The sequence below is a fragment of the Sabethes cyaneus genome, chromosome 3 (genome assembly GCF_943734655.1).
Source record: "Sabethes cyaneus chromosome 3, idSabCyanKW18_F2, whole genome shotgun sequence".
In the NCBI taxonomy this organism is placed as follows: Eukaryota; Metazoa; Arthropoda; class Insecta; order Diptera; family Culicidae; genus Sabethes; species Sabethes cyaneus.
In genome coordinates, this window is record NC_071355.1 from 158024590 (window position 1) to 158085537 (window position 60948).

Here is a 60948-nt window from a genome sequence, read left to right on the forward strand (position 1 = left end):
GTTGTGTTGAAACATTTCCATTCTTATGGTGTAATGCGCTGCATATTCTTGATATAGACCAAACTCATCTTTTTAGTCTTTGACCTTGAAATGCGGTCAGGCATTAATATTAATATTTTTGTTTTGAAACGGTGGCTCTACAATTGATGGAGGGACGGTAGAAAGTTTTTGAAGTGGAGTGGAAAGAGCGGGAAGGTGAAGGGGGGGGGGGGGGGTTATTGGTAGTTACGTTTGACAAGTAGTCGTTGTGACTCCTACCTTTTGTCCAATGCTGGAAGGTGCATGGGTCTAACCAAGCTATAATCTAAGATTATAACCGGATTTGAACCCACAACGCCCGCCAGGGCATGTGGCTCGCTGGTATCCGTGGTACCTATAAACCGCAGGGGCGCTGGACAAAAGGAGACTACGCAACCCCCTTGTTAAAGTAGCGACGTATGTGGTTGGGCTATTTTTAGACACAAATTGTGCCTCTTCCTCCGTCAACTGTAGAAACCACCGACCGAGAAGTTTTAATCTTACTTGTTTTTACTGTCAGGACGACGACACTATGCAGGCCATTACTACTTGGAAGGTACTGGGCGTGACGCGGTTCGTCTGTCAGCGTGTTAGCCGCGATTCTCAGCGCGGGTTTTCGGAGAAAGGCTCCGTTCCTATGAAGTAGACCAAACTCGTGTTTTTAGTCTTTGACTTTGACATGTGGTCAGGCATTAATATTAATTTTTTTTAAACGGTGGTTCTACAATTGATGGAGGGACGGTAGGGGAAAGTAATGAAAATTTTTTTGGAGTGGAGGGGAAAGAGATTTCATAGGAACAGAGCCATTTACGTAAGCCAGCTTCCTTTTTGCGTACTTACCGTGCCCAAGTTGGTCGCAGAACGCCATACACTTGATGTGTTTCCCATCGACTTGAACCGATTTAACGCACTGATCACAAACGTTTTTCTATTTTGAAATTAAATGTTGAAGACTTAAAATTTAAACTCTTATCTATGTTACGATTTAGTGCTCGACTTCCACAATAGTTTTCTAATTTTTACTAGCACTAGGTATCCAGAAGCATTTGGATGCAATGAAGGAAAATATTTAATGTGTAATCGGTGACTCATTAGTTGGGCCGGGAATTCATAATTTTACTACGTACGTACCACGTACGTATTATATGGTCTCTCTGCCAAATGCACACGTGATGCCTAGACAGAATTCAAAAGGCACGACTAGTATATTTGTCATATTTATGGACAAATTAAAAACTGTCGGCACCCCTCATTTACATAAACACATAGTCGCATATGGCGAATACACATGTGTTCAAAAGATCGAGTTTAAACGTGGTGTCTGTGACTTTTTCGTTGCCTATTGCATTTGCTGATTTAATTATAATAGAATCAATTGTTTGTTCTTTTTCAATTTGGTTTTCATCATCAGGTGCTACGTGGAAACTTTTACCGGCAGTACAGCTCCTTCTGCTAAAGAAAACTTTTATCGCATTAATGAGGGAATGTTGCATGGCGCACCTGTTATTTAAATTTTGTTGATGCGAAATCAACTCGGGTGCTGAATATACCGTTGATTGTGCGGATTTAGTATAAGAGTAAGTTTTGACAACTAAAGAGAAATTTTATGCACTGTGTTTTGTGGATATTTTCAAACTTATTTTTTTAATAATTTGATTTGATAACGGCGTTATCTGATTTGTGCTTTTCAAACTCTCATTCGTCAAAAATAAATCTTTAGAATAAAAGCATTGAAAAATAGAATAACCCGATTTGCATTGAATTACGGTTGAAACCAAAAGTACTTATACTTACGTAGTTTTCTGGGCACGTGCAGTCAAAAATCTTTTGGGTCAGAATCTATTTTAAATCGAACCTACGCGCAGGTGGTCAATAAAAAAGCGATTCCCGCGGGATTTACTTTAGACGACAGCCTGCTGCGAAACCATTCCGTTTGGATGCTATAAATTTGAAACAAACAAGCAGTAACTCAGACCTAAAAATAACAGGAAGTATATCCTCTATATTCTATAGCTTGTAGAGTCCACAAGTACAATTTGTTTTGAAACACGTTTGTGGAAAGTCTACCATAGTTTATCGCTACAATTTGAAAAAATCGAAATACCTACCGGCCGTAGAGTTTTAAAGTCTGTGTTACTATGCTACGTAAAATTCTTCCATGTATCTATTTTGTATTGTGGAACAACCACAGATTTAAAAAAACAGCAACGCCGCAGCTTTTTGCGTGATTATCATGCGAATAAACATTGTTTCAATTGTTTCCATTATTTGTTGCAGCCTAAGCCGCTTTGCGCCCGTATGACAGTCAAACCCAACAAAATGCTCTCAATGACGTCTCATAACGACGGCATGTTGCACTTTATTTACTCATGTCGCAACCATAAACACACTCTGCTTCTATTGAGTCTGCATCTCTATGCCGGAAAACGCTTTCTAGCTAGCAAATGTGCGAGCACGCATGAAGCGTGAAAGCTTAAATGAACATTAAAGCTGCAGTTGAAATTGTATGTAGAAAACAAAACAGGAAAAAGCTGCAAACCGCACTATGAAGCTACATTGACGCCAACATTTAATGAGCGAAAGTGAAAGAAACACCGGATGGTAAAAGTGCACAAAACAGCAGCAGCTTGTTTATCATAAAAAAGCGTTTACCTTGCCCGTCCCGGCAGCATTTTTGTTTTAGCGAATTCTATTTGTACACGCTCTGGTCATTCTGTGCCAACCATATCCCACCAGCCAGTTGCTCGGTGGTTTATTTTGCGCTTTTATGTACTCTCTGCGGAAAAGTCCTCAAATAAAAAGGTTCCATTCGCCGCTAGTAAAAACCTGACTGCGAACTCCGCCGAGTGCAAGCGATACCGCTCACCACTACTGTGTTCTTATCTGGGATTTATCCTCAATCTAGTTGTTTGTGTTTAATTTGAACGGATTTTCTTCCTATGAAAGCCATTTAATTTCGCAGCAGAACGAATCATATTTCCACATTCCCGCCAGCGAGACAGCGGTCCAGTTAGATGAAGTTAAATCGAAAACTAATACGCCAAGTAGCTGTCATAACTCCTGTCTTAACTAAAGTAGTTAGGTTAATTTTTCCTATCTGTTCACTAAACATGTTCTGTTGGTTATCAGAATAGAATTCCATGAATGGAAAATGATTTTTTTGCTATCTACAACGCAATCCCTTTAGTTCACATTTAATGGAGGCGCATTATGAATGAATAATAATAGATATGGAAATTTCTGTCTTGGGTAATTTTTTTCCTATTTTGCATCAGTTATTCAAATCATCAAAAAAAAAATCTATCAACAGCTCAATATCTTCATATTCAGCTATAAATTATCTGGAATAATAGTATTATCATTATTACCGCATTTTCAAATGAGATGTTTGAGTAATGTGAACCGCTGCTTCAATTTTTCAACAACTATTAACCTGATGTTTTTATTTTATTTCCCACATAACGAAATATTACATCAAGAAACTATTAAACTAAACTAAATTGGCAGTTTTAACTACTTAACAGATCGTTAAGAGGGCGACCAGATGCACTTTGGTATATTAGAAAGATGAGATTTTTAATACCAACTATTGTTACAGAGAAAATGTCTGATTAACACTCACTCTAACTGTTGAATTATGTTGAAGGGGTTGAAGAGATTGGAAAAAAACTTTTCAGATATCTTCCAAAATGTAAAGGCTCATAGAAGGTTAGAAACGAATGCGCGTATTCTAGGTATGAATACGCAAGCTACTAAACGTAAATTTTTTGATGGTATGTGACTTGATGCTGCTTGGTATGAAACAAATTCACAATTGCTCGCAATTTTTCGGTACTTCGCTTGTATGTGTACTGAGCATAAAACATTACTGTTTCTGTTGCTTCGAGACATAAATTGCTCGTAGCACAAACGCCCGTGGTATTTTATCATGCCGTAATACACACATAATTACCTGCTAGAATGATATAATGGAGTGTGTAAAACTGCTTACTTTCGCACAAGCACAGCTCCTCCCGGGGAAATAAAGGCTCACCCAAGCAAAACGGACTAGTAAGGAGATGGCAATCAATTTTACATGCTCTATAAAATTGATTCAGCTCCTAGCTCTCGCTTTCGCTTATATTTCTTGCATAGTGCCATCCTATTGCAATCCACAAGTACCGCGTACAACCATAGTAAAATGGAATCCTTGGGGAGGATGAAAGGATTGCCGGACGGATATGCTGAACTTGTAAGAATACCGATTTGCTCATGAACAAAGTTTACAGTCGTACCCCAGTTGACATTACAAACGGAGAGTGGACATTAGTTGTCGGAAGAGCAATATAGATTGCTTCCTATTGTTGTTTCCTTCCTGGTTGGTCCGCTGTCCGTTTTCTGTTACGATTCAGTCGGTTAGAGATCACAGGGAAGGCTTATGATTGCACAATTGTACAATTTATTATTTTGTAAGGATATTCTTTGGAAATGTGCGTGTGATTAATTTAATAGATTAGTCCACCACAACACGTAGATAGAAACTGCAATATCGTTACTGAAGAAATACTGAAAATTAAAACATTTCATATAATAGTATTATTCGACATTTAAATCAGAATAATTGTGTTTCTCCACGACCTTTTTATCACATCCAACAGTGACCGCAAAAACGCGCAGCGATAAATCTACCGAAAACCGTCTGCCACACATCCCAGCCAATTCGCATAGGTGCCTTCTCACACTGACTGACTCATCACACACGGGTTTCTTTTGCTTCTTCTGCCACTTCGGGACACTTATCTGATTTCTCGTAAATAAATTAGCGCAAATTGAGTTACTAAAAGCGGACTCCGAGCACCGATAAATCTTATAACTTCCGCTGATTTCGGCGGCTAGTTTTATGTCTTCACATACACCGGCTTTTGAAAGGGTTTATAGATATAAACGGACGGAGCTTCGGAGGATTGGCACAGAAAAGATCGACCCGAGCAACGCGAAGAAAGGACGCTTTTTGCCTCGGGCTGAATGGAAAAATAATGTGGCGCCAGAGTAATGTTTTCTGCCTTATGCTGCTGCTGGTTGTGATGAGTAAGCAGGAACGAGTCGGTATGTTTAACGTTGCGCTTTCGATAGTTTCTTAGGCTACCTTTCAATTACAGAATAAAATGGTTCACACACAATATGGCAAATAAATTATTTTTACATTATCGATGGCTTTGCAAATGCATGAAAATTGAGAAGTAATCCAACTTAACAACTGCGAAATCAGTGCTTACACAATATCATTTCAAGTAACGGAACATGGACATATTAGCATGTATCACCTGTTTATAGAGGTTTCTGCATGACCTAATTTCACGCTCGATTAAGAAGCACTACTAATGCTAACATAATGGTTAGGTACTTAGGCTTCAATATACATGTCGCAATAATTTGAAGTTAGTGATGATCGTTAGTGATGAGATAGTGAGTAATCTAAACATCCTTTAGAATTGACACTTTTAAAACAAATTGTTTTAAAACCCTGTATATTTCTGGGAATTTCGACAATTCGGGCTCTGCAAAGAAAATTTTCGTTCATCTGAGGAAGCCTCCTCCAGCACGGATCGAAAATTTGATCTGACCATTATAGTGCAAGTTGCAGGTTAAAGGATTCAAAATTTGGGCTGGAGCTTAAACATCTTTAAAGACTTGACTATTGTTTATCAACAGATTCGGCAGCGAGCTGTTAGAGCATAAAACAATTAAGTTTTTAAATTAATCTGCCACAATTTTTGCGATAAGTAAATAAATTGCATAAAAATAGTTTCAACTTCAAGTCTAAGTTATAAAATAAATTTCAAGTTTAGCTTTAAGCCTAATTTAAACATAATTTCTAGTCCAATTCATCTCAATTAAATTCTACTTTTATGGCCAATTTCAACACTGACTCAAGTCCAATTTTTGGACTAGGTTTAACCGTCTAACGGGCAACATCGTAAAAACGATGCGATCGAGCAAATGATTACTTTATTATGAAAGTACACTCAAAAGAAGCTAGAGTGTTGATTTTCATGGGAAAATATTTATATGGAGGACTCTTTTTAGTTTTTCATGCCTAACGCTCTACCCAAACATTTTTTCAGTTCAAATACATCACAAAATTGAAAAAAGCATGTAAATTACTCACAGGAAAAATTTGAGATCGAACATTCTGTTCTAAATGTCCTTTTTCTTCAAACGTAAAAAAGGGAATATTCGCACCATAATTTTTTTCCGAATTTTTTGGAATTCATCCTTTTGAATGCATGGTCAGAATGTTGTGATATTAGTATCAACATGTCAGGAAATCTGTTCTGAACATACTTCTCATATTGTCAATTCAAGACAAATTTCGTATGTGGCTCTGGAGCTCTAAAAGCGAAGGCCGTCTACAGACGGTCTTACCCGTTAGAGGGTTAAGTCCAATTCCGAATATAATTTCAAGTGCAATTCGAATCTAATTTATATCCAATTTTTAATTATTTCCTTATTTAAATTGATACTTTTCGGTGAAACTTGATACAAAGACATTTATTTATAGTTTACGTTTCTGCCTACTCGATTCGGCCATCATCAGAAAATTTTAAATTCTTTGACTTTGAGTAGGCAGAAACGTAAACTATAAATAAATGTCTTTATATCAAGTTTCACCGAAAAGTATCAATTTAAATAAGGAAATAATTTTCGCACGGTGATTAAAATAGCCCAAATCTAACAAAAAAAAAACCAATTTTTAATTTTTCTTTTCAAGTTCAACTTAAAGTCCGATTTCAAAGCCAATTTCAAGTCCATTTTAAACCCAATTTGTTTAAAATTTGACTCAAACCATCATGAAAAAAATTCCTGCCTCCAAAACCCCCCGCGTGCCAAATTTGTTTCCATTTGCTTGATTACTTCTCGAGTAATGAGGAAATTTGTATTTCATTTGTATGGGAGCCCCCTCCTAAAAGGGAGAGGGGTCATTATTCCCCTCCTAAAGAGGGGAGGGGTCTCAATTCACCATAGAAAAAAAAATTACCTACAAAAACACCCACATGCTAAATTTGGTTTTATTTGCTTGATTACTTCTCGAGTTATGAGGAAATTTGTATTTCATTTGTATGGGAGCCCCCCTCCTAAAAAGGGAGAGGGGTCCTAATTTATCATAGAAAAAATTCATGCCTCCAAAAATACCCATACGCCAAATATGGTTCCATTTAAATAATTAGTTCTCGAGTCATGAGGAAATTTGTATTTCATTTGTATAGGAGTCCCCCCCCCTGAAGCGGGAGAGGTTTCAATTCACCATAGAAAACATTATTGTCTCCAAAAACACCCACATGTCATATTTTGTTCCATTTGTTTGATTAGTTCTAGAGTTATGCAGAAATTTGTGTTTCATTTGTATGGGAGTGGGGGGTGGGTCTCTAACCATCAAAAGAACCTTCCCTGGCACCAAAAAAACCTACATGCAAATTTTCACTCCGATCGGTTCAGTAGTAGTTTTCGATTCTATAAGGAACATAGGCATTTTATAGGCATAGATTTGTATGAGAGCCCACCCTCTTAGTGGGGGAGGGGTCTTTTGCCATCGTGAGAACCTTCCCTGGCCCCAAAAACCCCTACATGCAAATTTTCACGCTGATCGGTTCAGTAGTTTTCGATTCTAAAATGAACATAGGGACAGACAGACAGACAGACAGACAGAAATCCATTTTTATAGGTATAGATATACATTGAATACACCTGGAAAAGAAAAAACGAAAAAAATCACGAAGAAAAACAAGGCATAAACTGGATAAACGGGATAAAAAAGAGGATAAACGCGAGAGAGAAAATGGAGAAAGAAAAAACGTGACAGATGGAATTGAGACGTAAAAGGAGAAAATAGTCGAAAAGAAGGAAATTGAAGGAAAAAGAGGGAAAACAGTCAAAAATAGGAAACTGGAAAGAACTGAGACAGAATGAGAAGGAAAGAGCAGTAGATGCGAAAAAATACTTATTTGAATCGATGAACTTCCCTCACAAACATACACTATTCGCCTACCTCGCCAATAATGCATTCTTCGGCTTTGAATCTCATCACGAACATAACCTCAACATGAACATCGGTATTCGTTCAAAAATTGGATATTGAAAATTGAGTGTTGTTGATTTAGCGGGTTTAGAATACTCGGGGACGCCGGAAAGTATTCAAAGTAGTTTCACCATGAAAAGAGATTAGTTTAAAGTAGTGTTAGTTACTATAGTAGCAGTAGAAGGTGTTATTTCGCACTTTTACGTTGCACACGATATTCGTATATTCAGCAATGCTATAGAGCAGTGGTGCCCAGACATAGGCGTGGTGCGGGCCAAATCAGATCGCTCCATGAGTCCGCGGGCCGCAATGACCTCTGGCGATTTCTGCGCATAACGAAATGTAACATAGGCGGCAGCAAAAGCCGAGTTTTAGGAATCACCACAAGATTTTAACTGGAAAGCAATCAAATCTATAATATGCACGAGGTATTACGAATGATCTGAGTGACCTCTGTGTCACCAACAAAATTATTCATAAGTTCTCCATCCCCCAAACCAGTCCGCGGGCCGCACGAATCATCACGAAGGGCCGCATGCGGCCCGCGGGCCGCAGTTTGGCCATCACTGCTATAGAGTGTCAATGTATGTTGCTCATTAGGTATAGGCGAATTGAACCATTCGCATCTCTGTTTTTCTCGTGATAAACCGTATGCCGATGCTCGGCGATATATTCATTTTGCGAATTTTCCAACCACTGAGGAAGAGAGAAGAAAAATGAGAAAAAGAAGAAAAAACGATTCCATTCCATTATCTATGTAACTAAAAGGCGTAGCTTGCCAATACACTACTAGCAAGCCGCGAAACTGTTACTGACTTTGCAACAAGTAGCAACGAAAACTGATAATGTTTTGTATTGCATTACAGTATGTCTAGAAGGAATTGGCATAAAAGGAGAAGCTGAAGAAATATGAGCTGAAATATCCAATTAGACTGAAAGGTTAGAAAAACGATGGTTTTGACTCCCACATCTACCTGATAGCTGCAATAGAAGTAACAAGTTCATACCCGAAAATACTCAAACGTGATTGGCTGGAAGCTTGTGTAAATTAACTAAAATTGTTTGACTTTATGTAAAAATCCCAGCGGTTAGTTGTAAAGATCTACCTTTTTGTGAAAACCACAAAATAGGCACACGTTCTGTTAATCGATTGGTATGCAATCCAGCAAAATCCGTTCAGAATTGCCTGAGCTATTACTGTTCAAAATCTATCACGTCTCGATCATTTTTGTTTTCGTAGCATGCACCCAATTAAAGTAAAACGTAGTCCTACGTCAAAAGAGAAAAACGAGATAGAAAAGAAGGAAAAGTATAAGAGAAAATATGGGAGCCGGAGAACACAGAAATAGAAGATAATGGAGAGAAAAGAATGAAAATGGCCAGAAGAGATAAAACGAAAATGATATAACAGAATGAGACAGAAAATGAGAACATAATAAGAGGAGGAACGAAACAGACGAAAATAAAAAGAAAAGAAATCGAGTTAAAAAGGGAAAAAAGGCGAAAACCGGAACCGAAAATAAGACAAAGCGTGACAGAAAATAACGCAAACCGACAAAAACGGGGCGAAAATCAAGAAATCGAGATAGGAAGAAAAAAGAAACAGAGAAAAAGACATTAAAAAAAGGAAAAACGAGAGAAAAGGGAAGGATAACGAGACAAATAGCGCTAAAACAGGACAGAAAACGAGCAAGACGTGACAGGAACGGTGGGAAAGGCACAACGGAACAGAAAACATATGGCACCAAAAGGAAAAAATAAGCGAGAGAGAAAAAAGAAAACCAATCAAGCAAACGTGGAAAATGAAAAAACGAAGTCAAACGGGATATAAAAGGAGGAAGATGGGACTTACTTACTTAATCAACTTCAGGCCGTGGTTTCTTCTATGTACGAAGAAGTCATTTCCATTCCACTCGGTCCATGGCCGCAATTCACCAGCCACGTAGTCTGTGTAGGGTCCGCAGGTCGCCTTCCGCTTGATCGATCCATCTTGCCCGCTGCGCGCCCCACCGTCTTGTTTCAGTCGGATCGTTATTGAGAACTTTTTAACCGGGCTGTCGTCCGACATCCTCACGACGTGCCCAGCCTATCGCAGGCGACTGATTTTTGCGGTGTGAGCGATGTGGTTAAAGAAAGCTGGGACACAAAACACAAAATAGAGAGAGCCAAAAACAAAATAAATGTGGCAGAAAAGAAGGAAAAACAAAACGTCTAAAAGAAGAAAAATGGAACAGATGAAGACGAAAAACGAAAAGGAAATGAGATAAAAACCGATAGAAAAGCCGAAAACTAGAAACGAAAAATAAGTAAATTGGAAAAAAGAAAACGATAAAATGTGGAAAAAACCGAAGAAAAAAAAAGAAAAAAATTGGAGAGCAAAAACTCAAAAACAAACTTGAGAAACAATTTAGTTTGTAAGTTTTCACATGTTCTCAAAAGCAAATAACAAATTGTAGCATTAAAAGAGGCAAATGTCTCAAGTTACATGAATTTTTGGATTAATAAATAAATAAATAAAAACAAAAAAAAAACAATACAGAAAAAGTGAAAAAACGGAACAAAAAGTTGAAACACGGAATTAGAAAAGAAAAGAGAGAATGTGAGAGAGAAAAACGCAAAATGTCAATTCTAATTTCAAGTAAAACAATTTGAATTCCAATTTCAAATCTAATTTCAAACGTAAGTGTAAATTCAAATGAACAAGTCTAATCTCAAGTCAATTTTCAATCCAATTTCAAGTCCAGTTTGGCAATTTCAAATAATAACTTCAAATTCGGTCAGCTTTAAGTTCGCTTTTATGTCTAATTCCAAGCAAAAAGTTCAGTCCAAATTATTTAAAATTTAAGTACAATTTCCAGTTTAATTCGAAGTAAAGCTTGGAGCCAAAATTAATCAAAATTCAGGTCCAATTTAATGGCCTATGTCAAGTCTAGTTTCAAGTCAAATTTAAACTCTAATTTTTAGTTTAATTGCAAGTCTAATTTCTAACCTGATTTCGACTTTGTTTTAAAGCAGCTTTTCCTTTTATTTTTGTCTGGGCATGCTAGTGACTGGGAGAGTATTTTATCCATCTGAAATAGCCATCTTGAACAGTAATCCAAGTAAAGGTCACTCTAGAAGACATTACTCGATTACAAATTTTGAATACAATCCGAGGAATAAAATCAATTAAAGCAATAGAAAATGCCACCCATATCTGAACCAACAATCCATATTTAGTGCATGTGTTTCCATTCGTTCTGTTCCATTCCTACAGGATTGCTACTGCGAAAGAAAAGTCAGTCACAGCGGAAGACGAGAGCACTTTAAACAACTTTTCCAAACCCGAAAACTCCTGCGCGAACTGTTAATTTGCATAACATTTTATGCAGATTTTGGATGTGGCAAGCTCCGCCACTTCAGTACGTTCATTCCAGCTACAATTCTGTCACTGCAGTCAGTTTCCTCCTCGGTGAAAGCTGGTACATTCCAGCTGATTCACGAACTTGTTTATTTTAGTGAATAGAAACGACCGTACCGTACCACAGCCTATCCAAACAAGTCCATATTTCCAACCGCACCCAGAGGGGTAAGATGTTTTTCTTTGAATTCTCAAAACTTTTCCGCTGTCAGCCAGCCAACCAGCCAGCCAGCTAGCCAACCAACCGACCATGTAAAGCATAATTTCAGTTCTTCCCGAATGAGCCATAGAATCGTTTTCGCTGGCGTGAAATCGGAATGTTTGTCACCCTACTGTGAGTGCTATCAAGCGCTCGTCCTTCCATTCGATCTCAGACGCGGTCGGATAACTCGACATGGGGCAGTGTCTTCAGTCGCCCATTCGAGAGACAGGTCAGGATAATAATATGCGAACAACTTTGACTGGCTGGGTACAATTGTCACGTGTAATAAATTACACGCAGTTTCGTACACGGTTTACACAGAACCCCGAACAGAACTACTCTCTCGCTTGGGAGAGAAAAGAAATTTGAATTGCTAATTTATCTGAGGTTAGATCCCCGTCGCTCGTCGTTGCACCGCATAATACGGTGATCCTTAATTTGGACTACTTGCTTCGAGCATATTTTCTATAATCTTAAATGCGATTTACTATTCTATCCATTGAGGATATTTTAGCTCATTTGTGAATCGAGCACAGCAATGCAGATTTCTTAAGGACAAAAACAAAAATATCGTTTTACGAATAATTATCATCCATCATCGCATTACGGCTGAATATGGATCGGATAACATCAGATAACCAGAAGCAAGCATACCTTCATCTCGATCTGTTTTCTGGAATTTCAAACAAGCGAAGCGCTAATAAATTACATCACAGTTGAAAGGAACTAGCATGAATCACTGAGGGTTCTTTCAACTATTCAAATTACCATCTTTGTCCCATATAACGGAAATGTCGAACGCTTCCGAAAAACGAACCAGAAGAGCTGTCCAACGAGCAGAGATTTGCTTGCTGTCCAGCTACGAATCGCACTGCAATTACATCCTTAATAAAAACTCTCGCTGCCCCTGCTGAATGGAAGAGCAAACCGAAATTACGTATATAAGCAATAGAATCAACTATCACGACGGTACCTCTAAAAAGCATAAATTGTTCTCATTTTCTGGATTAGTGCCAACAGAGAGCAATGGAGAACAGTGAGTGGGGTGTACCCGGCAAAAACGTGTGATTTATGTTAATTTGACTGCTCCGTACAACTGTTGTGCTTCTCTTGGGGCGAGTTCATGGTAACTGGAAGCGACGCATCTACGGACTGGCAATTGCGGATGAAGCGCTTTGTGTACCTAAATTATGGTAAGTATTTTGATGAATCTTGGATATTTGTTTGGTTTTTTTCGATGATTTGATAATGTCCGTTTTGAAAAAGATTGCACAACGTGCGTCGCATAAAAATTTCATTTGAGCTTACCTTACAATTCTGAAAAGTTGGCATTTGACAGCAGATATTTGGTTGCCACGGTACTTTATGGACCGCTGCTAAAATAAAACCATTAAAACTGTAAACGTCAGTTGGTTTATATTGCCATCCTACACCTTTGAGCCAAATTTAAAAAAACAGCGTTTTCTACAGCGTTTTTTCCGTGATGCAATTCGATGTGGGATACCCTTTATTTGTTGATAGACTTCAAGGTGGCGTGCGATTCCTATGCGATTTTCCTATCAAAAGTAATTAAGGTTCCGCATCCTGCAACTGTATACGAAACTCGCGCTCTATAAGGTGCTAATTCTCCTGGTGGCCTTGCCGCGAGGTATGGACGTTGAGAGAACGACTGACGAGCTCTTGGCGTTTTTGTTCGTTAGATCCACCTATTCTTGGCGGCATATTAGAAGGAGAGTGGCGCACGTGCATAAATCACAAAATATACCAAGTATACAAGGAGATGTGGATTTTGTGAGGCGACTAAAACACGGCAGGCTACAGTGGACTGGCTACGTAGCAAGGATGCTGGATGAGGGGTCAGCGGAAGTACCCAACAAACGCCGTCGATTTCGTGATAAACCCCGAACCCGTTAGATGAGCGTCGTTGACAAGGATACCAGAACAGCGGATGTTAGCGGGTGTGTGGAGAGCCCTAGCCCAAGACGGACAAACGTAGAGACGGCTCTTAAATTTGGCACTGATTCAATGAACGGATGAAGTATTCCACAATGCACACATATAAAGATTTTTTGACATTAGGCCGTATGAATAAAACAGTTAGAGCAAATGCTCCCATACGATTTAAACGGGAAAAGCAAAGCAAACTGTTTTATTCATACGGCCTATTAGCTGGGGCCCTCACTAAGGCTGTTTGCAGTAGAAATAATATCAACAACATCAAAGTTCATTTTTTGCTCCCCTCTCACTCCTACATAAACGAGCCCCAGCTAATGCCATTCTCGTTAGTGACGAAACCGCAAATTACTTCATTGTCGCCAAAAAAGAAAAGTAAAGTAGGGTGAATTAACCATTAGTGGACCCTTTAGTACTTGAGTGGTTTTATTCCATGAACTATTTTGATCTGGTACCGCTACCCTACACCCTACCGATGCATCGCGATGGCACTTACAATACGAGTCACTTTCAATTAAGCCTAAAAATTCATGTTCCAAATCTCTATATTTCACACATTTTTTAACACAGATTGGAATGTCAGTTTTCCTTTCATGGACCATTGCGGTTTACAATAGGATTATTACAGGAATTCTAGTGCATTTTGCATGGAGGTTCCACTATTGGCGACATATTTTGCGTTGTTAACGGTATAATGGACCCATGTTGAAAATGTCGATTTTAAAGCATTAATAATTGAATGCAGCTCAATCTTTATAAACTGAAATGTGTGTTATACTTAGTACTTCCTGTTTCATGTCATATATCCTCGGAAATAAGAAGTAAGTACAAGCTTACAAACGCCGAAACTGTACCCGAGGTCTATTATAGGTAAATGGTCCACTATGGGATAACTTAACCCTAAGTATTGCACATTATTATACTTTTCCACATTATGATACTTTTTACTGCCTTCTCAGGTTTAGTATTTTCAATTTGCATCTAGTTGAATGCGTTGCAACGCTTGGTAAGCGTAGTACTTACAAAGTAAAAATATAAATTATACCTCATGAGGTACATGGCAATTGACAATTTGACCTTTGTATTCAAATCGTTAACGTCTTCTCACAATTGACTCTCTTGAGTGACGCAGAAAAATCAAACAATCAATGTTCATTCATTATTAAAGTCGTGAATAGGGCCCGGCATCGTCGAAACAAATAAATGAAGCTGAAGTCGAAACAAATACATGAAGCGACCTGTTTCATTTACTGAATAGAAAGTTTCAAGCAAGCGTCAGCTAAAGTTGGATACTGTTTCAAGTGAAAGTCAGGCATGATTTGTTGTTGTTGACTAGGTTAAATATTATATGCGTTTTATTGTAGGAAATTTTACCCAATTTTAATTTATTTGCGTAAAAAGTTACAGGCCTTCTACTGAATATTTCTAATTTAATCTAATCTAATCTCACACTAACGCAGTCAATTTTGGAAGGCATCCTGGAAAATGACGATTACTTGAATCAAGCATTTTTCTTGTCAACGGCCAGGCCTACTGCGCAGCATGTACCGCAGAGAGAATTCCAACGAATCAAAAATACCTAATTCCATTGAAATCTAGGGGAAGGAAGAAAGCGTAGACCTCCCGTACCAAACGCTTCCCATATACATAGATAATGGTTTATTTACAGTCGTTGGCAGTATCTTTGCTAATAAAGGTTAAGTGATACTCCGGACCCTCAGAGATTAACTAATGGCATTTAGACCAGAAGCCAGGCTGCAATTGGCCAACCCTAGTAGCACACTTTTGTCACTTCTGGTTGCTGCAACCTATTTATGACTAAAATTAGTCGTTAATCGGTTACCACAACTAGTTTATAACAACTGTGCTAGTAGGGAAAGATATAGCGCCTCATTTCCCTCTCTGAAAATAGATTAGTTTGCCAAAAAAAATTAGTTTAAATCATATAATACTTGAAAATAAAGTCGTGTGGTTTAATGGTTGCCTAAAACTACATTTGTAAGGTTAGGAACTGAAAACCGCACGACCCCGCACCTCCTAGCTTGGCTACTCTATTATACAAATTGAAGTATTTGAACACATTACTTCTTTGTGAAGACATTACTTCTTTGTCGAGTGACGATTTGCAATTGAAAGCGATGTTGGCGGGCCTCCCGATCAGGAGGACATAACAAATTTGTAACTGATTCTGTTGTTTTGTTACCGATTTTTCCCTAACAACGGTTGTTATAAATTAGCGGCGGTTAGTGGTTAAAATAACAACAATTCTTTGCTATAGCAAATACATAATAAAATTTGTTTTATATGAACAAAATTATATCAGAATTTGTTATGATATTTTTGACACGTTTTGTTATAATTCTGTTAAAATATTACAAAAACTTCTTTTCCTCCCCATCTACTATATCGACTTTTTCACGGCGAATGGTCAAAAATAGTACAACTATTTATCGGGATTCGGGAACATTTACAAAAAGCAAAATAAAACAAAGGTAAAAACTTCACACATTTTCTGTTTTCAAAAAACCATACCCTTTCAGTCGGAATTGAACTCACGACATACCGCACACGATGCCACTGTCTTGATCACTGTTCCAGATCTACACTTGAATGAAGGTAGTTTAAATGCTTATATGATTTGACCGATAGCTTATTCTGAGTTGTCAGTTTTAACTGTACAAGCTGTCTATAAATAGATGAGAATCCTTTGTTACGAGCCCGTGATCAAGAAGAAGAAGAAATCGAGTCCGTTTTGCATGTGTGTTGCACCGCACAATGGTGCCGAATCGAAAAAGCGCAATCATTGGCGTATTGCATAAAAAACGCATAATTTTTCAAGTGAGGTGTCTTTGGGTAAGTTTATTAATAAAATATAGCGCATCTTTCTGGATTATTAGAGTGACCGTGGATCCACCTAGAAGGGTGGTACAAACTTTTTTTTTCAAATACGCTCAAAAACAATTTTGTTCTTAGAAAAGTTACAAAGCACACTAAAATACGCAACTTTGTTAAATATAGTAACTATCTGTCTCTTACTGGTTATAATATAATGGTTCGTTTCAACATAGCGTTTCAAAATCAATTCCGCACAATAACTTTGCACACGATTATTTATTTATTTATTTAGTCGTCAAATCATAGTAGACCTTTTACATTAGTACAACTACAATACAATCTACAAAGAAAACTGAACAGTGTAACTTTTTAATTACTTAATATTGCTTACATTTTTTGCATTTAACGCGTAGAATTAAAGTATTGTTTTAATTTTAATTTAGGCATAGTAAAGTCAAGATTTTCGCAATGTTGGTTATAGGCGATAATCATCTGATTTAATGGCCCGAATTTGGCATAGTTTGTGCGACAGTGAATTGTGCTAAATATATTTCGGTTCCGCAATTGACTGTTGGGTACATAAAAGCTGAGTTTAGATAGAATTTGTATAGAATCTATACGGTGTGAAACAATATCATTTACAAATGACACTTTGGCGAACTCACGTCGCTGTTTTAGTGTCTATATATTTATAAGCAAGCAGCGGGCTTCATAAGAGGGAAGAAGAAAGCTTGTCCAATTTAGTTTACGCAAAGCAAACAACACGAATTGTTTTTGTACTGATTCTATTCATTCCTGGTGTATTAATGAAAATGGTGACCAGGCTATGCTGCAGTATTCTAATATTGACCTCACGTATGCAAGATATAGTGTTTTTATTGTGTATGGATCACGGAAGTTGGCATGTTTCTTTTTCTACTAAAGGTTATTGATCTACATTTATGAGTGTTAAGTTGAAGAAGACTTTTGTTACACCAAATATAGAAAAGCTTTCGAGCTGGAATACTCTGACGTCCTCCTCGTTTGTTATTTCTAAAAAGAGCTTCATATCATCGGCATATATTATTACCCTAACATTTCTCAGCAAGAAAGAGATATCGTTCACAAATAAAATAAACGAAAGAGGACCTAAATGTGAACCTTGGGGAACTCCAGAGGTTACTTCTAGAGGGTTTGACTTTTTCCCTTCAAATTTGACTATTTGCTGACGATTAGTCAGATAGGACTCGATCCATTTAACCTTCCTAGTGCATTGGGGTCGTTTTCGACCCATCGGCATACTTACAAAGCTTGATACTCAGTAACGGTACGAGCTAGAGACTTGAAATTTTCTGACTTTTCCTAACTTTGGAAAATTAGCATTGTGGGGGAGTTTCAGCTTTCAGCGACATCTAGAAGAGCCACAGCAAAAAAAGTTACATATTATGCATTAAGGGTCGAAAACGACCCAAGTTTTGAAATTGCTCTCATTCATCCATTTTCAATCCGAATTTCGTTTTCTTTACCTCGTTTGAAAGATATGGCCAAAAACTAGCACCCAAGGTATGTTGGGGAATATTTGTTGACTGATGGCCACTTCTGCGTCGGTTCCGGAACACCTCCTACCAGCTCCCGGGGAACATTTTTATATTTTGAGATAATTCATTTTGCGGCACATCAAACCACATTGGCTTGATAAAATAAGATTAGTGGAAGTACAATGGGGACATTTTGGACCCAAGCGGCCACTTCCCCATCAGTTACGGAACATCCGGTACCTGGTTTTTGAGGCCATTTTTGAATTTTAGGATGATTTCTATTGCGGCACGTCAAATTTCATCACATTGATAACATAAGACTATTGGAAGTATAATAAACACATGTTGAATGCAAATGGCCACATCAGCATCGGTCCTGGAACATCCGGTATCCGATTTTTGGGGACATTTTTGTATTTTAGGATAATTCATAATGCGACATATCAAATCACATCGGTTTGATAAAATAAGACTGATGGAAGTAAAACAATGTCATTTAGAAGCCAAATGGCCACTTTACCATCGGTACTGGGTCATCCGGTACCAGTTTCGGGGGACATTTTTGGCTTTTGAGATAATTCACCATGCGGCACCTCAAATCACATCGCGTTGATAAAATAACAACAATGGAAGTATAATGGGGCGTCAGTCGCATATAATCCGGTACCCGGTATTTATAATGAACCGTAAAACGGGGTAACTCGGGGCAGATGAATTACGCTGTAATCCAAAAATGTCCCCAAAACCCGGATACCGGATAGTCCGGAACCGATGATGAAATGGTAATTTTGGCTCCAAAATTTTTCCATTGTACTTCCATTAGTGTTATTTCATCAAGCCAATGTGATTTGATGTGGCGCATGATGAATTATCCTATCCAAAAATGTTCTCATAAACCGTGCACCCGATGTTCCGGAACCGATGATGAAATGGCCATTTGTCTTCAAATGGTCCCCATAGCTCTTGGAACTGTTTTATTTGATCAAGGCGTTGTGATTTGATGTGCCGCAAGATGAATTATTTCATAATGGAACCACCCGTGGAACCAGGTACCGGATGTTCCGGAACCGATGGTAAAATGGCCATTTGGCTTCTAAATGACCTTATTTTATTTTCATCAGTCATATTTAATCAAGCCGATGTGATTTGATGTGTCGCAAGATGGGTTATCCTAAAATACAAAAATGGCCCCAAAACACGGGTACCGGATGTTCCGGGACCAATGCTGATGTAGCCATTTGCCTTCAAAATGTCCTTATTATACTTTCAATAGTCTTACGTTATCAAGCTGATGTAATTTGACGTGTTGCAAGATAAATCATCCTAAAATTTAAAATTGTCCTCATAAACCGGGTACCGTATGTTCCAGAACCAATGAGGAAATGGCCGCTTGGGTCCAAAATGTTCCCATTGCACTTCCATTAATCTTATTTTGTCAAGCCAATGTGATTTGATGTGCCGCAAAATGAATTATCTCAAAACGTAAAAATGTTCCCTGGGACCTGGTAGTGGGTGTTCCGGAACCGACGCAGAAGCGGCCATCAGTCAACAAATATTCCCCAACATACCTTGGGTGCTAGTTTTTGGCCATAGCTTTCAAACGAGGTAAAGAAAACGAAATTCGGATTGAAAATGGATGAATGAGAGCAATTTCAAAACTTGGGTCGTTTTCGACCCTTAATGCATAATATGTAACTTTTTTCTAATGCATTAGGAAGGTTAAGCAGATCTGATTGGATTCCTATTTTTTGTAATTTGAATAATAGCATGAGTATATCAACGCGATCAAATGCTTTCCTGAAATCAGTATATAATGCTTCTACATAGCTCCCTAACTAACGAACTCAAAATTAGGAACTGAAAATTGGACCAAGCCCTCTAAATACATATATGTCCTTTCCGAAGAATGGTTCATTAAAGAAATTTTAAATTTTAGTTAACCGATGCACAGACGTTGCTCTGATTCATCAAGACTGTAAGCTGCAACTAGTGAAATATGTTCACTCAGAATCCCGCTCCTATTTTCGAATTCACCAGATGCTGCGCATGGCATCCAGCATGAATACAATTACCTGCTACCGAATCAACCTGTTGGAACTGTAAACATAAACCGAATGACCACGTGTTGAGCCGAACGATGCTTAGTTGCTGCCTGTTGACATTGAACCACGTGACAGTTCGTACCCGACTATATTCCGACCGCAGACGGTTCTTCCTGACGGGAGTTCATCCGAGTACATGGAGTCAACCTGTTTGCGATGCCTCCAAGTGAAACTTCAGTCGTTGGTTGCGAGTCACCGCGACAGCATCCTTCCGGCAGAGAAAATTCGCGCGATATGGATTACCAGCAAACTAGGTTGACAGATAGCTAGTTCGGTTGATTGTAAGAGAATATGGATATGTTTTGCTTTCTGGATAAATTCACGCATAAAAACCAGGGTGCAGTGTTGAGTGTTTGAAAACAGAAAAGTGTTCGTAGTGATAGATATTGTTTATGCTAGCTTACGATACTAAAGTTTCTCCAGCTGACCTGAAATTTATTTTCGAAACCAAGCTTGGCACAAATTGGGATGTGAAGAAGGATTAGCAGAGAAACCGACCAGTCCAGACAGGATGATGTCTTCCGGCCAAGAAAATTGCCGATCCATGTAGTGTGTTAGATTCGTTTTATTGTGATGAAAGACTTTCGTTCTCCCCAAGGAACAAAATATGTTGGTTGGAATAGTTGGCTGGAAAGATGGGTTGAAAGTGCATCCAACTATGTTTTCTTAGGATAAAATACTTTTCTGGAAATGATACCGAAGAATGATTAAACTCATCCGGGATAGTTGCTGGAGAAAATTTAGTTACAGTTGGATGAATGTATGTGAACGTTTCATGAAGTTTGGTCGTGTTCGTTAAAGTTGGTTGATTTACTGGCAAAAACAATGCCTTGCTTTGGTACAACAGTTACATGTGCTTTATTGAAACCTCTTTTTTCCTAATTTTCCAGTCTTGTTGTCCTCTTTAAGTACAATCAAATGCAATATTTTAATAATACTACCGATTTCTATCTATTAAATTGCCACTCTAATTGAAAATAGGCAGCTTTTTAGAACTTGATTTTTATTCGTAAGCGCTTTAAAGATAATTCTTAACTGTAATGAACATTTACGAATGCTTCGATTTGAAATCAATTGTTCAAAAAAATAAAAACAAATTGTGGAGAGTATTTAATTGGAAAGTCACAAGTATGGCATGGAATGGTATTTTCAGCATGCTTCAGTAAAAATATTGGGTGTCATTTATCTTCGTGTAACATTCTTCTGAAGAATTAATAGTACCTAATAGTTTTCCTCTCAGGATATGGAAAACAGAGCGTAGACCCAAAATATAAGTAAGCTGAAGAACTAGTACCGTATCTTATATCATACAAAAATTCGATTTAATCAATAAAATTAGTAAACAAATGTAATTGCTAATAAATATCGAATCAATAGTTTCATCGCCAATATAGTTTAACTAAATTTAATTTAATTAAACGTAACTTATCCAGCCATTATGGGTTTTTATTCAATGGGAGATAAGATTTTTTCTAATTATGCATGAATGATGCAGTTAACATTGTATGTTCTTCGTCACATGTTTTCTAAATTATTCTAGCCCTAGTGGCGATTTTTCGTCTTTATTAATGAACCAGAACTTTTATGTCCATTTTCTTAAAGAGAACAAATAAAAAAACTTTTTTTCTAAGAAAAACAGTTTATTTAAAACTAATCACTTATTTGGACCCTTAACGCTTAGATGTTTTATTATTTATACACCCTTGGTTGAAGTATTTCACCCTAATTTCGCACTCTTACGTATATTCTTAGTGATAGTTTTCACTTCCAATCTTTAGTTTTAATTTCGTTCAAACGAAAGCCAAAATACGAAAATTATTTCAATCAAAAAAGGCTGTACTATATTCTATTAGCAAGATCCATCAACGAAAGTTGCTTGCGACTAGTCCCAGCATCTTTCAAACTATTAAATTGAGCAATAAATTTCTATCCTGAAATGGAAATCAACATATGCCGAAATCAATTCCGGTACTGCTTTAGGCTGGCAGGATAAAATATTAAGGACAGCAGAAAGCACTTCACTTGGCATATTGGGATGAATATATGAAGATCAACGTAAGAGGATCGCTCCATTACACCTGCTATGGGACTGCCACACTCAGAAACTTTGAACCAGAAGATTCGGTCTTATAAAAAATTTGCGAGTGCAAAGTGCGGAACCAAAAGTGAGTTTATTTGTGATATCTTCAGTCAAGATATCAGCAACAGGAATGAATGAACTATGGCAAATAAGAAATAAAGTGAATTAATGCATTCGGAAGCGAATTCGTAATCCCCTGGGGCAATTGTTTTCGAAATGGAAATAAATAAACCTGCTGTTTAGGTAAAGTTTGCCCGCCTCTCTCCAGCGAACGTTCTTCGAGTGCCTGTAAATTGTGTGAAGCTGAAGTGTGGTGGGTGGAGCACCAGTCGGGAAGCAGCCCGGTAGAAGAAAAAGGTGATGCTTTATGCTATGCCTCGGGCATTTTTTCATTTACATTCGTGTTCGTCTGTAGAGGGGTAAAAAACGAGGAAAGCGCAAGAAAAACAGCAAATCTTACGCCTCGTGTCGGTTCCCCCTCCGTCGAAAAGAAACCTGTGTAGTTATCGAAGAGTGAGTGGAAAAAGCAACAGAATAGTAGAAAATAGAATGATCCTGTCAAACATGTTGGATTTACGACTGGCTCTGTTGCTGACGCTTTTTGCAACAATAGGTAGGTGACAAAGGTACGGTGTGCATGAAAAGAATGTGATCAAAAGACTGAATGTTTAGTGCTTTGTTGCAGCATGATCCTAACAGACCAAGCAGTGGACTATAAACGATAAAGCAACATGTTAGTACCTTTCTGACTGATATGTTCCATAAATAAACCTGAAAATCACAAGAAAAATACCGCACATTTGAAGGTTTGGTTTTATTCACAGAGTTACCCTCGTTATATTGAAATGCAAAGCTATAATTTATTTAAATTACACTATAGCCATTATTGATGTTTTTTTGCTTTTTAATAATATCTTTACTTCCAAAAATATGAGTAGTACCGTGATTTGGTTTTCTTTAAGGGAACTCAACTTTACTGCTGACTTGCTTTATTGCTTTATAAGCATAATTTAACACCTATTTAATAACTTAGTAATTTTTGCTAGCGGGAGCAAAATATCAATGAAAGTCGGCTCCTCGCAGTGTCGCGTTACGCTGGAATGTGTCTGGGGCTTAGTCTCACTATTACTGGTGCTTCGTACCTGATGGAGACGCTTGGTGTACTAGTTTTAACTGCAGAGAAACAGATATTTCTAGTAACAGCTAATAATAAAATATCGCATAGAATAAATAATAAATTTTCAACAGCCTCCATAGTTGAGCAGCATACGCGTATTAAATTTTATCGTGCATACTAGTATGACAGGTGGATAAAATCATTTCGTCACCAAAATTTTGCAATTTGTGAAAACTAGTTGCGACTAAAAATTTTGAACAAATCATGTTTTTTATTATTATTTCATATTTCGTTTCTACAGTCTTTTCCGCTTATTTTGATACTAATTTTGTAATGAACCATCTGTTCTCTTTTTTTCTGTTTCTTTTTTCTCAAGCTGTGATTTCTGTACAAAGCTCAAAATTGTAAAAGTCGTTTTTTGTCCACTTCCCGTGGTTGGATTATTACAAATTACAAAATCACGATAAGCGGAAAAGATTGTATAATCGAAATTTAAAATAAAAAACTAATGATTTTTTCAAAAATTTTAGTCGTTTATGTCCCCTTAATAAAATAAATAGGGGAATGTCCCCTGTTTCAAGGTTTTGTTTGTGGCTTATAGCTTTTGATCGGATTATCCAATTTCGATTCTTTTAAAGCATTTGAAAGATTGAAGACTTACTTATCTTTTTGCTGAAGGCCGCATATATTTTTCGCATGAAACAAATAAAGTTATAGCGAAATTGGGAGTCAGAGTATTTTTTGACAAAAAAAAAGTCTCCCCGGCTGTGAAACACTTCGGGAAATCCCTGAAAAATAAAATAAAATAAAGAAATATAAAATGAAAACACTTTAAATGCAAAATAACTTATCAGTTTCTTGAATTAATCATCCAAATCTGAATTATTATTATTATTTATTTGAGTAGTTCTTGCGACTTTACGTCTTAATGAAATTTGCTTCAACTGGTAAAAACCACCTTGAGTAAGTTTCATACTCTTACTCATAGTGGCACAAAAACATAGTGTCTTTTACATCGATATGCAATAAAAATACGTAGAACAAAATCAGTAAAACAACTAAATTGTGTATATGTTCTGCCATAACTCCTGGACAGCTTGACCGTTCTCCGCCAAACTGGCGGATATATATGTTCCTTGACATAAGGGAATCAGCACTGGGGTGTTGACAAAGGGGTATCTCTAACAAAGGGAGAAGGATATCAAACAAGTAAAGAAGCCATGTCTCTCTTGCCTTTGAATCGATAGCAGTTGTACAAGTGGCTAGGAGGGCGAGGGGCCGGGAAGGGAAGGAGTCCATTTAAGAGGATTAGGTTCTAGAGTTCGGAGAGTAAACAGATGCATAATGAGATGTGTGATAGAAGAGGGGGCCAACAGGGGGAGATGAGGGATGTAAGTATGATTACATGTTTCGCCATACCCCTGGAACGCCTGGATGGTTTTTTTATCAAACTTGGCACACATCTTCTTTGCATGACAGAATCCACGCAGAGAGGTTGACAAAAGGTGGTGGCAAAAAGGGAAGGGGACAATGGAGAGGGTGCGTTACTTTTGCCTTGGACCATAACTTTCATGGTTTTGGCACAATGACGTATTTCACGCCAACTAGACCAAAGTTCGGCACGGCCCTCTCAAAATTCAATGACTTTTCCCGTTGAATATGACCATTTTGCAATGTAGGGTAGATTTGTAGAAATGCACAAAAAAGTAGCTAAAAGCCCACGCTATTTCCGCGACGATTGTACTCCAAAGAATTGAAATTAATGTATACAAAACAGGTATTTCTAGATATGAAATATGCAGATTTCGCCGTCACTTTTTGATCCTGATTCAAGTTTTTTTCGTCAGAGAAAAGGATGAAAGAACCATTATGATGATGATGATGCTTCAACCGACTCAGAAGTTTTTTAGCTTTCTCCAATCACCGTGACTTGGTCGGAGCATTCATAAATTGACCTCTGCGTAGCGCATACGACTTATAACCAATGTTTTTGGTCATTTCTCGCCGGATTGAGGAGTCCGAACACCCGATTTCCCGAGTCATGGGCCTCATTGACCTCGATGGATTCTTTTCAATCATTCTTCCCACTTTTTTTGACCCGGTTCCGTTCAGCGGTGATAGAACGGCACTTGTATGCCTTCCGGGTAGGTGTGTAAGATAGCTTATCACTTTCCCAAGCCTTCTTTATATAGTTCATTGTTCTTTCCGATACTTTTACCGACCGAACAAACACCTTTTCGCTTGCTCCGACGCGCAATAACACGACGACGGCTGACCGATTATTTTCTTGTTTCGGCATCTTTCAGTTTACTCAACACTGTTTGTTTACATCTGACACTCAACAGAATAAGCTATTCAGTGCTGCTAGAAATATCTGAATATTGTTCCACAAGCATGAGAAATTGTTATTTGAAATTTACTGCAAAAATTCGTCACACACCTTCTTCGTCCCCATACTTGTCGATTCTTTCCCATTCAGCTCCCTCTTCTGTCACGTAGCTAATTATACATTGGATTGCTCTATGAAAATCACTATAATGGAAACTAAACAAAGGTCTTTTTTACCATATATTCCTCTTTGGTGGAACCCCTTCTTTACTCAAAGTTATTTGCACAACTGCAATCGGTTTAAATGCAAGAGAAACATATCCCCTTTTACTTAGCCCCTTGTTTCGCTAAGTCTGATGAAGAACCATCCAGGCGTTTCGAAGTTAGGGCCTCCCACCTGTTATGAACCCACCCTCCCTTTTGTCAACCCCCTTGGTACTGATTCCCTTGTATCAAGGAACATGTATGCCAAGTTTGGTGAAGAACCGTCCAGGCATTTCGGAGTTATGGCCTCCCCCCCCTGTTACGAACACGCCCCCCCCCCCTCTTATTAACCCCCAGTGCTGATTCCCTTATATAGCTAGAATTTGGAAGAATTTGAAGAAAGCTAAGAAATTGCGATGAGCAAACAGTACCATCCAAGGACCTATTGCTGTACCTCAACAGCAGACAATGCACTTTAGATGCACTCGTAAATGATTCTACCCGTAAATAGGTCGGATTTAGCTAAAGCTACGTTGAAACTACTCAAAATGTCCTTAAAGTGTACAAACTCTAGTTTTAACCAAGTTTTAGCTAAATTCAATCAATTTACGGGTTTAAGAGTGTGGTTTAAGTGTTGGTGTTTTTCAAGTGCTGTCAACATACCGGCAATATAATTAAGGGGGCATAGTACTTTTTCAATTTAAAAAAAATCGAAATATTTTTTATTGATTATTTCGAAAGATTAACATTTTGACCATATGTGTTTCAAGTCATTTCGATGAATTCCAAAAATTGACAAAGTTACAGCTATTTGTATTGCGCATGTCTGGAGCGATTACACAGCGTATTAAAACTTCAACGTCGTTTTTCTCGAAACCAGGTTTTGAAAGTCGGTACCATAAATATCTCAAGAACGACTCAAGCAATTCTCATGATTCTTTTTTTGTTTCAAAGTCAACCAAATTATCTAGTGTTTGACCCATCCTTTTTTTGATATTACAATTTTTGTATTTTTTAGAAATGTTTAAAGTCCATTTTTTCGACTAAAAACCTTACTTTTATGTTTGAATGTCCGCCATTTTGTTATGCGTTCGAATTTTAAAAAAAGGATGGGTCAAACACGAGATAATTTAATTTACTTTCATGTCGTTTTGGAATTTTTCAATTCGGATAAGCCCACCAGCTCCAATCCATGGTACCGCAAATCATGTTTTTTCGAATGATCATGTTCAAGGAGCCGTAGGGGAGAGGGGAAGAAGTTCACATATGCAAACAAAATTGTAAATATTAGTTTAAAGTGCAATGTTTAGAATGCAAAAAACCCGAATCGATTCGCTTTTCGCGTTATCGAGAAAAAAATATTTGAAATAAGGCAAAAAATATGGTGTAAAAAGTACTATGCCCCCTAATTTAGTATGGATTTTTATTCAGTATGCTAGAAGCGCCTCTGCCTGCACATTTGGCAGTTTGTTTAGGCTGGAATTGAAAGCCAAATGAATTTTCAGTTAGTGAATGAAAATTGATTTATAATTTCATATCAGAGGGTAATTTTTAGTTCAATTTCAAGTTAAATTTTATGCTATTGTAAAGTTTAATTTTATATCCAATGTGAACTTAAATCTTAAGTCCAAATTTAAGTCTAGATTAATTTCAATTTCATGCTCAATTTTAAGCCCTTATTCAAGTCCACTTTTAGTTTATTATCAAGTTTAATGGAAGTCAAATTTCAGCACCAAACTCTAATCGAAGTTCATTATCAAGTTCTATTTCACGTCCGCATTCAAGTCCAATTTTAAGTAAAACTGTGTTCAAATAAAACGTTAAGTTCAATATTCAGTCCAGTTTCGCTTATTTCCGATTTCAAGCTCAATTTTCAAGTCCAGCTGCAAATAAAAATCAATTTTTAGTTCAATATTAAATTTAATCACAAGTAAAATTTCTTGTCTATTTTCAAGCCCAGTATCAATTCCGACTTTAAGATCAATTTCAAGTGCGATTTCAAATCCAATTTAAGTACTCATATCCAATATTATGTCCCATTTCAAGATCTATTTCATGTCTGATTTCAATTCGTATTCGAAGTCTAATTTCTAGTTCAATTTTGAGTTCAATTCAAAGTTTAATGTTCAGTTAAGTTTGAGGCCAGGATTCCAGTCCAAATTGGCCCAATTTAAGTCCAATTGCACATCCAATTTCAAGTCCAATTCAAAGTGCAAGTTCAAATCCGAACCTAAGTTCAATTTAAATATAAATACCAATCTAATGTTAGGACGAATTTTATATCTAATTTCAACGTTTCTGGTGTCCAGACTGGGACAATATAATTAGAAAATCTTCATGGTGTTAGTCCGTAATTTTCAATCAAATTAGCTGGTATTTTGGCGACCCGCACAGCTTTAATTTACCTGTTATTAGATAATAGACAATTCTAGAGAGAATTAACAATATGACGATTGTAGTAAATGTAAACACAACGGGTAAGAGTGGTTATTTGCTGTATCAGCATCGGAAAATCAACTCTCACCCGGTTTGGTTACGTTTGCGACATTCGCCCTTTTGTTAGTTCTATCTTTAATTGCGGATATTAACGTACACTTTTAAATGTGTTTAAACTTCGTTGAAACAGTTTTAATAAAACTACTCAGAAAGCCCTTAAAGCTTAGCTTAAACCCACGTTCTGTAGTTGCTCGAAGTCATTGATCGAACCAACTGCAAAAGGAATCAAATGAACGGTACTGGGGAGTACAATCCCTGATTGATTACCATGCTTGACCAATAATAAAGTTAGCCAAAATGCTATTCTACCGATGAAGAAAAAGAGACGTTAGACTAACACTCGTTGCTAAAACTACTCATAATGCCCTTAAAGTGTACAAACTCAGATTTTGGATAGCAAATTTAACCAATTTCAGCGATTTGCTGACAATAATTAAATTATTCACTGTAACAAATAACATAACTGTTTTTGTATGCTTCCTACTAGTTTTTTGGTTGAAAAACTACTCAGAATCTGCACACTTTCAAGGCATTTTGAGTAGTTTTAATCGAATCGTAGTTAAATCTAACCTATTTCCAGGAAAACACATATTGAAGACTATAAGGCTTCTACAATGACATTTAATGATAAAATAAATATATATAAAGTAGAGCTGCTAAAACTGTATGTTAAAAAATATTGCATAATCTGTCCACTTAACAGCAATCCTTTTAAATTATCCATCTTGAACCATTTTTAGCAATTCTCCCGGCTAAATTTATCCACATCGCTGATTGCATCGGTTACCAGCCTTATGAACTCGATTCGAAGTACACAAGCTAAACTTCACTATAGGCAATGCGGTGCTTTAGCATAATTCGTACAAATGTAGTAGGTACCTCTATGCGTTTTTCTTGATTTTCAGCAACTGCATTCGCTATTACCTGGGCACCACTCCGGGCCGCATAATCTGCTCTACAGCGGCAGTCCTGGAAAATAAAATAGCTTATTCGTTTACTGCTGCAAAGCGAGGAGGTCAAACAGTGCCCACCGAGTGCATTTCAGGTATCTTTGTAGCTCTAATTAAATTTAATTTGACTCGATGCAGCATCCATTTGTGCTTTTATATTTTCTTACATTCATTTATTTTTGATCCTCTCCTCCTCCGCCGCCCATCTACATCAGGCGTAACGTTGCAGAATCCACTTGGCTGGTGCGAATGAGGGCTCTTTTGATTGCGTCGCCTTTTGCGGAAGTCCATTCTGCATTCACACAAACATGCGCATTAGGGTGTCAGAGATTTTCGAAGTTTATTTTTATACACAACACCAACAACGATAAAAAAAAACTATTACAGCACGTCATTAAGACCAGTGTTTCGGTTAATCCAGTTACAAGGAAAGAAATTTAATCTCTATAATGAGGAAATGGAACCAAAGATTTCCGGATCTTAGAGCATTTTTTATCAAAATGCACCATGAATAATAATCATGATATCACGATTTTCAAGTGGTAGGAAGACAACACAATATCATGAATTATTTTCCATGCTTTTGTGTTGCCTGATATGTCGGTTCAGTCATGATTTCATCGAATTCCAAACCTTGATTCATCAAGATTTTCTTTCATAAAGACGCATTACAAACAATATTTGTAAAATTTATTCGGGCATAAAAAATTTATCGGCATGGCAAAATATCACCCTATACTAAAATCATTTGAACCTATCATGTGAACGCTCCAAAACTTGATTCACCCTGATACACACTCCGGAGTGCATACTGGCGAAACCTTTCCCCGCGGAATCAGCAAGCGGGCACGGTAAAAGTCGTACATTTTCCATTTACGAAAGCAATAAATTGCGCACAGAGTACCGCCACAGCCACGGGGAAATTATGCCAAGATACGCTCTTTTAAATGAATTTACATTGTAAGGTGGCTTTAGTGCTTCACCCTAATGACCGGGTTGAGCATGAATGCGGTGAATTAAATATGCGTAATAATGAATAGAGGTCAGAATGGCGCAGGTTCCGAAATCGAATAGATTCTGTCGTTGCCGCAAGAAGTTTTGTTGTTGTTTTCATTTCCGAGAGATTTGTTTGTCGCTTTTTACCTTGCATATTGGAAATCCGGTTTAAGTTCACAGAGGTTTACAACGTCTTAGGCTAACGTAATTTTATTTAGCGATGCAAATGGCACATATCCTTTAATATTGTGTAAATTAAAAATATTTTTAATTCACATTACATCTAACATGTAACAAACAATAACCCATTCGAGAAAAAAAATCACATTTTCGACAGCAATTCGCCGAAGGATAAAGACACATTCTTATAAATACGATGACAAAAATAGCAATCAGTGAAATCTGCCAAAACCATGCTGAAGTGAGCGATAGGATATCTCCGCACAAGCCTGTAGGCCTGTCCTTCACCTACACTCAAAATAAATTTTACGTCGAAATCATAGGAAAAGTTATGTGAATATTTTCCATCCAGCTTTTCCTGTACTATTTACGTGATTTTCAGGTAGTTCACACGCATACTAATGCGTTAACGTGAAAATCACCTGACTTGTACTTAGAAGGAACAAAACTAAATATTTCTCCCAAAGTAAAATATCTAGGAGTGATTCTTGATAGCAAATTAAACTGGAATTTACACTTGGATCAAGTGTTAAATAAGGCTATGAATGCCTTATGGATAAGTAGAAAAACTTTCGGAAATAAATGGGGACTGAAACCTAAAATGATTCATTGGATCTACACAGCAATAGTAAGACCCAGGATAACATATGCGGCCTTAGTTTGGTGGCCGAAAACAAAGATTAAAAATGCTCAAAAGAAACTAGAGAAGTTGCAAAGATTAGCTACAATCTCCATAACCGGAGCAACTAGCAGTACGCCATCAAAAGCGTTAGACTCTATTTTAAGTTTGCTTCCACTGCACTTATTTGTTCAACTAGAAGCTGAGAAAAATGCACTAAGGTTGAGGAGAACAAAAAAGCTCTTTGATGGAGACCTTAGGGGCCATCTCAGTATCTTAAAGGATTTTAAAATTAATCCCATATTAACGCATGAGGACTGGATGGATAGACAATATAACTTTGAACGACTATTCCATGTAACAGAAACAAGTCGCACGGAGTGGGAATCAGGTGGGCCCAATATTCAACCAGGATCGATAATCTTCTACACTGACGGTTCTAAACTAAACAACAAAGTTGGAACTGGCGTAACGGGCCCCGGAGTCGACATATCAATATCCATGGGCCAATGGCCGACTGTTTTTCAAGCAGAAATACAGGCAATTATTGAATGTGCTACAGTTTGTCTGCGACGAAATTATAGAAATGCAAATATATGTATATTTTCTGACAGCCAGGCTGCTTTAAAAGCACTGAAGTCAGTTTCGTGTTCGTCTAAACTGGTTTGGGAATGCATTCAATTGCTGCAGCAGGTGGCTAGAAAAAGCACAATAAATCTTTTTTGGGTCCCTGGGCACTGCGGAATTGAAGGCAATGAAAAAGCGGATCAGTTGGCAAAAGCTGGATCGATTAAACCTTTCATTGGACCAGAACCATTCTGTGGGGTCTCAGAATGTACTATTAAAATGGAATTAAAAAACTGGGAAAAATCAATGATTGACGATGTCTGGAAAAAAAATCTGACAGCTCGACAATCAAAGAAATTTATATCTCCTAATAAAACAATAACCCAGAAACTTGTTAGCCTGTCTAAAAAGGACTTACGTACTTACTGTGGCCTCGTAACAGGCCACTGCGCAAGTAAATATCACTTAAAACAACTGGGAAAATTAGAAGATGACACGTGTCGCTTCTGTAACCTAGAAAGTGAAAATGCGGAACATCTACTATGTTATTGCGTGGCACTACTTCATAAAAGAAAAACTTTCTTTGACATGACTTTAATACAACCCTCGGATGTATGGATGAATTCTCCCAATAAGGCAATAAACTTTATTCGTTGTATAATACCTTATTGGGACAATGCCGTCGATCAGCAAGTGGAAATCACTCATACTAATAGTGATACGACACCCTGATGTGGCGTACAATAAACTGGGGCCTGCCACAATAGATCAAATAACTGGTCGCAGTGGAAAATGTACCCAAAATAAAGGAAAAAAAAAAAAAAAAAAAAACGTGAAAATCAGATAGATGTTATTATTTTTTCCAATAACAATCAGCTGAGTCATGTAACTCCCTGTAGAGAAATTTACGTGATTTTTCACGTGGAAAGGACGTGTGGATTATTTTGAGTGTACATACAGAAGGCGATGTCAAAATTGAGCCTGTTAAACCTTTCGGGTGATTGCGTTCAATTAAATCTGCACTGTGTGGGTCGAATGCGATTTTGGTGAAGACTTTTTTTGTGTATTATGACAAATAGGGTAACGACACCAGTTTTCGCCACTTTTATCGGCGTAAAATTGGAAAATCGAGATTTACTGCCATATAGTTGCATATAGAGGAGCAGTTTCAAGCATACAGTAAGCAGAAACATTTTTCCTATGTTTTGGGATAAAAATTAAGACTAAATGTTAAAAAATATAGTTATAAATGTAAAATTTGTGATGCCTGTTCAAGTACCAGTTTCCGACCCCCCAAGATCCAGTTTTCGCCACCCCTAGAAGCATCGTTTGTGGCATGTTTTAGTCTGGAAATTCATTTATATTTATGTATTTTTCAAAAACTTGAATCAATTTTCAGTTGAATGAAGAAAAGAAAATGGAAATCCGTTGAGAAATAATCGAGATATGGCAATTTACTTGAAATCAGTATCAGTAGCGTCTATCTCTTATTTGGCACATGACCGAAATCGTATCAGCATGGGTGTCAAACTTCAAGATTTTATAATTTATTAACACTGAAAGCTTTTCCAGGTTCACGGCTTTCTATGGCAACTTTGAAGCAGATTCAGAATACCCCGGCGGAAGTGCTCATTTTAGGATATATTCGAAATCATATCAATATGGGTGTCAAATTTTATGGTTTTGATATCCGTAAAACCTTAAAGTTCGCGACCTACATGATGCTATTTTTTTAATGGATACATTCTCCACTGCGACCAGTTATTTGATCTTACTTTTCATCAGTCGACTCCGACTAATCATCTGTTCCAGTTCAAAAAATATAAATTCAAATGAATTTTCATACCTAAAAACGTAAATCAGTTTTTTTAAATAATTTCCGATATCATTTAAATATTTAGGAAGAACCAGAGAATATCGAGAGATCCAGCGCCGTATTCAAGCAGGATATCGCGCCTACTTTGCCCTTTGCAAAACGCTGCAATTAAGGGGCATACGCTGCCGTACGTACCTGACAATGTTCAAACCCCGGCATTAGACCGGTAGACTATGCTCACGGAAGACTTACGCTACTTAGCGGGTGACATTTGGCGGAGTACAAGTTGAAAGTGAAGAGTAGCGGATGTGCATTAATCAAGGGCAACAGACACTGCCTGGGGCAATTACCAACGTACATTCGGCGAAAGCCGGTACGCTCATGGGTAAATGAAACTTTCAAATTTTAATGTATAAACTCTATTGGCTAACAATTATTTAACATTCACTTGATAATAAATTTTGTCAGTTTTAAAAGAATTGACAGCTTCACTGAACTACCTTTCTAAAACGGATGGTTTTCATGTTTGTGAATATGATGGTACGCTATGAATATAATAAATTGCAGAATTTCAAAAAATAGTGTTGCATTCCAATTTACTTGATGCAGTAATTACTAGCAACAATCTATAGAACAGATTCTATGGATGAAAACGCCACATTTTATGAACATGGTAGAAAACAGGAAATAATAAATGGACGTTGCTTTTGAATCGCAGTCGCAAAAATCTATTAGACTTTCCGCAGATGATAGTAGCGCTGCTTTACAAACGTAAATGAAAAATGTTTTCTGATCCATTTAATTCTAATTATCTTACATGTGCTGGTAAAATCTGAGTTGTCATATCAATAATAAATTGCCCACATTTAAAATACATTATATCTAATCTTTGTAATCAAGAGCGCAGGTTCTTGAGAAAACTTAACTTGAATTATTCAAATAAATTAAGCAAAGCAAATTGTTAGAGTCCAGGACAATTTCGGTGTTACTGTTAGGATCATATTGTCCCTTACAGTATCGCTCATTCGAGATTCAAACAAATAACGATAAAAAAAGATAACGATTGGCTTGTTAAATCGGTGTGGTACCTCCAGGTCTTCTCGAATTTTCAAATGAATGCTCATATTATTATTTTTATTTTTTAATATTCATATTAACATTATTTTTCTTATCGTCCAGATAGTCTAAGTCACATAGCGTTTTTACGAGATACGTAGAAATGACGACGGACTGGGGTCAGTCCCGGCGTAGTGGTTAGCATTCACGCCTCTTACGCCGAGGACCTGGGTTCAAATCCCAACCCCGCAGAAGTCACGAATGACCCAAAATTGGTTAAAATGACTATAATCTAAACAAAAAAAATGGAATATTCCCAATCAAGAAAACATGGCGAAAACTGGTGCCAGTGCTGCGCTCAGAGCGCTCTATTGAAATTCGCCAATGGCGAAAACTGAATCATCTGCATAAAATGGGAACCAGTTTTCGCCAGCTAGAATTTTCTAAAAATCTAGTAAAATAAGCAATAATTTAAGGTTTATTTATACACAATCGCTTAAATTAATAAATCAACGATAGGAAAAATCTTTAAGTTTTCTACTGTAACCAGAAAATACATATATTGGTTTTCCAACAATTATTGTTTCTCATCCATAGCTGTACAGCAGAAAAAATCACCCCGATCTGAGAACACAAACTGAAAATAATGATAACTTAAGTTGTACAATTATCAAGGTTTTGGAACCGTATTTTATTGGTTAAGTATATAGTTTTGTTTAAATCTATGAATATGTTATGGCAATTATCGTACGCCAACTAGCAATAAAACACCTGTGATCCACTAGGGTGGCGAAAACTGGTGCCGGTACCCTACATTTCGCAATATTCTATTTCGTCGTCAGCAGCATAGAGCCAGCGTGGCTCAAGCTGTTTCAAACAGTCGTCTTCATTTAACTCGATTTTGGGCTAGTCACTTCAACAAATCACTTTCGACCTGGTCGACGTTCTGAGCCCCCTCCCACACCCTATTCCTGGTGCCGGTGGGGTTGTTGAAGAGAATTGTCCGGCATCCTTACGAGGTGTCCGGCCCAATCTCTCCAGTCAGTGCCTGTAGCTCGTGTTTCATACGCCTCCGCCACTCTCCGCTTACAGATGTACTCCTCCAAATATCGCCGCTCGAATACGGCAAGGGCGCATATGTCCTCCGTGAGCAGCGTTCAAGTTTTTTTTTATTTTATTTGTCTACTAGCTGACCCGACAAATTCGTATTGCCGCAAATTAAACTGTGTTGTACATAAATCATGAATCTCGGATGATCTTCGTCACAATCTTGAGTTTTGCAAGTTTCTGAGGAGCTCAACCTTAGATGATTCATTATGGCAGTTACGTAATTATGAAAGCATCCCAGGTAACCAATAAGCATCACCAATGCTATTCAAATGCAAGCCAATAAGCATTGAAGCCACTTTAAATGCTACTTAAATGCAGTATAAAATGCCAGATATACTGATTTGCCGCTTATGTTAATGCTTATTGGTTATCTGGGATGGGTAGTTCAATATTCAAATTTGCAATTTTTGCTCACAGTAAAGTAGAAAACTACTCCCCAACAACAAATTTGTATGTCATTTGTATAGGAGCCCCCCTCCTAAACCGGGGAGGGGTCCTAATTCATCAAAAAAAAATTCTTGCCTTCGAAAACCACCAAATTTGGTTCCATTTGCTAGATTAGTTCTCGAGTTATGAGGAAATTTGTATTTTTTTTGTTAGATTATAGTCACTTTAACAGCTTAAGGTCATTCATGACTTCTGCGGGGTAGGGATTTGAACCAGGGTTCTCGGCGTGAGAGGCGTGAATGCTAACCACTACATCGGGACTGACCCCGAATTTGTATTTCATTTGTATGGGAGCCCACCCTCTTAAAAGGGGAAGGGGTCGTAATTCACCATAGAACAAAATTCTGTCCCCTAAAAGCCCCACATGCCAAATTTGGTTCCATTTGCTTGATTAGTTCTCGAGATAAGAGAAAATTTATATTTTATTTGCATGGCCCTCTTACAGGGGAGAGGGGTCATAATTCCCCTTTCTAAAGAGGGGAGGGGTCTCAATTCACCATAGAAAAAATTCTTGCTTTCAAAGACACCCACATGCCAAATTTGGTTCCAATTGCTTGATTAGTTCTCTAGTTATCCAGAAATTTGTGTTTCATTGGAACCTTCCCCGGCCCCAAAAACCCCGACATGCAAATTTTAACGCCGATCGGTTCAGTAGTTTTCGATTCTATAAGGAACATACCTACCGAAAGACAGACAGACAGACATAGCTACGAAACCTCTATACCTTCTCGCCTTTGCAGTGTTACGATACCGAAGTTTCGGGGCTGTTTCAGCCAGAATTTCCTGGATTATTTGAAGCAAAGTAAGTTTACATAGGTTGCCTAACTAGGGCCACGCTACCGAATTCCGTGATGGGGCTGGTATCTGGATAGGTATGGTAGGCTGAAAATCGCAGAAACTAACATTGAAATTATAGGGTAAAGAACGGATTAATCAGGGGTCGCCTATTTTAATCAGTTGAAAATAAATAACCTGAGAACCAAAAACATTCCATCAAGAAGACCTGCATCCCCAAGTAACAATTTGGGTTTTATTACACTCTTATGATGGCATTTAAGACCAAAATTGGTCAAGAAGACCGCCGTAAGAGTACAATAAAACTCCCATTGTTGCTTGGGTCTCTTCCTCGCGCCGATACAAATGACAAGTAACAGAAGCAACAGCGCACCCCTCCCGACAAAAGTTGAAGCTGTGTGTACATGTACTGGTGGGAAAAGATGTGTGCTAGCGTGGCAATGCATTGCGTATGTGTTTGTGTACATCCATAATCTAATTTACACACACTACTGTGTTACCTGACTCACTGCGAATATGCGTTGTGTTCGCGGGATCGTGTTGGTTCGAAAAATATCGCCCTTGATCGAAAATATCGTTAATTTTGATCACTAAAATTAACGTTATATTTCAAGTGCCAGTAGTACGCAATATTTGTATTGTGAAACTGAATTGTTATTATTGCAAGTTTTTACAAGTTAAATGCAATAACAAAAGCACAACTTATAAAATAAAAATTATTTTCATAAATTTACATTTTTGCGGTTGCTGAAGCGAATCGCAACCTAGCTTCTTTGTGCACTAATTACAACATTTCTAAAAGTCAAACACTCAATTTTAGCATACCATATTGTAGTAGAAATGTGAACACACGTCAATTGATGCCATGGGCACAAGTTTATAACATTTTGGGACAATTCAATAAAATTCTGGACTGCTTAAGAAAGCATCTTGGTGATTAAAATACGCTCGGGCTGATTAAAATTAGTTCCAGCGCATCAATTTTTTATTTAAAACATCAGATAATAGTTAATAATAGTAATTTTCAGTGGTGGTAATTTTCAGTGGTAATAACAGGAAGAATTAAAGTTTGGTATGCTGAAGAAAATTGGTATGCTGATATATTCATCACTTAGTCAACCCTTCGCTTATTATAAGGTTCCTTACCCTGTAGAGTGTCATGAAAAGATTGAATTCCATAAAAAACACCCGACCTAAATATAATATTTAATTTTTATTTAACTTTTTCGAAATTTCAACGGCTTTTACTATTTTAATGAGCTTTTCAGGAAAAACATTGAATTGAGGCTCAAAGTTCTTTGCGAAAGAAAATCACTGAAAATATTCGTTTTGTCATGTTATTATGGTGATAGACAGGATACCACAATTTTTCATATTTTTTTGTGGAAAGCGGTAGCATATAAATAAAAATTCATGGATGTGAAATTTGTAGTTTTTGAGATACAATTTTTCAAAGAAACAGAATTGCGAGAATAGATTACAGAAGCTTTTGCTTTTACCAGCAACTAAACGGATATGTTTAGTAAAGACAAAGCAGAAACAGTTCTGATGAGTTCTGGAGAAAGAAAAAAGGAATAGAAAAAGGTGGATAAGGGACATTAGATGGCATCGGAAGACGGCCCGGTGGCCGGTATTGAGAGATAGTAATCACTGAATATAATGTATATATTGAATTTCTCTGTAAATAAATAAATTATGGAACTTACAAAATATTAAACAAAATGCAGTTTAGATATTAAAAAAGAGAAAAATAACTAAATAAATTTAATTTAACTATAACTGCGATGGATGAAAACAAATAAATAAGTCACACAAGTTTATTCTTTTCTCTTTTTTATTGTTTTCATCATATTCGTCATTGAGATACACCGTTCGAACCACGAGAATCAGGAAACTTCTGGTATTGGGGGCTATCTGGCGCTCCATCCACCGCTGTCAACTGAAATATAAAAAATATCGTTTCACCAGACAAGTCGTCATTTACAGTTTTCATATTCCAGCTACGCAGTGGAAACAATTTTCCCTAACCGCTCCGTAGGACCTGACGTTTATTTTAGATGGAAAATTGTTTTCTGATAGAGTCTGGTAGAGTAAAACTACCGTTCCATGCAGGACCTATAAAGTATGCACCCAGGTTGTTATGCAGCACAACGTAAACTGCCAACGGGTAGCGGACGAAGTTAATCGAAGAGTATATCAGCAGTCCGGGTAAAGTGGACATCTATAGCGTAGCGCGTAAAAATGCATTCGCTACAATTTTTTGTTGTGATGAAGGGTTGACAAAATTTTTAAGTGTTCTGATTGACCATCTACCTAGTTAAAACATTTTAAATTGATAAAGGTTTATTGTATTTTGAACAGTTTTGTATACTACCATGCGCCTCCTTTGAAGTCATTATTGAAAATAGTGCTTTTGAAAGATCACATGAAATACCACGCTATAAATAGAAAATATTTTTTCAAAACACAATATTTCATTTCTGACTGGTTTGATGAGTGTCTTTAAAAATATAATATTTTTGAAAATGCTTAATGTTATCTATTATACTCTAAAGCTAATTTATTTAAGAGCTTAACCGGCATCTAAATACAACTACACTTTGACTTTTGCCTGTTTCATCTAAAGCCTTTGCAATTGGTTCCTGTTTTTTTATTGAAATATCTGGTTTTTTTTTCATTAAAATTTGTCTGCAATCTTTGTTCTATATTATTCTAATTATCTATCTTTGTTCTAATTGTAAAATTTTTTAATCGAAAATGTACATTGGCGTTCTTTTTCTGTATTCGCTTTGGATATTAAAATCGGAAAAAAATAAAAAGTTGGCCACCCTTATATAAATATACTCAGATAACTGAAACATAGAGAGGGCAAAAACTTTGCTACATCACTGCACATTCGTTTATGCTACATCAAACGAGCGTCGACTTATTGGCCGGGCACGGAAACCGTTGCACACTCCGGTGTTATGTGTGCTGTTGATAGTTAAAAAACATTATAAGACTTGAACACGCTGATCGAACACATTAATGGAAAAAAAGGAATGGAGTATCAGGACATTTTTCAATGATCCTATGTCGATACCGCTTCAATTAATCTGGTATGCAATACGCATACGTTGTCCGGAAAAGTTACTTTGAGCGCTCCAGTTTCAACTTGATAAACAAACTAAAAATTCTAATTCTATAAAACTTACAATATTGTGGTTTTTAATATCGAAACACTATTATATAAAAGCAGAGTACATGTATTTATATTAGCAATTGTATAGTTACTTTCCATCCTTTATGAGGTAATAAAAAAAATATACATATCTTAAAGGGTGTCCCATATCAAATTGCATCACGGAAAAAAACGCGGTAAAAATTACATAACTGACCGACCAAACTTTCAGCTAATAAAATATAACCCATTAGTGAGCTTTTGGCATATTTATTTCATTCAACTTCGATACCATAACCGTATGCTCGCACCTTACGCTTAACTCCACTCAAAAAGTTTTGTGCAACATTTCGCTGAAGCTTCTTCTGTACGGAAACCCACTTTTTCTTCATGTCTTCTTCAGATTTGACCTCCTTAGGATGCTTCCGTAGTGCTTGCTTAATAGACCTGTACTTTTCGTTGGGCCTTAGTTCCGGTGCGTTGGGGGGGTTCATCCCAAGTAACATTTCTAAGTTTCATTATGTTCCTATAGTTGTTTTCATGACCAATTTTATAATACCGCTAATATAACTATGAGCTCCCCCAGAACTTTCTGATGACCGCTATAAAAGTGCCTTCTGACCAAGTGGCCCACTCCTCAGAATGTTTTCGTAACCTCTATAATAATCAGATTATAATCCAGATTAGTCGTATCACGCTCTGCTGAAAGCAGCAATAAAATAGATTAAGCTTTCGCTGCTTGACAGTTACCGCCAAAAATTAAAAAAGCTTTTCGCTTTTTGCTCTGGTAAAAGCTAAACCAGTTCGCCTGCTTTGTCAACTTGAGAATACATCCGTGAGTAGAAAAGTTACAGCACAGATAAACAGACGAGACACTCGCGATAATTCCATCGTCCAATCAAAAACCACTCATTTTTCAAAAAAGCATGTTTCGCAACATGGCCACACTGCGGCGTGCAAGTGTTGCTTTGAGTTTTCAGTATAAAACCATTCAAATGTACAAAACCCTGCAGCATAAAACCCTGCAAATGCAAGCTACTCCGCAACATGCATAACAAAGGGTGCTAGTGTGCAAGCAAAATGTGCAGGACGATGGTTTTTAAAGGATTTTCTTCTAAGTGTCATGTCAGTTCGTCAGTGGTTACAGTTTTACTGTCATATCATTCTGATCGATTTGGTTTATAGCGAACATTAGAAATTATCTTATAGAATAATTAATAATATTTTGAGCAAACTTAGCTCGTTTGCAGCATATGCGCATTAAATTTTATCGTGTATATTGATATGATAGGTGAATAAAATCAACGTGCCATTGAGATTTTGGAATTTTCGAAAACTGATTGTATTAATATATTAAATATATTGAATTAGTCAATCTCAATTTCTAGAAAAATGTTTTAGTTGCTTCCTGTGACAGGAAACCCGATTGATAATAACTTTCTTTCTGCAAAACACTTTACTTTGATGAATTTTCGTTTGCGAGCTGTTCACGACGATGCAGGCGGACACGCAAGGTTGGCCACTAGATACGCTTTTAGCGAAGGAACGACGACTCTGGACTACGGTAGAAATTTGCACCCTTGGCAATGGCTTTCGGGAATAGCGCTTGGATAAAATATACGTGTGTACTGTTTGGTGGTTTTAATTCGACTGATCAATCTTCGGTTAGGGTACAATTAGTGCGATCAGTTGATCGATCGGTCAATAACGAAAACGATATAAATCGAAAGAGATTATAGCGACGGTATAAACGATAAATTGATATCAAGGTTTGATAATAATAGGTATGATGAATATATGTTGTTTGATTGTTTGTAACAAATATAATTGTATGTAATAGCATTTGAATACATCAGCAACACGAGCTAAAACAAAATACTAGAATATGGCAATATGGCCTCGCATAGAAAAATATTTTTGGTGTTGAACTTTAGTATTCTTCAAAATAGCAGCAAAAAAACTGTTTGTTCAGGCTGTTGCCGTTTTAATAGCTCAATAAAACTGACAGATTTATTGCGGTTTGACAAGCAACCGCGGTAAGATCAATTTTGATTGGTGCGCCATTTTGTATTGCTACGCCACACTTATGATAAATTTTTGAGAGTCTTGGTGCAGCCAACAAGCTCTAACGTGGTAATATAAGCAACCACCACCAAATTTGCTTTATTAACAGGTTAATTATGGGTTTCTAGCTAGCTATAATTGTGTTTTGACTCGTATCCTCTTGGTATTGCGCAATAGGTACCACAATAAAACCGGAGTTAATGATTAGTACCGCAATAGAACCTTCATAAAATTCAAGTAAAACCAAGTGACTTTAGAATTGTTACTTGGGATGTCTTTGGGTAACTCCGTTGGCTTCGTATCACTCCAGGACATACTTTGAATAGTGGTACGAAGCTAGATCCGGCTAGAAGATCGTAAGACCCTCGTTTTGCTTCAACAGAGGAAGCAGAAGCTTCTGTAGACGCTCTTTGAAGTAGATCTATCCGTTTACAGTCCCGGTAGTCACGAACGGGGCACTCTGTAAGCCACATGGGCAGATCGCTTCCCATATCATGTATTTCTTGGCAAACTTTGAAAGTTTCTGCATCCTTACTTCCTCCGGAACATCAAACTTGTGCTGTTCGGTAAAGTACAGTAGCCCCGAAAGCTGCCGGAAGTCCGCCTTGATGTTAGTCTCATCATCCATGATGAGAGAGTTGAGAATTTTCCACGTGCTTGCGCAAAATAAATTCGCGACGTTGCTTTTCGGGTGACGCCATTTTTTCCAATTTTCGAAAAACTGACCACGATAAAAATATAGTGTAAATAATACACTCTAAACTACTTTTACCCAAATTTTCAAGAGAAAATACCCAACGGGTAGTTTTCGACAGCGTTTCTTCCGTGATGCAATTTGATGTGGGACACCCTTTACTTAGATTTTTCTCCTTACTACTTACTGATACCACAACCCAACTGGCTGAATATAGGTATCTAGTTCTCTGAAATTTTTCATGTAACTAACTAAGGACACACTTTCATGTTGATTATCGCGCCCAAAACGTAAAACTAACATCGTGTTCTTTGGCAATTTGCATCTTTTTCAGAATTCGTGAACACGTTAAAGGACGTACGCGTGAGTGTACCGGCAGCCATTCGACGCGGTGATAACGCAAATCTGATCTGCCATTACGATATGGAAGGTGCCGCACTGTATTCTGTCAAGTGGTACAAAGGAAAGCGGGAGTTCTTCCGCTACACACCCAAGGAAAATCCATCGCTAAAAGCGTTTCCTGTACTAGGAATCACGGTAGAGGTAGGTTGGTGTACCCTTTGGACCATAATGTTTATCAAATAGAGCTAACATACGCAATGTCGAAGACGTAATTTGTTAAAAATCGAAACGAAATTAGAAGATAATAAAAAATGTAAATGATAATACAATAATACGTACTTGATATAAAATGTGCATAGTTGTTATGGTGGTTACAAACTTTTTCATCGAAAGGAATAGGAAAATATTATAGACATATTCCTATCCTTCAAATGGTTTCTTTACTCTACTTCCTTTTTTCACAGCTGCTGGTCATTTATCCAGCGTTCACAGTACTTTCACTTCTGAGAAACATAATTGTACTCTTTTGTCGAAGCATGCACAACTGACACTCAGTACTTGACCGTACTACACAACCTCGATTTGAAATGAAAAACTGCTCCACAAACAAACACGAAGAGCAGAATGTTACCACTAGACCGTTTAATCCGCAATCCTACTCACAGTTGGAGCATGCCGGTCAAAATGCCATAGCAATTTAATTATTATTTTGGGCCCTATTAACTAGTTAAAACTAGTTTTTGTTGTTTTAACTGTTTTTGTAGTTGTTGTATGACTTTTTTCAGTTTTACAAAGTTGTGCAAATAGTAAAAATACACAGCATTGCTAAATATAGTATACCTCTATCTTTGCTTGTTTAGAAACTGTAGAACTGTTTTGACGCCGAATTACTCGCAAGAAGGCATCATTTTATTCAAAAACTTTCCTTAGGGAATCAGCATAGTTTCATGTAGACTGAAAAGTTTTATAAATCATGTTTGAAAGCACAAATGTTGAACAAAATATATAAGCTGACAAAATCGGGATAAAAAACTGATAAAATTGGGGGTAGACAAAATCGGGAGCTGACAAAATCGGAACATTACTGTATTTTGCTGTCTATTTGCTGAAAATCAAGTCTCATCAATTTGTTACCTAAGCATCAACTTAGAGAGGCAGTATAATATAAACGATGTCTACTAAATTGTTTGAAAAATTAAGAAGGATAATCGTTTCGTGATGACACTGACTAAAACACATCATAATAATAGCTCCTTTATCTCAACAATGTTTCTCCTCAAAACCAGGTTATCAAGAATAAGCATTAATAATTTTAGTTGGGTTAATCGCTTGGTCTAATGCATGGAGTTTATATATATTAGTTTATGAGGATACCGCGGTATCCTATGTTTGTATGCTTATTATTTAACGAATCTTTGACCCTAAATCAAAAACAAACCGTTGCTTTATGGCAAATTTGCAGATCGGAAATGCTCTACATTGCTTAACTTTAGATCGCAGCTTTCTCAGAATGCTGCACAAACGATTAAATGTTTTTTACACGTCGCTTGTCTGTATATGATGATAAAAACTCAACCAACTGTCAGCTTTTACTATGATAGTACCCTTGTAAACTATGCCGGGGCAAAGCCGAGCCATTCCTTTCGGACTTACAAGCCATCATGTACCAACAGACGTCGCACCCTCAATAACTTTAAATACATTGGTTGTTTCAGTCCGGTGAATAAAGTTGAAACTGTTTGCTGGTTTCCGGCACTGGTTCGAGAGTGCCATTACCTGTTCTACAACGAACAGGACTAGGCAGCTATGAATTGCGTATCTTGCTTTTCTCATCGATGGACTTTATGTCCGCACCAACGTATGCTAGCTGCACCTAACAACCGACAGCTTATCCAAGCATGCTATGAAAGTATACATACTAGTCAAAGACAAACAAGCGAAAGTCATGTGGCAGATGTGATACCCTCATTGCTGTGATTTGCTGTCCCGTGGTCCAGAGGCCATATTACCCATATTGCCAACTGACTGTGCTCTCATGTCATCATCGCCAACGACTAGTTTGTTGCAAGCAATTTACCGGCCAATAGTAGTGCTTATATTCAAAACAGAGTGTGACTTACGTTGAAAACAGTATGCAGTAAAGGAATGGAATACGAGGTTAAATTTGCCATATTTAGTTTTAAAATAGGATGTGTTTCTTCTCAAAAATATACGAAATTAAATAATAATTTTTATAACGGGTGGCAACTAAAATTATAGAATTTATTTCTCAAACTGTCAAAAAAGCCAAAGGTATTTTAAGAAGATCTGATTTACTGAAATAAAAGATACATTGTCCGTTATTGAAAAAAACTAGTGATCATTTGAAAACAGTCCGTAAGCGGCTTTTCGGTGAAGCTTCCGTTTGCACGGCCGTCATGTCAACTTTGCAAATGCATCTCCTGATTCTACCAATCAAATGTTTGCAATTCGTGGCTTTCCAGTTATTATTTTTGTATACCAAGGAGCTCAAAATCCCGAAGAAATCTTCGATTGGGTGACTCTGAGGCAGATTTGTCGGGTTGTGTTTTTTTTGGGTACAAATGGGATCAAATGGGTACTCAGGAACGATTGTGTTTTTTGGCGTCATGCGATGAAGCTTTATCCGGCCAAAACACGTGTTGTTCATCTGCATGATGTTTTTGTAGAAACGGAATCAAAATTTTCTTCAAACAGCATTTCCTTCGTCCTGGTACACATCTTGATTGATAGTCAAACCAAAGGGCTTAAACCATACCTTAGAAATGCCTCACTCGGAAATGGTAATGTACAGCATCCCTTTCGGCTCAAACTAATATTTTATGTTTGGAGATGCAGTAGAACTATCCATGGAATAGTATCGATCATTTCCGGAAATGTGTGTCTTCGAAAGAGGGAAGTAGCTTTCGTCATCCAAAACAAAGCATTTGCCGGAACAATTTTTTATCAACCAGCGGCATTGGGAATTCAGCGTCGAAATCTATCCCTCAGTGTATTCCGGGGCTTTCAGCACTTTATTCCGACTTTCTTCAATGTTTTGCTGATGTTCTGGTGGGTACAGTTGAACTTTTTGCGACATCCCGTTGGTTCACGAAATCCTTATTGCTTACGAGTAGTTGTTGGCGATCTTAGGATATGGTACATAATCGAAGCCGCAATATTTTCACTTTTAAAATTTTGTACGGTATACTTTATGCCAAGATCTTTGTGTAATTCGTAGAAGTGTGCGCTCACGAAATGCTTCTTGTTTTGATGCCATTTTGTGCAAAACTTGGCTTATAAACAAAAAAAAATACTGGCAGAAAGAGAAGAGAAATTACTGCCACATTTACTCTCATACTCTCATTTCTCTCTGAGCTCGTTTGTTGTTGCGCATAGGGGCCTCAAAAAAATTCCAAAATTTTGTTGCAAAGTTGCTTATTTACATGAATTTTTTACACACACAAAGTTTCATTGAATTCTGAGATGGTGCTGCCAACTCTATAGACGAGTTGCCGTGAATTCTAAGTATATGGTAGTGTACACTGATAATCCCACCAACTTTTTAGTAACAGGACAAGAGGTTCAGCAGGTTGAAGCCTTTCAATATCTTAGTAGCCACACAACGCCCGAGGATGGACTTAAACGTCTTTCCAAGACTTGACCTGCCTAAAGTTACTTACTTACTTCTAGCAGCATAAAACCGGGGTAGCTCTGTCGTATGAAGAATTCATCTTCACTGTACTCGATGCTAGGCTACTCGTCGGTTTCGACCTGATCGAGCCATCTAGCTCGTTGGACCCCTCTATTCCTAGTGCCGGTTGGGTTCTTGAAGAGAACAGATTTTACTGTACAGTTGGCCGGCATCCTCGTGACGTTGCCTCCCAACTTTCGCTAGATGAGGATGGGAATCTTTCCAAGTAGTGCGTACAGTTCGTGATTCATACGCTTACGTCGCTCTCAGCTTGCCGCTTGTACCCCGCCTAAAATGGTCAGCAACACCTTTCGTTCAAATACGGCAAGTGCACGTATGTCTTCCGTAATCAAAGTTACAGTCTCAAGTCCGTAGAGGACTACCGATCTGATTAACGTTTCGTACATCGTCAGCTTTGCGCGCCAGCGTATACTCCTTGGTCGAAGCGTCTTACGTAAGAAAAAGGAGGTTCGATTTCCAGGTTGAATGCGTCGTTGAATCTCCTTACTTAAATTATTGACGGCGGTGATTAGAGATACCAAATATATGTGTGGGGGAGAAGAATAGCACCACTTTTGATAGTGAAACCCGAAATTTGGTTATGGTTTACTTCAACTGCAAAACGATTATTTTTATTAAATATGGCATAATAATGTGATTAAATTCGCAAGCTTACAATTATTTGGTGTACTCAGCTATCCAATTGAAGGATCGTAACACTTGGTAGAAATCCGTTACCAAATATCTAATTAATTATAATTCTTTATAATAAATGTGCTTTCATATTTAGGTTATAATCTAAACTTACATGATAGATATTTAATAACAATAAGAAATATATCTTTTGGGCAATTAATTATGCACTTCACCAATCTACGTTAAATACAGAAAATATTATTTGGTTATATAAAAAATAAGAATTTACATACTATAAAATATATAAACGAGTAATTATAACTCCGCGAGCTCCGTTTTACAATCTGATTCTGGCTTCTTTTTCGTAGACAATAAGATGCTTTTGATATCACTACTAACGTAGCCAAATGTACGTCGATCCAGCCGATCGCAAGTCGATTTATCTGATCGCTGGTCGATCAAGCTGATCGCATGAAAGTGCGTCTGCTACTGCGCTGCATCGAGGGGTCTCGTCGTCACAGTCCCCCGCTGGTGAATCCTGGTGTGGACGCGGTTCCTCCCAGTGCCTATGGTGGGATTCACTATTCTCTCTGACGTCGAGTACCGCCAAATTCACCGCTGCACGCTTTACCACGCCTGTAGCCGTTTGGACCAATGCCTGCCGTACTCGGCCGTCACGTCCCCGAATCACGTCTAATACGCGACCTCTGATCCACTGATTCCTTGAAGCTCCGCTCACTACAAATACCAAGTTACCTACTTTGATGTCTTCGACCTCGTCGAACCATTTGCATCTGCGGTTTATGACTGGCAGATATTCTCTGATCCACCGTCGCCAGAACTCATCGCGTAAATATTGAGCCAATTTCCGGCTGCTACGCAGAGTAGCATTCCTTTTTATTGGCTCCGACGGAAGGGTTTTCTTCCCACTCGAGCATCCCAGCAGAAAATGGTTCGGGGTAAGTGCTTCCTGATCAGCCGACTCGAGTGGGATATACGTTAATGGTCTATGGTTTATCATGGCTTCTGCTTCACACATGATGGTAAGTAAAGTTTCGTCGTCCGGAACTCGGGGAGAATCCAACAACGTTCCGACAGCGACTTTCACGGATCTCACAAGTCGTTCCCACACGCCTCCCATGTGAGGCGTTGCAGGAGGAATGAATTTCCAGCAGGTATGGGCATCGGTGAATGTTGTGGCCAATGCTCGATTTCTTTCCAATATCTCTTGTTGCAAAAGATTACTGGCACCCGTGAAACACGTACCATTATCCGAGTAGAACTCAGCTGGAGATCCACGTCGTGAAACGAAGCGCCGAACAGCCAAAATGCATGATTCCGTTGATAGACTGTACACCACTTCTAAATGCACTGCACGAATTGTCAGGCAGGTGAATAGGGCCACCCACCGCTTAGCATTGCTCCTGCCAACTTTGGCATGGATTGGTCCAAAGTAGTCCACGCCGACAGAAGTGAAAGGTTGAACGAATGGTGTCAATCGACTGCTGGGAAGGGACGCCATGGGGGGGATGACTTGGAGAAGCTTTGGCTATTCGACACAAATTGCATTGTGACATTACTTTTTTAATTTGCTCCCGAAGTTTAGATATTTCGAAGCGCTGTCGCATTTCGTTCACCACGGTTTCTCGATTCGCATGACGAAAGTGACGATGATACCAGTCGATCAGAAGGAAAACTATTGGATGTCCCTTTGGGAGAATGATTGGATATTTTGCATCGAATAGAACGAATGGTGCAGCATCTATTCTACCACGCTTGCGGAGTATGCCTTTTTCGTCGAGAAATGGCCACGTTTTATAGATGGAACTAGATTTCGCAACAACAGCATGGCGCGATTGAGGAGACCCTTAAGTAGGTTTGAGAGTCGCTATTTCTGAAGGAAAACCCTCCGTTTGTGCCATCTTCCAGAGTGCTTCTTGAAATTCCTGCTGTTTAATTTCTTCAAGTTCAAGGGGTAAGCGGTTTCTTTTTCGGTGAAGATTCTGAATGAAGCGGATAACGTAAGCCATTGTTCGATTCAGCTTTTCCCAGCGACCGAAGCGACTGACTTCCAAGAGTGGTGAAGCAGATGTGTGTATAAGCAGAGGACGTATTTCCTCCACCGTCGTAGTAAATCGCCTTTGTTCTGGCCAATGTTCTTCTGTTGTTCGTAGAAAACATGGCCCTACAAACCATGGGCTATCGGAGCGAAAGTTTGGATCCGAACGCCACTTAGTACCTTCGTCTGCTATATTAAGCTTGGTAGGAACCCACATCCATTCTTGCGGTTCAGTCGCCATTAGTATCTCACCCACCTGAACTGCAACAAATTTTTGATATCGACGATGATTTGATTGGATCCATGCCAACACAGTAGTGGAGTCACTCCACAGGTAACGTCGGCGAAAGGTTAAAGTGTGAGAATTAATAACGGTATTCATAAGGCGTACTCCTAGCACTGCTGCTTTTAACTCGAGCTTCGGAATCGACAATGTTTTCAACGGAGCCACCTTGGTTTTGGCGGCCACCAACGAAACCTGAATGCTTCCGTTTACCTCCAACCGGAAGTAGATTACACAGCAATATGCTTGCTCGCTGGCATCTACAAACGCATGAACCTGCAGGTTGGGATTTCCTGCTGGCAGGCCTGGAAGAAAATAGCACCGTGGGATCCGGAGTGTATCCAACAGAGGAAAGAAACTTGTCCAACGAATCCAGCGTTCGTAGAGTTCCGCATTGATTGGTTCATCCCACGTAATTCCGGTTGCCCAACAATCTTGTATAATTATTTTCCCATGGACGAGAAAAAATGATAGCAGGCCCAGCGGGTCAAAGAGTGACATAACTACTTTTAATATTTCGCGTTTGGTTGGAATGTGTTCCTCTCGAAGTATTGGAAGTAAATCTTTCCGAAGCATAAACGTGTAGATAAAACAGTCGTCTGCGGGAATCCATCGCGTGCCAAGCACGGACTCCGTTACTCCTTCACGTTCTAGCGCCAAATCTTTTGTACCATCGCCTGAGATCTCACCTATTAGCGATAAAACTTCCAGTCGGTTGCACAGAAAATTTCGTATCTCGAAGCCACCCATGGTATGCACGAGCTTCACCTGGTTAATTACATCAACTGCTTCCTGTACCGTTCGAAAGCTATCCAACAGATCATCTACATAGTGGCTATTTAAAATAGCATCAACCGCTCGAGGAAAAGCGTCAATAAATTCCCTTGCGTTAAGGTTCTTTACATATTGTGCCGAGGTGGGCGAACATGTAGACCCAAACGTGGCAACGTCCATCACGTACACCGTAGGGGGCTCATCGGATGTTTCGCGCCACATAAAGCGCTGAGGTTGACGGTCAGATTCCCTAATTTTGATTTGGTGGAACATCTGCCTTATGTCCCCACACACAGCCACGGGAAACTGCCGAAACCGGAAGAGTACGGTGGGGAGAGGAGATAGCAGATCAGGTCCCTTCAGAAGAGTAGTGTTGAAAGAAACTCCATCTACTTTGGCTGACGCATCCCAGATGAGTCGTAACTTTTCTGGTTTTCTGGGATTAACGACGACGCCGAGTGGTAGGTACCACACCTGATTCGCTTTCGTAGAATGAAGTTCCATTTCGCTGGCCTTGTGGGCGTACCCTTTCTTCACATACTCCTTTATTTGCATGTTAACGCGTTGCTTCAACTCTGAATCCTTTTGCAACTTACGCTCGAATGAGAGGAGGCGCTGAGTTGCCATGGGGAAACTGTCCGGAAAATCACGATGGTCCGCCTTCCATAGCAAGGCCGTCTCAAAACCCGACGTCGTACGTCGTGTGCTCTCTTCAAGAATCCTTCTCGCACGTCTATCTTCTGCCGATTCCAGTTTCTCGACAGGAATTGTAGTACCTGCAGCTTCGATGCTAAAATATTCTCGGAGTTGTTCGTTAAGCTCGCGGTCTGCATCGGAGATCGCGCTAAGATGAAAATAAACAGATGTTGTTTTATCGGAACTGTTTGCACCGCACCCGTATATACTCCATCCCAGCCTACATTTAGTTGCAATAGGATCAGCGTTGCCGCCTTCGCGCCGCTTCAGCGGCACAGTCAGACGAAGGTTGTCCAAACCAATTAATAATTTCGGTTGACTCTCTTCATAATCCTCAAGCGGTAATCCTCACAGGTGGGGATATCGTCGTGCTAAGTCGGTATAACGAATCGTTTGATTGGGAAGTACTAAACTGCTAACCGTGCGGGCTCGAAAAGGTTGACGCCTCGTTGCACAGTTTTTACCTGCTATCTCCAACTGCTACTGTTGCGATTTTGGTTCCTCGCGTTTCATGTTCCCGGTCCACTGTAAGGTCAAAGGCTCAGACCTTCCTGCAATGCCGAGTTCTGTAGCTACTGTTTCCTCTAACAGGGTAACGGATGAACCCTCATCGATAAAAGCAAAAACCGTGATTGAAACACCGTTCTCAAAAAGCTCGAATGGTAGGATACGAAATAGTGGACAATGCAATGCACCTTGACTGGTGTGACTTGCGAAAATTTTCACAGTGGGCAGAGGGTGGAGCAGAGTGTGATGCCTGTCACTGCACCCGTCGATCGCACACCCTTTCCATGACTTACATGGCCATTTGCCGTGATTATTTAGGCAAGTTCTGCACAATCCTTTTTGTTGTACAATTTTCCATCTTTCTTCCACGCTTAGGGATTTGAAACGAACGCATTCATTTACACGATGTCCAGCTACGCTGCACGTAGGGCAAAGTTTACCGATCGAACCTTGAGACTTGCCTACCGCAGCAGATTCAGGCATTTTTCCGAACTTCTGCTCTGTAGAATGCATTTGATGAAAAAACTTGTCTTTTGGTTTTTGCTTCTCTCCTCTAGGCGTATTGTTGATACACGGTAGCTCAAACGTCACTTCGCTGGCTGCTTCTACCAGACCCGACATGAAATCTCCAAAAGTGGCTAACGTTACGGAAGGGAATTGCCCTTTGAACATAGCCCACTGTAGCCTCAAGGGCCCGGGCAATTTTTCAATTAACTCCTGCATTAAAACTGGATTTGTCAGATGGCTGACTTGGTGTGCTGCCTTAAGATGGTCTACAAGATTTTGCACAGCCAGGCCGAACTCCATAATAGTCGCTAACCGATCATGCCTGGGTGGCGGAAGTCGTTGTATCTTTTCGGTTAGTGATCGAATCAGTAGTTCCGGTCGACCATATAATATCCGCAAAGTTTTAATAACGTGAGGGACTCCAGCGGGTAGCAGCAAGCGACTGCGGACTGACTCCAGCGCATGGCCTTTCAACGATCGTTGTAGGCGAATTAGATTTTCTGCGTCGGTAAAGCCACAAGCAGCTGTCGATTGTTCGAAGCTGCTGATGAAGATCGGCCAATCTTCTGGATGGCCACTGAAAGACGGGAGTTCTCTCCCCATTACCTGACGGGCAGCTAATTGTTGAGCTACATTTACCTGTGGTTGAGAGTGAAACGGTGCTTCGACAAGGTGCTCGACCACCGACCTAGCACGTGGAGGAACTATACCACTATGTGCTACTTCTTTGTCTTCGACGGCGTTGCAAACAGGCCCATCGTTTGCTTTCAGATTGCTCACCCAATCCATCGTACGTTCTTTTGGATCGAGCTCCGATCCAATGCGACTACCAGAAACGGACATCTGCTGCATTAACCCACGTTTCTTTTCTAAAGACTGCTGACGTATCAATTGTTGCTGTGCTTGGAACGCTTTAGATTCTTTTAACTTACGCTCGCGTAGCAACTTTTCCCGCTCCATCAGTTGTCGTTGCTCTTCGATTTGACGCTGTTCTTCTTCACACTCTTGTTTTCGAATTTTCTCCTGCTCCAAAAGCTGCTGTTCCTGCATACGTTGCTCCTCTTCAATCAGCCGCATTTGGGCTTCCATTGCAGCACGGTTACTGGATGTAATGCTATTAACAGAAGGCGTAGGTGGAACTTTGCTTTTGCCTTTTGATCCCATTTTACTGGATGTTTTGGTAGATTTTTTCTTTTCAGCAGCCGCTGGTTGTAGAAACACAGATTTTTCTGTCGACTGCTTGGCGATACACGATTGACATTGATACGGTTGATCAGCAATCCGCTCATCCACCCCGGCACACTTAAAATGCTCCCATTCCTGGCATATATCACAAGCAACCATGTGATTGTCCGCCGAATCTGGCAAGGTACAACGCTTGCAATTAAATCCGGTGAGATTGTGTTGTCCATCCATTGTTATTCCCACGTACAAATAATTTTGAAGAATGTGGGGGAGAAGAATAGCACCACTTTTGATAGTGAAACCCGAAATTTGGTTATGGTTTACTTCAACTGCAAAACGATTATTTTTATTAAATATAGCATAATAATGTGATTAAATTCGCAAGCTTACAATTATTTGGTGTACTCAGCTATCCAATTGAAGGATCGTAACACTTGGTAGAAATCCGTTACCAAATATCTAATTAATTATAATTCTTTATAATAAATGTGCTTTCATATTTAGGTTATAATCTAAACTTACATGATAGATATTTAATAACAATAAGAAATATATCTTTTGGGCAATTAATTATGCACTTCACCAATCTACGTTAAATACAGAAAATATTATTTGGTTATATAAAAAATAAGAATTTACATACTATAAAATATATAAACGAGTAATTATAACTCCGCGAGCTCCGTTTTACAATCTGATTCTGGCTTCTTTTTCGTAGACAATAAGATGCTTTTGATGTCACTACTAACGTAGCCAAATGTACGTCGATCCAGCCGATCGCAAGTCGATTTATCTGATCGCTGGTCGATCAAGCTGATCGCATGAAAGTGCGTCTGCTACTGCGCTGCATCGAGGGGTCTCGTCGTCACAATATGAACTCTTCAACCACTTCCAATTCATTGCCATCAAGGCGTCAATAGTCACGGTCCGTGGGAAGCGAACGTTTTTTTCTTTGGAGCTTTTTCCTACAACTATATATTTGGTTTTCGTCGTACTTATTTGTAACCCGATCCTGCTAGTCTCCGTTTTATGTCTGGCATAGATCGTATGATGCCCGCTCATCGGATCACACTTTCAACAATGATGTTGAAAAACATACAGGACAGTCCAACCCCTTGCCGCAATACCCTAACTGATACGAAGGATACGAAGGAACTCGAAAGTACCCTCGAAACACGCACGTAGAACATCACTCGCTCCAGGGTACTTTTGATCAGCCGTGTCAGTTTGTCCGGACAACCGTTCTCATGCATTATCTGTTAAGGGGGCATAGTACTTTTTCAATTTAAAAAAATCGAAATTTTTTTTATTGATTATTTCGAAAGATTAACATTTTGACCATATGTGTTTCTAAGTCATTTCGATGAATTCCAAAAATTGACAAAGTTACAGCTATTTGTACCGCGCATGTCTGGAGCGATTACACAGCGAATAAAAACTTCAACGTCGTTTTTCTCGAAACCAGGTTTTGAAAGTCGGTACCATAAATATCTCAAGAACGGCTGAAGCAATTCTCATGATTCTTTTTTTGTTTCAAAGCTAACAAAATTATCTAGTGTTTGACCCATCCTTTTTTCGATGTTACAATTTTTGTATTTTTTAGAAATGTTTAAAGTCAATTTTTTCGGCTAAAAACCTTACTTTTATGTTTGAATGTCCGCCATTTTGTTATGCGTTCGAATTTTAAAAAAAGGATGGGTCAAACACGAGATAATTTAATATTCTTTCATGTCGTTTTGGAATTTTTCAATTCGGATAAGCCCCCCAGCGCCAATCCATGGTACCGCAAATCATGTTTTTTTCGAATGATCATGTTCAAGGAGCCGTAGGGGAGAGGGGAAGAGGTTCACATATGCAAACAAAACTGCAAATATTAGTATAAAGTGCAATGTTTAGCAAGCAATAAACCCGAATAGATTCGCTTTTCGCGTTATCGAGAAAAAAATATTTGAAATAAGGCAAAAAATATGGTGTAAAAAGTACTATGCCCCCTTAAGGGGAAGTCCCCCAGCGTCGGACAGCTCCCAATACTGGGTACTTTTGACTTTCTTAGTTCAAATGGTGCTAATATGATAAAATCAATAAAAAGGATAAAAAATTAACATGTGTGATTTTATAGGTCAGAATCATTCATGAAAACAGAGATTTGTTTGTTTTTATCTACCGCCGATCGAATTGTTATGTTTCGACTAATGTTCGGATCAGCATTACAGTATTATTCGGTTGCCTAAAATTTCGTGTGCATTTTGCGTATGCATACATTTCGTAAATGTATAAAAAACTTTCATTAAATATTTTCCTTGCTCTATAGTTCATTTTTCCACAAAGGATTTCAATTCGTTAAAAAATATAGATTGTAACGGGTGGCAACTAAAATTTTGGAACTTTTTCGCTGCCCTTATGCTCAACAACAAACGAGCTCAGAGAGAAATGAGAGTATGTATGTGTTAGCTCACTCTCTCCTCTTTTTGTTAATACTTTTTGTTTTGTTTATGCTTGCCCAGTTTTGTTAAAATTTACGTCGATTCAAGAAGCATTTCGGGAGCGCGTTGTACATTTCTACGAACTGCAACTGAAATCTCGGGAAAAAGTATACGGTACAACATTTAAAAAGCAAATATGTTGCACCTTCGACTGTTTACCATATCTCCAGACGTCCAACAACTATTCGTAAGCAAGGTAGTGGAAGACCAGCCAAAATTATGGATGCAGAAGGACATCGTTCTCTTTCTCGTTTCTTAAACTACAAGCCCTCTGGTTTGGTTATCAATTAAGATACAACAGACAAATGTTTGAACAACATTTTGATTCCGTTTCTACAAAAAAATGCAGATGGACAATACATGTTTTGGCCGGATAGAGCATCATCACATTACGCCAGAAAAACACAATCGTTCCTGAATACCCATTCGATCCCATTTTTACCCAAAAGCCACGACCCGAAAAATCTGGCTCAGTGCCCCCAATCGTAGATTTCCTCGGGATTTTGAGTTCCTTGGTGTACAAAAATAACTGGAGAGCCACGAATTGCAAACAGTTGATTGGTAGAATCAAGAGATGCATTCGCAAAGTTGACATGACGGTCGTACAACGCTCCTGTTTCGACGCAAATGAAAGCTTCGTGGAACAGCCGATTACGGACCGCTTTAAAATGTACACTAATTTTTTTTCAACAATGGATAATGTATCTTTAATTTCGGTAAATCAGATCTTCTTCATGTAACTTTGTCTTTTTTTGACAGCCTGAGAAAAAAATTCCAAAATTTTAGTTGCCACCCGTTACTCAGTGATTCCCGACACCCAGTGCCGGATAGCGAGCCGTCCCCCAATATCGGGCAGCAAAATGCTTTGCTTAGTTCAGTCAAATTCTTGAATGAAATTCAGATTTTGCAAAAAAAAGGTATTGAGAAGAAAGAAAAGATCACTTATACCGAACCCGTTATCTTAAATATGAAAAAAAAACAAGAAAACCAGTTGATGATCATTTTTTCAAAGAAAACAGAAAAGCTTTGATGTAGTACGTAAAAAACTGCAGATTTTTATTCAAAGTAATTTTTCAATCATCTTTAGTCAACAAGTATTACATGTATTTTGACATGTATTTTTCACAACTATAAGCCTTGGATTGGTTTATTTTATGATTTCTTTTAAGTGCCCGGTACTGGGAGACACAATTGTTAAGTAATGGTTTTAGTCGATTTCTCATATGGCTTCTGAAATGATTCATTAGTGTTAATTTTGTATATGTCAAAATCCTTAGGTGTCCGGTACTGGGGGACTTCATCCTATAGCTATTCGCGCTCGACTGTATAGTATGCTGCCCTGAAATCTACGAAAATATGATCCAAGTGTACGCTGTAATATTTCCGACATTTCCTGAGGATTTTTCGGAGTGTGAAAATTTGTTTTGTAGTAGCACGGGCCCCATAAAGCTCGCCTAATACTGCCCTGGGAATTCTCTTGCTACTGGGGATAGAGAGCGCTTAGTGACGGCGTTCATCACCGTATTGCCGCGGTAATTACAGCAATTCAGCCGACCATCCTTTTCGTAGATGGGATGAAGATTCCTTCCACTCATCTGGTAGTTTCTCCTTCTCCCAGACGCTTGAATTTACCAAGTGCCATTGCTAATGGTTGTTTGCCATTTTTGTAGAGTACTATCGGGAGTCGATCCTTTCTGGCGCCTCCATTATTCGTCAAATAACAAATTTCTCTTGGAGATTAGGAGCCAATAGCTGTTATGCATTTCATATCCTTATTTCGACGCATTTGTCCATGCCGAATGTTCCAAGACAAATTTTCTTTATTTTTCGTAGTAAGGTAGGTTTTGGCACGTTGCCCTACTGCTACCGAATCCCGTGGTGGGGTTGCCATCTTAGCTGCAGTGCCGAGACAACACCTACTTCCCTGTCGATTTACACCTAGTTTCTGCCTAAAATTACAGTTGTAAGATTAGGTGCCGAAAACTCACCACCCTGAATGACCTCGCTGGGTTGCAAATTGAAATATTATTTTATCTCTTCGAATGGTCGAAAAAATCAATCAACGCTTTAAATATACCTATATGACTTTTCGGAAGCTACTAAGATTTTAGTCCCAAAAAACGGTGAAATATGTCGCCGAACCGTCGAGTAGTTAGGCAACAGTAAAACATCGTTTTGCAATGTTCAGTTCCCTGCAAAAGCCCAAAAGCCATGCTTATCAAGTATACTAATTTCTCACGGTAGATGGTCAAAAGTGGTTTTTCATCAATATTACATTTTTCTCCACACCCAGCGCTCTCTATCTAATGGAAGTTATCTAAGACTAACCGCAGTAGAGCCGACGATGTCCGGAAAATATAGCTGCGAAGTATCCGCAGACTCGCCTTCTTTTCATACAATGATCGTTTCTAGCGAAATGGAAGTTGTTGGTAAGTAACGCATGGCGTGTTATGGATTCACTAAAAAGTAACTGCACTGATGCAGCTAAAAAAAATTTTTTTAAATACTCTGTTAATTAATTAGGATTAAACCAAATTATTGAGAACGAGAACGAATTGTTTGCTTGAAACCTTGTGAGAAATTCAATCGTTTTGCTTATTTTTAATTCCAGATATTCCAATTAGTAAACCACACATTACTGGTCTTAAATCGTTCTATCGAATCGGTGACCTACTAACAGGCAATTGTACATCATCCAACTCAAAGCCAGCGGCCAATCTAACTTGGTTTATCAATAGTAATGAGGTACCATTAATATCAACAACTTATTGTTAAGACCATCGAGCAATAAAAAAGTTTCTTACATTATTATCGAAGGTAAACCCAAAACAAACAGTGCCATATCACGTTTGGAAGAATCCAGACACGGGATTAGAAACTGCAACGCTTGGATTATTCTTCCACATTACACAGCATTATCTCGGGCGAGGTAAGCTAAAGGTAAGAAAACACAAAGTGCATCATCTAAAACCAACGAATCAAAGCTTATTTTCATTGCGTTTCAGTTCACTTGCATTGCTAGGATTCATAACATCTACGAGCAGCGCACGGAGCGGTACGTAGAAGATGAGCAACCGAGCATCCTAGCATCCGCTTCAGTTTCGCCACCACTTGGAATGAGTGTAAATTATATTCACTCGCTGTACGACCAGTTTCCGGCGTCTTCCTATCATCACCATGATCACGGTGGCGGCGGGGGTGACTTTGACAATCAAAACAGTGACGCTTACATGACACAATTACAAGGTAATTCTAGACAGCGATGTTGAACATATATTTGCTTGCACTGAAATGGAAACCAGACATGTTAGATCAATAAATTGCTCGAAAGAACGGCCAGCGTAGTATCTCGCTTGTTGTTCTCATCGATAGCTGCCTAATTCCAATAAACTCAAGATCCGCGCGGATTTTTAGTATTTATCATGCCAAATCATCAACAGATTTACTCAACAGTTTTTATGACCGTTAGCACATATCAATAAAAATACTTCTAGTCAGTGATTTTTCTTTAACGATGTAAAAATCAAAGCGAGAAACGCATAAACACGCAGCCATATATATACCTATGTCGTTTTCCAGATCCATCATCTCTGACACATTTGAGTTAGTCAATTTCTTTGTCCTGATAGCAGCTGTAAACTAGCATGGCACCTTCTGGCAAGACTTCTGATGTATGCTGAATTGTCCAATATACGACATTAATCATTCGTCCTTTTTTCTCTTCCATCGCTTTGCTGCCATGCTCCCAGACATGTCGTCGTCATCCGCCAGCTTCAGCCGGACACGATGGCCAATGACCATCTGCAGCCGGCGGCAACCATTGCCACCACTTCTATTGCTAATACCAGCTCACAGTGTTATTATGCAAATGGCATTTTCAATACTGCTGCCGTTGCTACGAGCCATATTTGATTGTGTCAACCAGCGGACGGCCAGGAAGAAACACTCCAGCAGCACCAGCAACAGCGCTAGCAGAAGTTGCGGTGGACTTCAACAGGATCTAATCAGCATTTTGCCAAAGTCCTTCTCCTGAGAGTAGTCTGCCGCAAAGGCACGTCATTCGGCACACATCATTGCATCCCGCACCGCCCATAACCAACCAAGTCGTCGACAATGGCAATAACAACCCCATCATCACCCTGATATGCACCATCGTGGATAGCGATTAAGAGTTGCTGACGCTCATTGCGAGTGTCCGGATTTCTGTGAAGATGGTTAGTTAAATACTGTATAATAGGAACGTTTAATATAAAAGCAGGGTTTTCTTTTGGTTTACTATATCAAAAATATCAGAATTTGCTATTAGAATATTTCATTGCTATGGCTTTTCCCTCCATTCTGCATTATGATTAGATTAATTCTGATCAGAATTACGGTTTGGAATTTCGTTGAAGTACTTTTGGTCACAGCCGCAATGCCTTCAAAAAGGATTTTGAAACGCAGTAGTATTTTGTGTTATGCTGAGGACTTCTAAACAGAGCTCAGCATAGCATATTCGAAATTTAAAAAACTAGTTTGACTCAACCGAGAATCATTTCTGATGGAAAAGATAAAATATATTTTATTAATTAACTTGACACATTTTAAGCGAATTTTCAAATTTATACCACAGCTTAAAATTCACAGCGGGTTGATGTAATCGTAAAAATACGCTTATAGTGTACAAACTCAAATTTTGGGTAAAAAATTCAATCAATTTTAGCTACTTGCTAACGATAATTGAATTATTCTTTGTGACAAATAACGCACTTTTAAGTTCCTACTACCATTTGTTGAAAAACTACTCAAAACCTGAGTTTGTACACTTTAAGGGCATTTTGAGTAGTTTTAACCAAGCTTTGGCTAAATCCAACCAGTTTTCAGGTAAATCCATTTAAGAGCGTATGCTCTCGATGCTTTCCTCCCCTATTTGCAAATCTTTCCGGCCCCTATTTGCAAATCTTTTTTGTCACAGCGAAGTTATGAGTGTACATTAATAGTCTCACTATTTTTTACTAAAGTTGTTTGACTTTGACTTACAGCT

At 38.4% G+C, this 60948-nt stretch overlaps 1 protein-coding gene across 1 annotated transcript; it reads left to right on the plus strand.

Moving 5' to 3' along the window:
• Positions 1–22712: 22712 nt before the first annotated feature.
• On the plus strand, positions 22713–59958 carry LOC128740321 (uncharacterized). Its single transcript, XM_053835859.1, has 7 exons — positions 22713–22776; positions 43097–43305; positions 58219–58354; positions 58537–58670; positions 58743–58865; positions 58931–59171; positions 59675–59958. The coding sequence occupies exons 1-7, from the start codon at positions 22713–22715 to the stop codon at positions 59956–59958; spliced, it is 1191 nt and encodes a 396-aa protein (XP_053691834.1).
• The last annotated feature ends 990 nt before the right edge of the window (positions 59959–60948 follow it).

Bases quoted from the DNA above. Each gene is read 5' to 3' on its own strand.
- LOC128740321 (XM_053835859.1), top strand. From the start codon at position 22,713: ATGATCCTGTCAAACATGTTGGATTTACGACTGGCTCTGTTGCTGACG. The intron at 22,777-43,096 runs GTAGGTGACAAA...CATCTTTTTCAG, and splicing joins GACGCTTTTTGCAACAATAG to AATTCGTGAACACGTTAAAG. The intron at 59,172-59,674 runs GTAATTCTAGAC...CCATGCTCCCAG, and splicing joins TTACATGACACAATTACAAG to ACATGTCGTCGTCATCCGCC.